Source organism: Perognathus longimembris, chromosome 6 (assembly GCF_023159225.1).
Source record: "Perognathus longimembris pacificus isolate PPM17 chromosome 6, ASM2315922v1, whole genome shotgun sequence".
In the NCBI taxonomy this organism is placed as follows: Eukaryota; Metazoa; Chordata; class Mammalia; order Rodentia; family Heteromyidae; genus Perognathus; species Perognathus longimembris.
The window spans coordinates 16928816-17000904 of NC_063166.1; the positions used below are offsets into that span (position 1 = coordinate 16928816).

Here is a 72089-nt window from a genome sequence, read left to right on the forward strand (position 1 = left end):
ATTTTCCCTTAGGAAAGCAGCAAACTGAGAGCTAAATAATAAGGATAGTGAAAATCGGAGGCTGGTAAGAATCTTTCTTGATAAATTCTTGGAACAAATGAATCTGTTTTAGATTGCTTTGGATGACATTTCTTATGACTGAAAATAAACCTATTCAAATAAGGCTAAAGGACTGGGAATATGGTTTAGTGGCAAGAGTGCTCGCCTCGTATACATGAAGCCCTAGGTTGAATTCCTCAGCACCACATATACAGAAAAAGCCAGAAGTGGCGTTGTGGCTCAAGTGGTAGAGTGCTATCCTTGAGCAAAAAGAAATCAGGGACAATGATCAGGCCCTGAGCTCAAGCCCCAGGACTGGCAAAAACAAAAACAAAACAAAACAAAAAACAAAATAAGGCTGAATGAATGTTCATGTTCTGATATATTAGAACATCAAGTCAAACCAATTCCTCATGTTTACTCTTTTAACTACAGAGGAATGGGTATGTAATTTCTACATTTCTCATTGAGAACACCAGTTCTTGGCAACACGAACATCTCTGAAGATCAGAACAAAGGGGCTAAGACTAGCATAAGCAAGAACAAGAAATACTTTAATATTTATTATGGTGGAGTCAAAGGTCATAATAGAACCTGTGTAGAAGGAAAAAATGAAATCTGCCCAATAAAAGACAAGGAAACAGGCCATGAGAACAAGGGTACTTAGAGTAGCTCTGATTTCTGGGCTGGAATTGTTTGCAAACTTGGAGCTATGAAGGTAGAGGACTCGCTTGTGATGGTTATATAGATGGAAAGCTATGTACCCACTGCTCCAGCCCATGAGACTTTGAGAAAATAAATCCCTCACAGCCATGAGGGAGAGGAAAAGCCACCTAACTATTTGCATAGATGGTAACATATAGCAATAGCCAACGTACATTACAAGTCCAGATCCAGTTGTACTATTGACGGCTGTAATATAGCGGAGTAAGTTGGAGCTTATCAGAGAATTAAAGACCCAAAAGAGGAGGAGATAGGGAAGAACTTGCCATGCAGTCTGTGGTTTGAGCTTTCTCCACAGGTTGCTTCTGGGACTGATGGTGATGGCCTGGACCATGCTGAGGAGACAGGTGGTGCAGATGGAAAGGCCTCGGGCCACTCTTTCCAGATAAACCACTGTTTTACAACCAACATCACCTAGAAAATTTCTGAAATAAAAAACGGTGGCTATTTCTCTTACCCCTGTGCTACAAATAATGATTCCGTTAGAAAGAGTCAAGTGGATGAGGATAAGGTCTATGGGTTTTCTCTCAGGACCTGTGACAAAAGCATACACATGTCTCACAAATACAAGGATGTTCCCCACAATTCCAGGTCCAGTAAGAGAAAGGAAGATTATCCTCTGAATGATGTTACTCCAAATCATCTCTGGACTTCATACTCGGCACTAGGGAATACATTTTGAGAAATACAAATGAGTGGGAGGACATATTTCAGGTATCTGGATTTTCTCTGTGTTTTGTGAAAAGGACAGCCTCTGCAATATATGAATGTAAACACTTCTTTCCTAACAGCATATGATATCATAGTTTGTTTTTTTCTTCCTCTCATATGGGAGTAACGATTAATACAATTTGGGCATAAATTTCATATGAGTGCCATAATGTCTTTCCTACATATCTTTATACCCTTGATATATAAAATTTATACAATGAATGATTGACTATATAGACAAGAGCTAAATGAATAGCAGCCCCATTCACTGAATCCTTAATCAACTTTCCTGAAAATCTGCTTAGCTGCCTCCTTCCTTGTAAAGTGAATGCCTAATAAAGTATCTGAATGTTATGGGTGTTATTGAGGCTCCACCCAGGTTAGTCTTACCATGCTATTCATATTACAGTCCTTTGTGAGCTTAGTAGTTCTTTGAGGAATATCCTCAAAGAATTCCTCATATTCTTTGATATTCCTCAAAGAATTACTAAGCTCACAAAGGACTGTAATTTCTCTAGGAAATTATGTTTAAGTAAGTGAAGTCGCTCCCCTGGAGAAGTCGTGACCCTATTCCCTCAGCCCTACGGATAGACCTAGTAAAACAGTTTAGGAGAGCGGTACAGTTCAGCCTCTTTAACAGTAGGACTGAGACTGGTTAAATGTGAATTCCCAAACCTCTACATGGGGAGGATCACATTAAAGCTGATATTTCTCCTTCCATACATTGCTCTTATTCGTCATTGCTCCCGGGAGCACTCTTCTAATAAAATACCAGAAAAACATTCAGACACCGAGGTTCTTTTCCTATGGACTTCAACCAAAGATACACCTTAACTGATTCTGTGTTTTAAACAGTGTCAAATTGAGTGGTTTTTCTGAATTAGGAAGTACCTACTTTGTAGGTCAAATTTCTCCTAATCACTCACACTGTGATTTATCTAAAACTTTATGAATCAAGTCCCTTTTTTGTTTCTTCTCTTTTTATATTATAATCAAAATGACATTTTAAAATAGATCATCTAAAATTTCACATGCCAAACTTAACAATATTTTTCCTCCACAGTTGGAAAATGTCTTCTTGTCATAGATATTTCTCAATTAATTTAAACTCTCTAAAACCAAATGTGACATTGACACTTAAAGTCCAAAAGTAAATCTTTAGGCCAACCATCACACTTCATAGATAACTGCCACACAAATTTGGCTAAAATTTAGTCTCATTCACTTTTCCTAAGCTTACCAAACTGTTTTGCCTATGTGTAATCTTCCATCCTAGTATCTAAGTTATCTAACATAGGACCTGCTGTTCAATACTAAACATTATTTATGAATACATTTCATAGTATTAAGACTGTAAAGCTTCACATTATACAGAGTTGAGCTGATAAGCCAGTCTGGGAAGATATTGGAGTTGCTCTATGTTTTCCATGAATATTCATCTGAGTGACCTATAGAAAATGACCTTCTTTAGATGAAATACTCAGTAAGGATTTTAGTGTTCCCTCATAGATAAAGAGGAGAGTTCTTACTCTCCACATATCCAGAAATCCATGAATGACATAGCTTATCCTTAAAGGTACTTAGAAATCATGGTTACATTCCAATAACCATGTCTCTATACTGAGTTAGTACTGAACTTTTTTCAGATATACATTTCTTTGTTAAGATATCAATATATTTTGGAATAAGGATGCTGTTTTTCTTTTCCTGAATAGTGTTACGCATGGCCTGGGAAAGCTACCCACTTACTCCTCCTCTGAAGGCTGCTGGGAAGAGATGCTTGTGTTCTACAATTTAACAAGATTAAAACCGTTTTTCCAAGAATGTATGGATGAACCAAACACAGACTTTGTGAACCTAGGAGAGCCATCATTAAGCTTAGGGTTCAGTTGAAGATTTCCCACTAGCCACTCTTGATTTCATCCCAGCTCATATCAAATGACTTTAGAAACATAGGAGATGACTTCTCAGATCCAATGTTCTCATTTATACACCAGGCATGGTGCTAGCCCTACCCAGATGTACTGTGCTGATGCAATGAACTGAGGTGTATTGTGCTTGTACAGATGAGCAGCAGGTATCAGAGGATAATTTTCTTAGGATAATTGATAGTGTTATTATGGATCCTCATGCCTAATTCCCCCAAATTAGAGATTATGTTATATATTGGATCCAGGAAAGGGAAAATACAGACTAAATATTTTAATAAAGAGAGTAAGAGTATAATTTCCTTAAGCTGCTAAAGACAAAAATGTAATAAGACAAAAATGTAAATAAAAGTTTTACCTGATTGAGGGGAAAAAGCACAAATGTTATGGGGGGATTACATGGAGTAAGTGCTGCTTCATACCCATGCCCAATGTCTCCTATACACTCAGGCTTATTTGAAAAGAATATCTTCAAGAAGAGTGCATCAAACACATTTGTATACAAGGACTCCACCAGATACTAAATAAGAGGAGTGTCTGAATGGTGATATAGCATCAAATCCATTCCCTTTTCAATGCATTTACTATGGCATGTGTTACGTAGATAATAAAATTGCAAGTTTATGTCATTCCACATAGATACCTGCTGATCTTACTATTATTTTCTAAGTTCCTCGATCCAATTTTATGCAGACATACCTAAGAAAAATACAAGAGTTACCAAATACTTTCAATTAGTGACAAAAGATCATTTTTTGTTAATATTTATGATAGTTGTGTTACAAGACAAGGAACAATACAATGTATTAAACTTCCCTACTATAATTCTAAAACCACAAATATTTCTGTAGGAGCAGGTCTGAAAATGAGAAATGATGGGGAAAAACCAAATCCAGGAAGGTCCTCTAATAATGTTGATTAAAATTTATCAAATTGTTTTTGTCATCCCTGTTGTTGGAATAAGGTTTGTGAAAGATTAGTCTCAGAAACTTGAAATTCAATTATAAACATGTATGAAGCTGTAACAACGATGCCCTCCTCTGCATAACTGACAAAAGCCAGTTTTAAAAGGAATTTGGAATTCAATCCATTTTTTGTGAGTAGCATAGTAAAAAATAAGATTTCAACTTGTCTCTGGTTTCTGTGTTAGTTTAGGGCTGGAGGTTACTAGGATTATTGTTCAACAATAAATATGGGTATGTTTATGCTACTTGTTGTGATCTTATTTTACACAGAGAATAACAGAACAAAGAGTACTGTGAGAAACTTATGTGCTAAAAGGTGATTGAAACAAAAAATTTAATATCTTTCTCTCCCACTAACACTCCAACATTTAGCCAAAGTTTCACCTCTTTGAACTAGCATAAATGGTGTGGCAAACAAGGGGTCACAAATCCTTAAGCACTCAAGCTTAAGGAAAAGTAAACAAAGCATCAGAAGGGTCAGCATTCGTCTCCAACTGAGGTTTTCAAAGAAATACAAACCTCTTAAGGCAAAGAGCATGGAGTTCTAAGATAGTGCATGTGGAGAAGAAATGCCATGGCCTCAGCCATGAAAACCTGAAACATGGCATCACGTGGAGTCATAAGAGTGAGAAAAATCCATTTCATTTTCTGGCTTCCTGGTAGAAAACAGCCAAAGTTGTCACTTTTACTAATTTTAGGTGCCTTTGTGCTACTTTTTTGTTGGAATAGATAACGATCACAGTTATCAATGAACTGAGAATGCAAAAGAAGACCCACATGGCAAGAATGTGCTGTGTAAACTCCAGCTTGATTCTCCCCACTGTGAAGCTCTGGGATTCTTGGTGATAGTCTGGACCACCATTTGGAGAATGCTGATACCAACTGAAAGGCCCTGGGCCGCTCTGTCCAGGTAAACCATGCTCTGATAGCCTATAGCATCCAGTAAATTTATCAAACCAAAAGCTACTATTATCTTTAGTATTCCTTTTGGATGCAGCATTATCGCATTTGTAAAAGCCAGGTGGGTGAAACTAAATTGCATAGATTTCCTCACAATACTTCCCACCAAACTGAACATACTAAATACAAAAATTGAAAGGTTTTTCACAATACCAAGTCCAGTAATAAAGAAGATTTTTGCCTTGGCAATGTTCAAAGCCACTTTTGTCTTCATAGGTAGAAAAAAATTAGATTCAGCAAACACTGTTTTGAAGAAAGCATCAGTAGTGATGATATGTTTCAGCAAAAAACACTTCATGTTATAGATATTTTCTGGTGTGTAAGGGAAAATACTATATATATAATCTAGTTTATGTATTATCAAGTTTTTGTCTAGTAACTCTGATTTCTTTTTCTGCACTCTTTGTAGGTCATTGGTTGTGGTCTCAAAGGCCATTCTGAGAACTAGTATTCAATAGTCTAAATTTTCTACCCAGATTTTCCTTTGAGCTCCAGAGTAACTAAGGACTTAATTTGCTTAAATCTGCATATTTCATATCTGTGTTCAATCTCAGCATGCTTAAGGTAAATGCCCAAAATTTCTGGACAGGATATTTTCCTCCTTTTTCTTATTTTGTTCTATCATGTTTGCAACATCTACTTCCCATTGCCTAGGGTTCATGCTTAACCTGTCTGCTTTCCAAACACCCCTCACAGACACACATGTAGAACTCTGGTACTTCAACTTCTTTAGTATTTCTTAATTTTAGCCACAGTTCAACTTCAATACCTGTCTCTCAGAGTTGCTGTGTTTTTTTCCTTCAACTTTCCTTTCTCTCCTTTTCATGAGTATAATTTCCATGTTTTGTTTTTGCTTCCACATTTTATACCTCTTTTTCCCCAATCTTAATATTTCCTGAGGTAAACTTGAACCCCAAACTGATTCTGTGATTTAATTACTTACATATATTCTATAGTCTTTAAGCCTGAATAGCAGGCTAAATGTCACAGCCTTTCCACTTAGAATTCAGTAGTTAAAACTGAGTTAGCCAAAGACAAGCACAAAGTATCCATCTAAAAAAAAAATTTAGATAATTGATTGGCTACAGCTACGGAGACTACCCAACAGAAACATTTGAAATGCCGCCTAGGAGGTTTTTAGAAAAAGTTAGATTTTGCATGGAGTTAACTCAGGGACCTGTAACAGACTGATGAATTCTTTTGAGACATGTTTATGTTTATCAAGGCTGATAGAAGGGAGTATGTGTTCATAAAACGTGGGAATCTGTAGTAATAGCATCTAATAGCATAAATGATCTGAAGATAGATCGCTCATAATGTGGGCCATGATGGCATATTGTAGGTGCTGCATAATCTTGTGAGAAACACTTCAGAATGAACAGCCAGTTAAATTTTCAGCCTGAAAGTGATCTGATAGAAAATGGGGCTTCTTTGATCTTTATCACCTCAAGCTAATTTTCAGACTTGAATACTGGATAAAATCCAAGAGTTCCAAATTTATATCTGACCTACAAACCTAAATCCAAGTATGGAGGGTTTCAAAGAATAAAAGAGCCCCGGAAGTAAAGTCCACTCATGGTGTGTGCATTTATTCTGTATAATAAGAATGCAATTCCATGAACATTCCACCCTACTCCTGCTCGCATATAAATAGATTTATTATATTTCTCTCTTCCAAAGAAGGCACTTGGACATATAAACTGTAAGATCATAGACTTATAACTGGGTTTTGTATTAGGTGACTTTAGGATTAGCAGCTACTCTTTATTAGCCTCTACTTCGTCCCCTAAATTTGAGTGACTAAAGAATTCCTGACAAGACACATTACACTCATAAACTGGCATTTTGAATCAAAACCCCTTTGTACAACCACTTAAAGATAATTTTAAAAATTGAAACAATTCCTAGATGCATTAAAGAAAGTAGAACACAATCCCAAATGTTTATCACATAGGGAATTATACCAGATCTTCAATAAGAACAAAAACATTACTTAATATAGCTGGAATTGTGTGTGGCTAATATACTTCAATATCAGGAGCTCTTAAAAATGATGGCAGTTGCTGGACATAGTGCTATATGACTACATTGCCAGCTCACAGGAGGCTGAGACAGGATGTTTGAGAATTGGGAGCCAGGCTGAGCTAGACAGTGAGTCCCTCTGTCAACCAAAGAAAAATATGAGTGTCCTTTAGAGGTCTGGAACTCACAATGGACTTAATGGACTTATATCTTTCTATACATTCTGAATATTTTCCATTGATCTCTTCACGAATCTACAATTGCAAAATCTTTTAACTAAATAACAGAAATGTGCCAAGTATTAGATAAACAAATTTTGTGGATTCTAATAAAGCTGACATTCACAATGCTAGCATGTAAAATTGGATGCTAAGAAAAACAGTTTTCCTAATAATTTACAAAGCCCTTCACATTAGGGAAAACACAAAGTGAGAATCATATGGAAACCCCACTGGAGCACTTTCTTCAAGAGCCTATATCTCAGATCAGAGGTGTTCAAGCATTTCTGTAGGAATATCTACTGGAAGAGTCCCTCTACTTTCTTGCTTATAGTCAATACCTTAGATATTAGAAAAGCATAGTAATATCTAATACTCATAGGCCCTCTTCTTGATTCTCTGGGCTAGTCAAAGACAGATTAGGGTTTATACTCCCTGGGCATCTCAGAAAACAAAAAACAAAAATAACCACATTACTTACCTGAGCTGTTGTATAGAAAAGCTCTGGATTAATCCTTCGGTTAAGATGAGGCTTTTCATGCTTTATTTGTACTGCAAATTTTATAGAACACTTGATGCCCCCCCCCCCAAAAAAACACTAAGACTTCAATTTTCATAGCTATCACTCTACCAGGAAGAAGAAAACTCCAAAGAATCTCAGTCCCTAAAGTACAACTTGTCTTCCACCCTTCCCAATTACCATGTTTGTTTGTCTCAGAAAATAGAACAGGCTTAATTAGGGATTAATTATTTTAATGGGAGGATGTTATGTAAAAAAAACAACAAACCAAGTTTCTTAACTTCACCTGCCCAAAGTTCTAAACTGAAAACCAACAAGAGACCTAGCATATTTTTATCACAAGTTCTTATTTAAACACAAAAATGTAATAATGATTGTCAGACATAATTTGAAATAATTTGTAGTACTAACATGTCCACACTCTTCAAGGAGTTATACAGATTAAACACTAACACATCCATACTATTCAAGGAATTATACAACACCTCTCAAATGTCTAACCATGCTTTCCACATGAGCAATTACCAAATGGAAATGGAAGCACAAAAGACCCAACCAATTTTGGGAATTAAACTCTTGAGTTATCATAAAACTTTACTTCAAAATGTAGTACAAAGCTACAATAATCAAAATATAAAACTGCTATATAGACTAATAGATCAAAATAAGCCCAGAATTAGCCTCAAACATACAGCCAATTAATTTTATAGGACACCAAGAATACACAGTGAGGAAAAGGTAAGTCTCTTCAGTAAATGATGTTTCAAAATCGACTGTTCATACAAACTGAAATTAGATCTTTATTGCAAAGCACACACTGAAATTGCTATAAATACAGAAGTGTAAGACCTGGAACTCTAAAACTCCTAGAAAAAAAACTCCTAGAAAAAAAATGAGAAAAGCTCATTGAAATTGTCCTGGGCAATAAAAATTTTGAAAACAACAGTATGCACTGAATCAATAAAACAATAGATATACAGGTTTATATGTAAATAAAAAGTTTCTGTACAACAAAGAAGCCAATCTATTCTTGAAACAATATGGAAGAAAACATTTATTCATAAGATACCATGTAGGCACACACATAAACACACAATACCATTGCTGCCACCACCAAAATAATACTCTAGTTTAATTTAACCTAGAAATATCCAAATTTTCAGAGACGCAATTCATGCCCCTTTGCTGTTGTTTTCCCATAGAAAATTTCAATTCAAAACAAAGCGATTACTAGGCTCCACTTTATTCAGTACTTGCTAAATAACATTTTCATAGAAAATAGAGCACCACTCCCTTCAATACCTTGTCCTTATTTTTCTAGGATATTAACTAGGTGGGGTTGTGAGCAAGCTGGCAGCAATGGCTTCAGTAATCCCCACTTGAAGGGGCTTGGAGTTTCTCCTAGGAGGACTCCCAATAGGCTCTCTACTAGCAAGAGTCTTACTGTGGCACCGAAAAAAAAAATCACCAGGAAAACCTTACATACAGGACAAAAGGCACAGAATTAAAAACATGCAGTGATAAAGAGAAGAGAGAAAAGCAAAATAATTTTGGAGAAGGCAAGGGGGAGCAAAGAAATGGAGGGACAAAGGGTGAACAAATGTAGCAGTGATAATCACTAGACATTGCATTGAAAATGAAATATACAACTGTGAGGGAAAGAGGTTGGGAAGGAAAAGATGTGAGAGACAATGGGAAAACAAGTGACACTGTCCAATAATGTACTTATTATCTGACTTATCTAACTAATCTCTCTGTATATCAACTTCACAATATACACAAACACACAAACAGGAAAAGAGGAAAGGAAACTACTTCTGATCTCACAGCAAAAGGATTGTCTTCTACTCGCATGGTCACCACTGGGAATCGTCTCCAAGTTTCCTGAGTCAGTAGGAATTCCAGGGGAGACCACATGCTTTCTGGTCCTTTGGGGAGTGTCCACCACAGTTTCAGGAAGCAGAGCACTGTCATTACCTTCAGTTCCAGTAGTACCAGTGGTACCGAGGCCTCATTAGATATGTCAAGGGACATGTAGCCATAGATTTGGAGCATGCACTGGGAAATTCCTAGGCTCCTTGGATGCAAGCAAAAGCTTTGGATGTTCTTGTTAGGCCGTGCAAGGAGCCATCTCAGAAATGGAGGTCACTGGCTGGGGATATGGCGTAGTGGCAAGAGTGCTTGCCTCGTATACATGAGGCCCTGGGTTCAATTCCCCAGCACCACATATGTAGAAAACGGCAAGAAGTGGCACTGTGGCTCAAGTGGCAGAGTGCTAGCAGCCTTGAGCAAAAAGAAGCCAGGGACAGTGCTCAGGCATGAGTCCAAGCCCCAGGACTAGCCAAACAAACAAACAGAAATGGAGGTCAGAAAAGAAGTTGCTTGCAGTACTTACACAACAGTATATGTCACAGGGTGTGAGTTTGAGCCTTGCCTGGAGCATCTTTTAAATTCAAAACAATATCCTCATCTTCCCCTCTGCTTTCTTATGCATTTGCCTACCATACTGAAGTCTTTAGGGTATTTTGAATTGACTCACAGTGTTTATATACCTTAAAAGTTCCTTAGATCTTTTGGCAACAATAACACCAAGAAATTGTGAACACCATCAACAGTGCTGCAATGAATTAGTGGCTCTCACCGACCATCCCTATTTTCTCCTGTAGCAATTCAGGGTATACCCTGACATCCTACATCACCATTTTGTACTCACGTTCATTGTTTCTTGGGTATGCCCTGGCACATACTTCGTGAGTACTGGGTAACTAAATTAAGGAGATGATTTAAAGTCTATTTAAAGGGAAACGCAAGGTGGAAAATAGTGGGATATTCCTGCATGATTAAAAGCTTTGGGGGAAAACAAAATTGTGATTTCTGGCAAGAGAGACATCTTCAGAATTTTGCCTGTATATTAACAAGGCAAAGTACCTTTATAGAAATAATATTATGGGAAACTAAAAACCTGGAAAGAATCTATATTTTCAACTTGCTGGAAACTCTGAACTAGTCTTTGACTTCCTACTACCACAGATCTTAAAAATGAAGCTATCAGTATTAATAGTAGCCTTGATTACTTTTAACATTTTGATAAAGTAAAACAATAGGACAAAGAAATTCTTAGTGTATATACTTTGGGTTTAGGGGCTACTGGGTATAGAAAGTAACTATCTGTGTCTCTTAGGGAAAATCTGAATGTTTAGCAACAGGACTACCTGACGATCAGGACTAAGGGGCTGAGACTGGCATAACCAAGTACTAGAACAATTCCAATATTTAGTATTTTCAAATCGTTTGTAATAGTAGAACCTATATAAAAAGACAAAATGAAGTCTGCCCAATAAAAGACAAGGAAAAATGTCATGAGACTGAGAGTACTTAGAGTAGCTCTGATTTCTGGACTGGAATTGTGTGTGAGCCTGGAGCTATGAAGGTAGAGGACTCTCTTGTGGTGTTTATACAGATGGAAAGCCATGTGCCCACTGCTCCAGCCCATGAGACTCTGAAAGATCACATCCCGAAGAGCCATGAGGGAGAGGAAAAGCCATCTAACCCCTTGTCTAGATGGTACCACATAACAATACACAGCATGCCTTCTAATTCCAGATCTGTTTGTGCTACTGGCTGCTTTGATATGATGGAGCAAGTTGAAACTCACCAGAGAATTAAAGATCCAAAAGAAGAGGAGATAGGGAAGAACTTGCCACGCAGTCTTTGGTTTGAATTTTCTGAAGAAGGTGGTCCTAGGACTGATAGTGATGGCCTGGACCATGCTGAGGAGACAGGTGGTACAGATGGAAAGGCCTCGAGCCACTCTTCCCAGATAAATCAAAAGTTTACAACCTGTATTGCCTATAAAGTTTCTGAAATTGAAAATGGTGGCTATGTCTCTGATACCTGTGCTACAGATAAGGATCGCATTAGAAACAGTCAAGTGGATGAGGATAAGGTCTATGGGTTTTCTCTCAGGACCTGTAACAAAAGCATACACATGTCTCACAAATACAAGGATGTTCCCCACAATGCCAGGTCCAGTAAGGAAAAGGAAGATTATCTTCTGAATGATGTTGCTCCAAATCATCTCTGGACTTGGTGGTCAGCACTAGAAAATACATTTTTGAGAAACACAAATGAGTGGAAGGGCATCTGTCAGGTGTCTCCATGTTCTCTGTGTTTATTGAGAACAGTTACTGAAATATTTGAATGTGCACACTTCTTTCCTAATGGACACAGGATATCATTGTTTGGTTTTTTTCTTCATCTTTCCTCGTTGTCTGTAATTATGGAAATGATATGAAAACAATTTGGACAAAATGCTATGTAAGCACCTCCATCTGCCTTTCTCAAACATCCTTGTTTGTATTCTTCATGTCTAAAATTTACATGATAATTGAATTTATAGGTAAGAGCTAAACAAAGAGCAACATCATTCACTAATTTCTAACCCATTTTTCTGAGAATCAGTTTAGGTGACTCTTTCTTTGTAAAGTGAATACTTAATAAATTACCTGACTCCAGTGGCTTTTGTTGGTGCTCTATCCAGCCTGGTTTTTCCATGTTACTCACATTCATTCCTCAAAAAGTATTAAGTGAGTAAGAAATTTGTAACTTCTCTAAAAATTATATCTAGAAAAACTGAGTGCTTTCCAGAGGAGATAATGTGATATCCCCTTTCTCCCAACCAAGTTTACACCTTGGCCTTAAATGCAACACAAGTGGTTTCCTATCAAGGAAAACTCTAGTCCCATTACCTTAAGGTAAGAGTAAGATTCTGATCAGTTAGTGCTCACAATCTTCTATATATGCAGAACCAGATTACAGCTGATTTTTTTCCTCATGCCTACCCTATTTTTGCTCTTCCATTCCCTGAAACATCTCCCCTAATAAAACATCATGGGGAAAAACCCCACCATTTTGACTGAGGCTCTTGTCCTAAGACCTCTAACTAAAGATACAACTTTTGATTCTAGAGATATTTTGGCTTCCATTTGTGTCTATTTTTTATTTTCCAGTCTGGTGGCTTGAATTCAGGACCTGGGCACTGTCCTGGTTTCTTTTTACTCAAGGCTAGCACTCTACCTCTTGAGCCATAGTGCCTGCTTGATTCTATATTTTAAATGTTTTCAAATCTAATGTTTATCTGAATCAGGGATTTCCTACCTGTAAGTCAATTCCCACTAGTGTTCACACTGTACTTTGTGTAACTACTTTCTAAATATTTTCTTTTCTTATGTATTACATTCCTAACAAACTTTTGCATTATATAATCTGTTCCTTTTGCTTCGCTTCTTACCAAATATGTAATGCTACACAGGAAAATCTTAACAACATTTGTTCTCCTCAATTTGGGACCCTCTCCTTACCAGAAAGTTCTATCAGATTATTATAATTCCCTTAAACAAATGTAACATTGGCATTTACCTTGCCAAATGAGTATCCACAATGATCCTAAATTAGTCTGTAACTCAACCACAATACCATATGTCTAGTTTCTGTCCATCTATCATAAATCAGCCTAGTATTTGGTTTCATAAACTTTTTCTGAATTTATCAGGGTAGGCTATGTACCTGTGTATCTCCTTCTGTTCTCCACTGGATGTTGAGGATACCTGAGTAATTTTATCTTTCATCTAGTATCTAAGTTACATAACAGCTCCATATATTAAGTGCTCAAAATTAATTTATAATCTCCAGCTCCAGTATACTAAGCAAAGTGAGCCAGGTTTGGAGACATAAAAAGTATACATTTTTATGTCATCTGTGACCTCAGGGACCTCTAAGGCAGGGAGGCCTGTGGCAGCTAAAAACTATGCTATTAGGAGTACTAAGTGTTATAACTGTAATATAAAATGATTAACATATATAGATCTATCTTACTCTTTGAAATGGTACAATCTGGGAAATCCTCATAGAGGTATAGAGACAGAAAAAATGAAGGACAAAAGGAAATCCTGAACGCTACCTGTGTTTTAGGTGGGCCTCACTCACTTTACCCACTCAAAACCATTGTTTACGGAGTCACTAGACAGACAAGACCATGTGAATTCACCCAGCTCAGAAATTATAAAGACGAACAAGAAACCTCATACACATACAGCATGCACGCACAGACGCACACACATATATTTAAACATGGCAGATATATCTCTGTATAGGATATATATACATATGTATATGTACACATAAACATATGGCAGCTATATCTCTATATACAAATATTTATATATTTCTGTGGTTATAAGCTCCCCGTTATTTTCCAGTACTCACTTTACCTTTTTCACATTTCAAAACCTCTTCTAAAAGATGGCCTTATAGAGAAAAATATAGAAATGCATCAGAAATTAAATTTTAAAATATTATGGACCTTAGTACTGTTGATAGTCATAATATTCTCTGGTGAAATTGGAGGGTAATGAAAGTAGATCTTTTTCTTAATAGTCAGAAAATGCTTTATATCTTTTTAACTTTTTGAAGACCACAGGAAAGAGCTTTCCACAAGGAAAACCTACCCTATAGCTCTCTGATGATGCCAGATTCTAAACATAAAGTCAAAGATGTTCAAGCATTTCAACAGGGAAATGGACAGGACTATGCCCTTAGTTTTGACTAACTCAAGTATATAGCTTTTGATATTACTAAAGAAAATACTAAAATCATAGCCCTTCTCATTAAGTCTTTATAGATATAGTCAAATATATAAAGCATAAAAGATTAGCATTTATAATCCACAGAGTGAAACTCACATGGCACATGTGAATAAATAAATCAAATTACTGTCAGATCTACTCACCTTGTAGCTATGATCTAAATAAGCATGGGGTTAGTCCTTCTGCTACAATGAAGCATCCCAAGTCCTATTTGTAACTCAGAATTTGTACAGCTCTTTTCTCCTGTGAAATGTCATGAAGACTCTAGTTTTCATAGTTATTACCCTGTCAGAGCTGAGTCAATGAAATAAAACTTTCCTCTCCCTCTACAATTAACTACATTTGTTTGGCTTGGAAATTATCTCAGATTTAATTAGAGATTCATTATTTTAATAGAAGGATGTGAAGTAGCAAAGTAAATAGCAAAACAAGTTTCTTAACTTCAACTGCCCAAAGTTCTAAGCTAGGAGCCAGCATGGGGAACAGCTTCTGAAACAGAATGGGTCAATTTCTTTACTTTCTCAAGTCAAGAACACAAGAATTTAATAACTGATGGTCATTACTGGGGGACCCACTGTCTAAGAAAGTCACAACCAAGAATCTGAACAGAACAAAAATAATTTTGCTCTATTGGTGCTCATTGTTACTAGTAGGTCTTTATCATAATTTTTTAAAAAATTGTAGTAGAATTTGAAATAAAAACCTCTCATACTTGGCTGGTTTTCTACTACTTGAGCCACACACCTAGCCTGGCTAGTTGTTGGTTATTTTGGAGATGGAGGTCTATGGACTTTTCTGCCTGGGTTTACTTCACACCATAATCCTCTACTTATTAGTCTCCTGAGTAACTAAGAATACAGACACAAGTCATCAGCACCTGGATTAAATGGTTGTTTTATTCCTTGTTCATTAAATAATAAATGTGACCTGAAAACCTGGTGGGGGATTGGGCTATCGTTCAACGGTAGAGCACTAAAGAACAAATAAAGATACATAAATAAAATTAATAAATCATTTGCCCACTGAAAGGCATTTGAATTGACTTCCATATATTGGCTATAGTAAGCAACACCGCAATGAACATGGTTGTGCTGGTAGCTTTAGTGTGGACTTCTTTGTGTTCTATTGGATAAATGCCCAGGAGTGGAATTGCTGGATCAGAGGGAAGTTCTATGTTTCGTCTTTTGACAAACTAACATACTGCTTTGCAGAATAGTTGAATAAGCTTACATCCCCACCAATAGTGTAGTAGAGTTCCTCTTTGGCCACATCTCTGCCAACATCTGTTATTGTTAGTTTCTTGACAATGGCCATTCTAATGGGGTGATACTTAGATACTTAGATCTCAGCCTCCTAAGTAACAGGTGGATCCACTGCTACCTGGCTGTTTTTCATACTTTTTAAAATTAATTAAAAATGCACTTAAATATCATTACATTTTAAAACATTTTTAACTTGCCAATTCTCTGGCAAGTTTCATGAAGAAAATTGAAAGGCAGAAATAAGGTACTATTTTCCTTGAGGATTACATTTGTGAACACAACTTTGAGGTCTTGGGGGGGAAAAAAAACAACAAAAAACCTGAGTTGTCCAACCAACAAGAGCATTGTATAACTTTTAAATAGATATGTTTATTATGTACACAGTGAATTAATGTATGTATTCATGTATGTTTATATATATGTATATATGAGTATGTATGTGACTCAAAGAGAATGTTTAATTTTAAAATAAAATAATCCAACATAAAGATGAAAATCATGTTTCTAAAGTTGAGATTCCTCCCCCATTCTGGGGCTTGAATACAGAGCCTGGGTGCTGTCCCTGAGCTTTTATGCTCAACACTAGTGCTTTACCACTTAAGCTACAGTTTTACTTCTAGCTTTTTTTCTTTCTTTTTTTTTTTTTTTTTTGGTGTGGGTGGTGCTTAATTAGAGATAAGAATTTCACAGTTTTTTTCCCCCTTTGGCCTGGGCTTGGTTTCAAACTGTGATCCTTAAATCTCAGCCTCTTGAGTAGAATTACAGGCATGAACCACTGGAGCCTGGTGGAAATTATTTTTATTTATTTAAATAGGCCCTTATACTTACATCTTTCCAAGTATTAACTTCTGTGCTTTGATTGCTATATACAAAATCAAGGATCAAAATTATATTTATCTCAGGCTCGGTTGTAGCTCAGTGGCAAAGCCCTTGCTTAGCAAGTGTAATGCCCTGAGTTCAATCCCTCATACCCAAAAAGAATAGACAAGAAAAAAAAAAAACAGTACAGAAATAGTTTGAAAAACCCAAACAAATCTCAAAATAAATTTTCATTTATAGTGTTTGAACCTCTTTTTATGCCAAATTAACTTAAAATTAATGATAATAAAGTCATATGAAAGGCAGTTAAAACACTAGCTAGGAGGCTACTTCACAAGCCAGCCATGTGCTGTTCACACTTCTGGGAAATAATGCTCTTTTCACTACTTTCACTTCTAATCTCAGACCTGGGTGCACATATTTTGCCATTCCTTTCTGTCAGGGACTACAAATTTCCTCTTAGGCAGTAGAATGTATAGATCAATAGGTAATATTTAAACTACAAGGACAATTTGAAACTGTGACAGTTGATACATATCTAGGAAATGGGAAATTCTAGATAAAGAGACTTGGCTAGTTCTTTGTTTTCTCAATTCAGTCTTCCTGTCAGTGTAATTAGACCTTAATTACACAAAGATAGTAACTGAGCCAAACAAATGTAATAGTTGCAGAGGAAGAAGGTAAGTTTTACTTTTGGGATCAAGATTCTACAGAGAGCTTCCTTCCCCTGACAAGCTGAAAACTGACTAATGTGAAAAACTGAAGCCTTCATGGTACTTTAAGACAACAAACAGCTCTATAAATCCAGACATTACAAATAAGACATGGAAAGCTTCTTCTTGCCAGAAAGACCAACCACAGATACCAATGTGAGTAGAGCTGATAATATTTTATCTATACATAAAACTAAGATACATTTACTTATATCTCCTGTGTGAAATTTCTTTTACATTATGTACATTACATTTTACATCCTGTACATTAAAGAAAGGGTCTGAAAACCAGAACTCCAGTCTTCTTATAGCTCCGTATGTATAATTGACGGATTTGGTTGGACGCTTTTGGCAGATGTCATTGCAGAATTGCTTGAGCCTCCTTGCTCTATATTCAAGGTGAGTCTATGTGGTGTTCCAAAAATTAGAATGATAGAAGAGATTAGTTTTTGTCTTCGGATTCCAGTTTCATCGTCACTATGCCTGTCATAATTATTGGCTTTCATAAAACATACTCCACTTTTATTACATTTCTGTATTTCAAAACAGACCATCATTTTCTTTTATGTTGCCTATTTCCTAGACGCTTATTCATATGCATTTAATATGTTTTGCTTCCTTAAATACATTGAGGCAATCTTTATTATCTGTGTATTTCAAGGTGGAAACAGAGTTAGTGGCACAAACTGACATCCACAGTCATGTGGCTACCTGGTACCAAACCCAGGCAAACACCTATATTCTCACAGTCCATGCTGCCAGGGATCTTTGGAACAGGAAACTAAAAATAAAACCTTTAATGTTTAATGAAGAATTAGAGAGAGAAGCCTTGATAGTTGCCTCCCAAGTATATTAAACATACACAAATCCTGAGGATTGAATCAACCATTCTGGCTTCCTTTACCTGGATGTACTTCTTCATAGTTTGAAATGATGTGAGGCTGGAGGATTTAGAGGTGAAGAAAAAGATCCAAGCTTGAAGTCTGAATATCAGAAATTCAGGGAGTTAACAATTACAACAGAACTATTACTAATGATGTTAAACAAAAAAGCAAATCCCACAGTAAAATAGGCTGTCAATTAAACTGAAATCATTGTTTTTTCACAGGGTCATCAAAAAACAGTTGTCAAGTGCCATCATGATTCCTTTTTGTTCGATCTCATTTCACAATAACGATGAGATCTGAGGAGTACGATTACAGCCCTGGAAGAGCAAGTCCAGATAGTCTTATCTCCAAATGTGCATCCTCTCTGAAATAAGGTACTCGGAAAGAACAGCATATTGTCAGGAAGATTTCTGAGGTATAAGGTAATGGAAAGATCAAGGTGCTGCAATATGTGGATATTGAACTAGGAATGTGGTGAAAGTAAACAAATTTATCATTTTTAAGAAATGAGTACAGCAGTTTCAATAGTAATTCAAAATATTGGGTAAAATGTTACCTTTTAAGCACAATGATAGCCCACTCAGTTTTACTGCATTAACTGCAAGATGTTTTCTTTCTCGACTGATGGAATATTCACGAGTTCTTTATGTGCCCTAGTAACAACAATGAAAATAAATTACTTTTTCAATTTGAGCCATCACTTTTAAATATTTCAATGAAATGGAGTGGACATTCCAAATTCTATCTCTCCATCCATGTGTCATGTTATATATTCTGGTTTTTGAAGAATAATTTGGTGCAATGTTTCAAACTCTTTCCTGGTCATTGTATATACTGGAAAATTAAATTGTGTGATATAAATTGTTCATTTGTATAAATTCATGTACACATCCAGTGCATTATGTAATTTTTCTTTCTCTCTTTCTGTTTCTCTGTCTCTCTCTCTCAGAAAGGTACAGAGAAACATTTAAAAATAACTGATAATTTTGTTTACACATTTCTGTTTTCCTTTCACAGTGATGTATGAGCAGTCCCAAATCTCCAATGTCATAGTTTGCTTCCCTACTTGAGAATTTTATTGTTATAAAATGCAGCATAAGTTATATAAATGTGTTTATGTACATGCACATACTTGAAACAGTTTGAGATCTATGACATTAGAAAAATGATATGATTATTAGTGAGATTTCCAGTAGGGGTCCTTGCATTTCTGTGAGGGAAGATTTCAAGCAAGACGTGAAACATATTTAAAGTAATAGCAAAATTTATTTAAAAACAGCAAAGTTTATTACAATAAGGGAGAATACAGTCTCACAGAGACTTGTGGGCAGACTTAGTGAGATCAATGATGTAATTCTTTGTATTCTATCTTTATTAGACCTTAAAGAGAAGTTTTTAGAGAATTTTGTGAATGTATCCAGACAAAAATGTTTTATTAAATATATCTCATAATTTCTACTGCAATCCCCTTACTCAGTAGTATTTGCTCAAGTACTTTTCATTATCTCCTTCTGATTAATTACCTATGTTTATTTAAAATAAAATCCAACACTCCACTCTCTTCAAATATTTGTTTGGTCTGTTACTATCTATAAGATTCTCCTCCATCCATTACAATATTATGATTTTTCACTTTTGAAGAATTCAGAATAATTTTACAATTGATAGTTTAAATATGATCCATTTCCATGTGGTTATTTAACTTGCTGTTATTCAACATATTTCTTTTAAATTCACTAATTGTAGGCTTGATAGCATTAAGTTGATGTCTTGACTTTAGCTAGGTCTACATATTTTACTAGACTACCTCCAGGTGAATGATGAATTCACATTGGCAGTTCGAGAGATTCTGTGGATACATCAAAAACCTGCAGTAGATTTTAGAGCAAAAGAGGATTAGAATAATACAGAAATAAATCGAGGAAAGTGTTTATAGATTGTTTATAATTCCAAAAGAGATATGTATGAAAATTATGGTATATTTGCATTCAAGTAAGCTATATTTTTATTAGGAAGGAAAGATCTTTACCAACTTGGAAAGAGCTGTATATACAATCAACCCAAAGAAAACCTGCATTGTTAAGCAGGGCAGTGTAAACCTAATGTTTCTAGGGACAATGAAATGTAGTATAGGGTAGGGTCCAACCATGGAGTGTAAGCCCATCTCTGTCAGTACTAAAGTTTTGTGCTCTAAGCCTAATTAGTAAATAAATTCTTATGCATTTTATCAGGACTAGAGTTTGAACTCAGGGATTAATGTTTACTGGACTGTAACTAGCTCTACCACATGACCATACTTCCTGTCCTGCTTTTTGCTAATTATTCTGGAGATAAAGTCTAGTGAACTTTTCTGTCTGGGCAGAGCTCAAACTGTGATCTGACAGATCTCAGCCTCCTGAACAGTCATTAAGCATTTTTTATTTAAACTTTTATTATAAAGGTGATATACAGAGGGGTATAGTTACATAAGTCAGGTAGTAAGTACATTTTTAAAAACAGTATCATCTTTTCCTTCACTTTATCCAAGTTTCCTTAGCTATCTGATTGACAGACCTTCATTTTCCATGCACAGATCTATAGTGAATGTTTCTCCTATAAGAAATTAAGGACTGCATATTTCATATCTCATTAACATGTACATAGAATCAGCTGAACTTAGAGATCTTTGAGAATAAAGACACTGATAGCATAGTGGAACATGCTTAGAGCCCTAACAAATGATGTCTAGAAATACTTCTTAAGTTGTTTTAAGATATGACTTATTTACTAATTTTGAAAGAGATGAACTCACATTCTTCACAATGGAAAATATGAAAAGTTATAAATGCAAACTTCATCCACTATGAAGTCATTTACATTTTTTCTTACTTTCTTTAAAAATATGTAGTTTCTTATATTCATCCAGAGGTTTTATTTTGCATATAAGCCCCATCATACTATATTTCTTTTCATGGGAAAGCCCATGATTCTGGCATTCTTTTTTTTTTTTTTTTTTTTGGCCAGTCCTGGGCCTTGGACTCAGGGCCTGAGCACTGTCCCTGGCTTCTTCCCGCTCAAGGCTAGCACTCTGCCACTTGAGCCACAGCGCCGCTTCTGGCCGTTTTCTGTATATGTGGTGCTGGGGAATCGAACCTAGGGCCTCGTGTATCCGAGGCAGGCACTCTTGCCACTAGGCTATATCCCCAGCCCTCTGGCATTCTTTTTTAACTGGTTAAAATTACACATTATAAGTCATTTCCTAAGAAAAGACTTATATCTATCTCATCATTCCTTTATAAGGTGTGTTCTACTAAATTCATTCTATGAATAAATGCTTACAGATACTTTAAAATAACCAAAAATTCGTCTTCTGCTAGTATTTAAGTTGTGTTTATGAAATAATGAACTATGTAATGTACATTATTTTTCCTACTTTTATTTTAAAATATCAAGCATGCCTGTGGAATCAACACTTAAAAAATGGATTCTCACCAGAAAGCATGGGTACACAGGAATATTTTAGAGAATTTGCCAAATTGTTTTCTGGCTGCCAACTACATGTTTAGTGGTAGTGAAAAGTCAAGACTCAGAAATAGAAGAATTAAAGAGCAGAGTACAGCCTATGTCATTCTGTTATTCTATGATCTCTCAGTAACCCAGGGCTACAGCTCACAAAAGTTTGTGCCTGGGAATAAAATTTTATATATTTAAGCTAATTGAAATAGAAATAAGAACTATTTTAAACTTACTGTAAGATCATTGAAACGGATATTTTCTTAATGCCTTTCTCTTCCCTATGGCTTGCCACTATCTAGAATTCCCTCTCTGTGAATCAGCACAAATGGACTGAGAAATGCATAGCCAATGATTAAAAATTCTTGGACTGTCAATATCACAGAATTATTCTGTAAGAAAGAATTTGAAAAGAGAGAAAAAAGGTTATCTGTCCAATAGAAGAAAAGAAAACAGAACATCAGAAAGAGAACACTCTGAGCAGCTCTCATTTCAGGGAGAGTTTTGTGAAGCTTAGAGCTCTGAAGGTAGAGAACACGCTGGTGGTGCCTATGGAGAAGAAATATCATGTAGCCACTGGCCACACCCATGACACCCTGAAACATGGCACTGTGTATGGCCATAAGAATAATAAGTATCCATTTGCTTTTCTGATTATTTGGTTGGAAAGAACAGTAATTGTTATTTTTAGAAGCTTCTGATGTGTTTTTTCTGCCACTTGTGATGTAATGAAGTAAGTTGATGCTTTTCAAGGAACTGAGGATCCAAAAGAAGAGAAACACGGGGAGAATTTGCCATGGAGTCTTTGGCTTGAATCTCCAGCACAGAGAGCCTCTGGGACTGATGGTGAGGGCCTGGACCACAGTGAGGAGACTGCTGGTGCAGATGGAAAGGTCCCGGGCCACCCTCTCCAGATAAACAACCATCTTACAGCCTGTATCATCCAGGAAGTGTCTCAAACCAAAAGCTGCTGTTGCTCTTGGCAATCCTTTGGAAAGAAGCATTATGGTATTCGCAAATGCCAAGTGGATGAGAATAAGGTGTATAGGTCTCTTCTGAGCCCCTCTCCAAAATTTGTATATAAAATTTACAAAAACAATGATGTTCCCCATAGTGCCAAATGTGGTTACAAACAGGAAGGTGATTCCTTTGACAAGATTCAAAATAATTTCTCGTGTCATAGCAGAAAAACCTGGATCCACCGAATGTGTGAAGAAAGCATCAGTAATGGTGATAATTATCTGCAAAAAGGTAGTTCATGTTTTCAGTAAGTTTCTTGAGTATAAGAGACATTCTTTTTGTTGTTGTTGTTACCCTGTGTCTGTTGATTTTGGTATTTCCTTTCAGTTTCCTAGTTCTAATACCTGTATACATGGTTTCCAATACACTCAGATAAGATACAGAGATAGTGCAGGTACAACCACAGGAAGGGGATACAAGAGGGTCACCAACAATAGAAGCTACGATTTCATATCACATGTTGAAAGTAATTACAACAATGATATAACAATCGTTTCCATAACATGGAGTTCATTTCACTTAGCATCATCTTTTGTGTTCATAAGGGTATAGCTATTGGGCTCTTGTGATCCTCTGAAACTGTAACTGCTCTGTATATCAGTATGACAATAAAAATTAAAAAAACATAGAGACATTCATTTTTATAAGAAGTTATAAGAGTTTTTGAGCACAAAAACCTCTTTTCTGTGGTACTTTTTAAAAACTATTTTATTATTCTCAAATGCCATTTTGAATAATAAAACCCTATTGTTACTTTTTTTCTTATTATTTTGGTACCCTGTGTCTTGTATATATGTTTATCTGATTGGGAAAGGGAAGAGGATTAACAAAATGGTGAGACAAAAGGACAAAGGGTGAAACAATGCAACAGTGATACTCACAAGACACTATGTTGGAAATGAACTTTACATCTTGAGGAGGGAAAGGAAGTAGGGAGGGAGGGCAGGGGAGGGAAAGTGGAAGAAAAGAAGGGAGGGGGTAATAATGTTCAACAAGAAATCTACTCATCACCTTACTTATGTAACTGTAACTTCTCTGCATATCACCCTTACAATAAAATGGGGGGAAAAAAGAAATGGGCATTTTGTTGTTGTTGTTGTTTTAAATCTGGAACACTCAGCTTTTCACCATTGCCTGGCTTTTTCACTCAAAGCTGACACTCTACCACAAGAGCACTACCTCTACTTTTCATTGATGTTGTTGTTGGTTGTGGGCTTGAACTCTGGTCCAGGATGCTGTCCCTGAGCTTTTGCTCAAGGCTCCAGCTGTAATACTTTCACTTTGAGCCATAGATTAATTTCCCTTTTGTTGTTGTTGTTAATTGAGATAAGAATCTTATAGACTTTCCTGCCTGGCTTTGAACCTCCATCCTGGAATCTCAGTCTCCTGAGTAGCTAGGATCACAGGTGTGAACCACTAGCACCTGGCCACACTTCTGACTTTTTGCTGGTTAATTGGAGGTAAGAGTCTTACTCCAGGCTGCCTTTGAACTGCAATCCTCAGATCTCAGCCCCTAGGGTGGTTAAGATTATAGGCATGATCCACCAATGCCCCTGCATGCTTTTTCAACATTTCATCTTAGCAAAATCAACTGACTAATCCTTATCTGTCCCACCTACCTTCATTCTCAGCATGGCTGAATAAAACTCAAAATTCAACAAGTAGCGTTTTTGTAGTTTTAATTTTGTTTGCTAGTGAACCATATCAATGCATTTCAATAGTATTTTTGGTATGGTAGTAATGTAGCCTACTCTACATATTTTCAAGTTATGGGTCCTTAAATCTACCATGCATACATATAGGAAAATTTAAATAATTTTAAAGTACTGAGCTCCGTGCATTCTGAGCATTTATGGTTTTTCCAATGGCAAGCTCCTTGAAACCGTAAGTCCATGGATACCAACAGTCTACTACACTGTCTGCTTTATCAGTACAAGCTAATTTCCAGATCTCAGGCCTGGATAAAATTTTACTTTTCCACTCTAAAAAGTCAGATCTAACATCTCATTTAAGAATATACAGCAAAGCACATACAGTTTTTCCAGAATAGATGAAAACATAATTTATATATACTGAATAGAATTAGAATGCCTTTTGATGAGCCTATCCTTCCTGCATTCTAAACATTAGAGAATTGTGTTAAACAACTCTGTAAGGTCTCTGTCAGGATGAACTATGTGAGCATCAAATTATACCTACTTTTTATTTGTACCAGACATTTCATTGATTCTGCAAATATCAGTTCTGGCCACCCAATTTCTATTTCCTCCTTTCACAAGTTGGGAAATTAAATGAAAGCCTGGCTTTAGACACTAAGAAACACAATCCTAAATGTCTAGCATATGGAGAATTATGTTCATCAAAATTTTGCATAGACATTTTATATAATTAAACTGGATCACAGAATTATTAAACACACAGACATTGAGTTTGTTTAAAAATGACTGCAGTCAGTATTCCTCAATTGCCTGATGGACTCATGTTAGTGTTTTTGTTTTTTTTTTTGCTTTTGCTGTTGTTGTTGTTGTTGTTTTTCCCCTTTACTGTGACACTTTTGGAATTTCTATTGTTTTTCTAGCCCTTTCTCAAGTTCCCTAAATTCCATGGCTCTGAATAATATTCGGAATCAACTTCTGGGATACTTAGTGACGAAATGAAGAATGTCAAAGAGAGGAGCAAGAAGTGTATTATCCCAGATTGTTTTTGAAATAATACAGGAAGTTATTTCAGGTAGATGGATAATATCTCATCTAGACCCAACATGTACAGCAAGGGCAAATAAGTGCATCCATCTTACACTCAATTATATCAATTAAAATATGAGTTCAGTATCCCTAACATCATAACTAGGATAAATTTAAAGTGAGTTTCCTCAAATTATACTCAAAAGCAGCCTGTCAGAAACATAGTAAGAATTCTCTAAAGAGTACCTATAATATGAAATTATATTATAATGAATAGGGCCACCAATAAATAAGCATGTAAGTTTAGTTGACAAGACCGTTTGATATAATGTGTGTCCAAGTACAGAAAGATTTAAAGAATGGATACAGAAAGAATATCTTCAATATTAAATGCAATACACTAATGACAACATTATTATGAAAGAACAAAAGGTGTCCCACTAGAAACATGGCCATACACTAAAATTTAGGCAAATAAATGTTGTGAAAGCTAATAATGAATAGTCAGTTATCATGTCAGTAAAAGTAGGAGCTTAAAAAATGAGTTTTTCCTAGAAATCTTAGCCCTAAATAGTCCTCTTCTAATTGCTAGAAAAAAACAACATCAGACCTTGTACAAAGACCCCCAACATTAAGGTTCCTAATGAAAGAAGTCTTGAGTAGCAGAACAAAAACCTTATGTACTTGTTGAATGCCATCTGCTCTAAATGATACCTGGTCTTTAGCTGAACCCAGGTGCATACCTTTAGATATCAGAAGAGTAAAGATCGAAAGGCTCAGAGATGCTCTTCCTCAACTCTGTGCTTAATTAAAGAAAGATGAACATTTATGCCTCTGACACAATTAACTTGCATATGTGAGTGAATCAAAGAAGCAAGTCAAATCTCTTGTAGCTATCATGCAGAAAGGCTCTAGGTTGGTCCTATCCCTAAGTTATTTTTGCATCTTTAGGGTTTGTGGAGTTCTTGGCTTTCTTTAAACTATCACAAGGATTTCAATTTTCAATCGTCACTTGGGCAGGGAGAAAGAAACTATCCAACAAAAAATCTTTTTCTCCCTCCACAAACTCATCATTATTTTGGCTCAGAAGTAAAAGTAGAGGCTTTCAGAGAAAAAAAAAAGGTTGTTGTTCTCTAGAACCTTGAAAAACTGTTATACTTTCTGATTCCTTGAAGTGGGTATTCAGGCAACCTTATGCAAAACTCATCCTTAGTAGCAGCTTGTTATGCAATGCTGGGGAAAAGAAAAGATAGAATTGACTAAATATTTCTGGGGTCATTTTTCTTAGACATGGTCCTCCTTCGTGCCCCTTGCTTCAGGGACTTACCCTTGTAAGGGTGAAGGTTATCCTAAGGTTCCAACATCTGTTAGCTACTCCAGGGCTTAGCCAAAAACAGCTTGATATTAATCTGAGAAATACTACAGGACACCTGCAATATCAGCATTTTCAAGTCTACTCACTTAGGCAGCTGTGATGCAGAGAAGCTATGGGGGAGTCCTTCTAGCAAGCTGAATCTTTCCAGATGCTATTTGTACCTCCATGGTTCGTGGAGTTCTGGGCTACATAAACTATGACTGAGACTTCAGTCATCACAGATGTCCTCCTGTTAGAAGGACACCCTGTGAAGAATCTCAGTCCCTGAAGTACAACTTTGCTTCTCCCCCACAGTGACCTCTTTTGATTGGCTCAGAAGTTATCTGAGGCTAAATTAAGACTTAATTATGTTTATACAAGGATGTGGGGGTGCATTGTTAGGTTGTTTATTTGATATCTCTCTAATTATTGTCCATGTAGGTACTCATAAACTTTCCTGTTTAGCACTGCTTTTCCTGTGTCCCAACGGTATTGAGTTTTTGTTTTCCTTTGATCTTAGGCACTTCTGGATTATTCTCCTCCCATTTCTTTGGTGACTGTGTTCATCATTCAAAAGTAAATTGTTCAGTCCCTGTGTACTTGTTTATTTTCTGTGCTTCTCTTGCTTTAGTAGAATAGAGGGAATTTTTGTATTTTAAAATATATTAGATCCTTACATCTAAATATATTAGATCCTTTCTGTACATTCTTCTTCCCACCCTTCCCCTAGGGGACATGCAAGCATTTAGAAGGGTATTTTGGAGATTTGGATTTTTAGAGATTTTGGAGATTTAGGGGTTCAGCATATAAACTCTCAATAATTTCTGGATCCAAATTATTCTATGAAGTATATAATGGGGTATGGTGATTAAGTATTGTCTGAAGTCCAAATTATTATTTCTTCTTCTTCTTGTGCCACTCTAAACTCAGGGCCTAGAAGCTGTCTGTCTCTGAGTTTTGTTTTGTTTTTGTTTTTTGTTTTGGTCAAGGCTAGCATTGTACCACTTCAATCACAACTCCACTTTCCAGTTTGGGGTTACTTTGGAGATAAAAGTCTTACAAGCTTTACTGTGAGGACTGGGCTGGATTGGAACTGTGATCCTCAGATCTCAGCCTCCGAAATAACCAGGATTACAATAGCTAAACCCTTATGAACACATAAGATGATACTAAGTGAAATGAACTCCATGTTATGGAAACGATTGTTATATCACAGTTGTAACTACTTTCAATGTGCCATGTGTAACTGTAGCTTCTATTATTGCTGATCTTCTTGTATCACCTTCCTGTGGTTGTACCTACACTATCTCTGTATCTTATCTGAGTATATTGGAAACCATGTATACTGGTATTAGAACTAGGAAATTGAAAGGGAATACCAAAATCGAGAGACACAGGGTGAAAAAAAGACAAACAACTACAAAAGCAATACTTACAAAACTGTTTGGTGTAAATGAACTGAACAACTCATGGGTGGGGGGGAAGGGAAAAGGGGAGGGTGGAGGGGGGAATGAGGGACGAGGTAACAAACAGTACAAGAAATGTAAACGATGCCTAGTGTATGAAACTGTAACCTCTCTGTAATTCAGTTTGATAATAAAAACTTTAACAAAAGTAGTACAAATCTACAATAATCAAAATATAGATTAATAGATCAGAATAAGCCCAGAATTAGCCTCAAACATACAGCCAATTAATTTTATAGGACACCAAGAATACACAGTGAGGAAAAGGTAAGTAAGTCTCTTCAGTAAATGATGTTTCAAAATCGACTGTTCATACAAACTGAAATTAGATCTTTATTGCAAAGCACACACTGAAATTGCTATAAATACAGAAGCGTAAGACCTGGAACTCTAAAACTCCTAGAAAAAAAATGAGAAAAGCTCATTGAAATTGTCTAGGGCAATAAAAATTTTGAAAACAACAGTATTCACTAAAGCAATAAAAACAATAAACATACAGGTTTACATGTAAATAAAAAGCTTCTGTACAACAAAGTAGCCAATCTATACTTGAAGCAAACATTTATTCATAAGATACCATGTAGGCACACACATATACACACAACACCATTGCCGCCGCCACCAAAATAATACTCTAGTTTATTTTAACCTAGAAATATCCAAATTTTCAGAGATGCATTTCATCCCCCTTTGCAGTTGTATTCCCATAGAAAATTTCAATTTAAAACAAAGCGATTACTAGGCTCCACTCTATTCAGTACTTGCTAAATAACATAATCACAGAGAAAATAGAGCACCACTCCCTTCGATACCTTGTCCTTATTTTTCTAGCATATTAATTAGGTGGGGATGTGAGCAAGCTGGCAGCAATGGCTTCAGTAATCCCACTTGAAGGGGCTTGGAGTTTCTCCTAGGAGGACTCCCAATAGGCTCTCTACAACCAAGAGCCTTACTGTGGCACCGAAAAAAATCACCAGGAAAACCTTACATACAGGAAAAATGGCACAGAATTAAAACAAGCAGAGACAAAAGAGAAGAGAGAAAAACAAAATAATTTTGGAGAAGGCAAGGGGAGCAAAGAAATGGAGGGACAAAGGGTGAACAAAAGGAGCAGTGATACTCACTAGACACTACATTGAAAATGAAATATACAACTGTGGGGGACAGAGGTTGGGAGGGAAAAGAGGTGAGAGACAATGGGAAAATAGGTGACACAGTTCAATAATGAACTTATTATCTGACTTATCTAACTAATCTGTCTGTACATCACCTTCACAATATAAACAAACACACAAACAAACAAGAAGAGAGGAAAGGAAACTACTTCTGATCACACAGCAAAAGGATTGCCTTCCACTCACAAGGTCACCATTGGGAATCTTCTCCAAGTTTTCTGAGTCAGTAGGAGTTCTAGGGGAACCCACATGCTTTCTGGTCCTTTGGGGAGTGTCCACCACAGTTTCAGGAAGCAGAGCACTGTCATTACCTTCAGTTACAGTGGAAATTCCTGGGCTCCTTGGATGCAAGCAAAAGCTTTGGATGTTCTTTTAGGCCATGCAAGGAGCTTGATCAGAAATGGAGGTCAGAAAAGAAGTTGCTTGCAGTACTTACACAACAGTATATGTCACAGGGTGTGAGTTTGAGCCTTGGCTGGAGCATCTTTTCAAATCCAAATCAGTATCCTTTGAAGGAGAATCTTCCCCTCTGCTTTCTTATGCATTTGCCAACCATGCTGAAGTCTTTAGGGTATTTTGAATTGACTCACAGTGTTTCTATACCTTACAAGTTTCTTAGATCTTTTGGCCACAATAACACCAAGAAATTGAGAACCACATCAACAGTGCTGCAGAGAACTGGTGGCTCTCAAAGATCATCCGTATGTTCTCCTGTAGCAATACAGGGTATACCCTGACATTCTACATCACCATTTTGTACATACGTTCATCGTTTCTTGGGTATGCCCTGGCACATACTTCGTGAGTACTGGGTAACTAAATTGAGGAGGTGATTTAAAGTCTATTTGAAGGGAAAAACAAGGTGGAAAATAGTGGGATATCTCTGCTTGATTAAAAGCTTTGGGGGAAAATAAAATCATAACTTCCGGCAAGAGACACATCTTCAGCATTTTCCCTCTGTGTAAACAAGCCAAAGTCCCATTATAGAAATAATATTATGGGAAGCTAAAAACCAAGGAAGAATGGTATTTTCAACTTGCTGAACACTCTGAACTAGTGTTTGACTGCCTACTACCACAGATCTTAAAAATGAAGCTCTCACTGTTAAAGTTAGCCTTGATTATTTTTTAACATTTTGATAAAGTAAAACATTAGGATAAAGAAATTCTTAGTGTATATACTTTGGGTTTGGGGGCTACTGGGTATAGAAAGTAACTATCTGTGTCTCTTAGGGAAAATCTGAATGTTTAGCAACATGACTACCTGACAATCAGGACTAAGGGGCTGAGACTGGCATAACCAAGTACTAGAACACTTTCAATATTTAGTATTTTCAAATCATTTGTAATAGTGGAGCCTATATAAAAAGACAAAATGAAATCTGCCCAATAAAAGACAAGGAAAAATGTCATGAGACTGAGAGTACTTAGAGTAGCTCTGATTTCTGGACTGGAATTGTGTGTGAGCCTGGAGCTATGAAGGTAGAGGACTCTCTGGTGGTGTTTATACAGATGGAAAGCCATGTGCCCACTGCTCCAGCCCATGAGACTCTGAAAGATCACATCCCGAAGAGCCATGAGGGAGAGAAAAAGCCATCTAACCCCTTGTCTAGATGGTATCACATAACAATACACAGCATGCCTTCTAAATCCAGATCTGTTTGCGCTACTGGCTGCTTTGATATGATGGAGCAAGTTGAAACTCACCAGAGAATTAAAGATCCAAAAGAAGAGGAGATAGGGAAGAACTTGCCACGCAGTCTTTGGTTTGAATTTTCTGAAGAAGGTGGTCCTAGGACTGATAGTGATGGCCTGGACCATGCTGAGGAGACAGGTGGTACAGATGGAAAGGCCTCGAGCCACTCTTCCCAGATAAATCAAAAGTTTACAACCTGTATTGCCTATAAAGTTTCTGAAGTAAAAAATGGTGGCAATGTCTCTGATACCTGTGCTACAGATAAGGATCGCATTAGAAACAGTCAAGTGGATGAGGATAAGGTCTATGGGTTTTCTCTCAGGACCTGTAACAAAAGCATACACATGTCTCACAAATACAAGGATGTTCCCCACAATGCCAGGTCCAGTAAGGAAAAGGAAGATTATCCTCTGAATGATGTTGCTCCAAATCATCTCTGGACTTGGTGGTCAGCACTAGAAAATACATTTTTGAGAAACACAAATGAGTGGAAGGGCATCTGTCAGGTATGTCAATGTTCTCTGTGTTTATTGAGAACAGATTCTGAAATATTTGAATGTGAACACTTCTTTCCTAACGGACACAGGATATCATTGTTTGGTTTTTTTCTTCATCTTTCCTTGTCTGTCATTATGGAAATGATTATGAAAACAATTTGGACAAAATGCTATGTAAGCCCCTATGTAAGCCTTTCTCAAACATCCTTGTTTGTATTCTGCATGTCTAAAATTTACATGATAATTGAGTTTATAGACAAGAGCTAAACAAAGAGCAACATCATTCACTAATTTCTAACCCATTTTCCTGAGGATAAGCTTAATTGACTCTTTCTTTTGAAATGAATACCTAATGAATGATCTGACTGTAGTGGGTTTTGTTGGTGCTCTATCCAGGCTGCCTTTTCCATGTTATCCCTATTCATTCCTCAAGAAAGTATTAAGCAAACAAGGAATTTGTAACTTCTCCAAAAATTATACCTAGGCAAATTGAGACCTCTCCAGAGGAGTTTCGTGATGTCTCCTTTCTCTCAACCATGTTTACACCTTGGCCTAAGGTGCAACACACGGTTTAGTATCAGGGAACAATCTAGTTCCCATTACCTCAAGATAAAAGTAAGATTCTGATTAGTTAGTGCTCACAATCTTCTATATATGCAGAACCAGATTACAGCTGATTTTTTTTCCTCGTGCATACCCTATTTTTGCTCTTCCATTTCCTGAAACAACTCCCCTAATAAAACATCATGGGGAAAAACCCCACCACTTTGATATTGAGGCTCTTGTCCTAAGACCTCTAACTAAAGCTATGACTTCTGATTCTATATTTTAAATGTTGTGAATCTAATGTTTATCTGAATCAGAGATTTCTCTACCTGTAAGTCAATTCCCACAAGTTTCTCAAATTGTACTTTGTGTAACTACTTTCTAAATATTTTCTCTCTTTTTCCGTATTATATCCCAAACAAACTTCTGAATTATATAATCTGTTCTTTTTCATAATGCTACACAGGAAAATCTTAACATTTGTTCTCCTCAATTTGGAACCCTCTCCTCATCAGAAAGATGTATGAGTTTATTATAATTCCCTGAAACAAATGTAACATTGGCACTTACCTCACCATATGACTATCCACAATGATCCTAAATTAATCTATAACTCAACAACAGCACCATGTGTCTAGTTTCTGTCCATCTATCATAAATCAGCCTAGAATTTGGTTTCATAAACTTTTCCTGAACTTATCAGGGTCAGGCTATGTTGCCTGTGTATCTCCTGTTCTCTACTTGATGTTGAGAATACCCAAGCGATGTTATCTTTCCATCTAGTATCTAAGTTACATAACAGCTCCAGATATTAAGTGCTCAAAATTAATTTATAATCTCCAGGTCCAGTATATTAAGCAAATTGAGCCAGGTTTGAAAGCATAAAGTGTATTTTTTATGTAATCTGTGACCTCAGGAATATCTAAGGGAAGGCTGTAGCAGGTAAGAACTATATTATTAAAGGACTACTAAGTGTTATAGCTGTAATAGAAAAAGACTAAATATAGGAGAAACTTTCTAGATCTACCTTACTCTTTGAAATAGTACAATCTGGGAAATCCTCATAAACGTGTAGAAACAGAAAAAATGAAGGACAAAAGGATATACTGAAGGTTACCTGTGTTTTAGATGGGCCTCACTCACTATTTATTTATTTATTTATTTATTTATTTATTTATTTATTTTTGCCAGTCCTGGGCCTTGGACTCAGGGCCTGAGCACTGTCCCTGGCTTCCTTTTGCTCAAGGCTACCACTCTGCCACAGCAGCACTTCTGGCCTTTTTCCATATATGTGGTACTGGGGAATTGAACCCAGGGCTTCATGTATACCAGGCAAGCTCTCTTGCCACTAGGCCATATTCTCAGCCCCTTCACTCACTTTTTGCACTCAAAACCATTGTCTAAGGACTAGGAGTCACTAAACCAAGAAGACCATGTGAATTCTTCCAGCTCAGAAATTATAAAGACAACTGAGAAAACTCATGTACACACACACACATACACACACACGTACGCACATTCATATATTTAAACACAGCAGATATATCTGATATATCACATGTACACACAAATATATATTACAGATAAATATCTATACACAAATATTTATATATTTGTTTGGTTATAAAGTCCCCATTATTTTTCAGTTCACTTTATTTTTTTAAAAATTTCAAAACTTCCTCTAAAAGATGGCCTTAGAGAGAAAAATAGAGAAACGCATAAGAAATTAAATTTAAAAATATTATGGACCGGGGGCTAGGGATATGGCCTAGTGGCAAGAGTGCTTGCCTCATGTACATGAAGCCCTGGGCTCAATTCCCTAGCACCACATAGCCTTGAGCAAAAAAAAAAAAAAAAGAAGCCAGGGACAGTGCTCAGGCCCTGAGTCTAAGCCCCAGGACTGACCAAAAAAAAAAAATATATATATATATATATATATATATATATATATTATGGACCTTAGTGATAGTTATAATATTCTCTGGTGAAATTGGAGGCTAATGAAAAGTTTTGTGTGTGTTTTTTTAATATCCTGAAAGTCCCTTGTATCTTTCTAACGTTTTGAAGACCACTAGGAAAGATCTTTCCGCATGCAAGGCCTACCCAACAACTCTGTGATGATGTCAGATTCTAAACATGAAGTCAAAGATATTCATGCATTTCTTTTTGTTTGGTTAGGTGGGTTTTTTTTGTTTGTTTGTTTGTTTTTGCTACTCTTGGAGCTTGAACTCAGGGCCTGAGCAACGTCCCTGTCATCGTTTTGCTCAAGGCTAGCACACTACCACTTGAGCCACAGCACCATTTCTGACCTTTCCAATATATGTGGTGCTGAAGAATCGAACCCAGGGCTTCATATATATAAGGAAAGCACTCTATCACTAAGCCATATTCTCAGCCCATGTTCAAGCCTTTCTACAGGGACATGCATAGGACTATGCCCTTAGTTTTGTCTGATTCAAGTATATAGCTTTAGATATTACTAAAGAAAAGAAAACACTAAAATCATAGGCCTTCCCATTAAGTCTTTATAGATATAGTCAAATATATAAAGCATAAAAGATTAACATTTATACTTCACAGAGTGAAACTCACATGGCACATGTAAATAAATCAAATTGCTGTTCGGTCTACTCACCTTGTAACTATGGTCTAAACAAGCACTGGGTTAGTCCCTCTGCTATGATGAAGCTTTGCAGGTCATATTTGTAACTCAGAATTTGTACAGCTCTTTACTCCTGTGACATATCATGAAGACATTAATTTTCATAGTTATTACCCTGTCAGAACTTCAGTCAATGAAATAAAACTTTTCTTCTCCCTCTACAATTAACTACATTTGTTTGGCTTGGAAATTATCTCAGATTTAATTAGAGATTCATTATTTTAACAGAAGGATGTGAAGTAGGAAAGTAAATAACAAAACAAGCTTCTTAACTTCAACTGCCCAAAGTTCTAAGCTAGGAGCCAGCATGGGGAACAGCTTCTGAAACAGATAGGTCAATTTCTTTTCTTTCTCAAGTCAAGAACACAAGAACTTAGTAACTGCTCATTACTGGGGGATCTGCTTTCTGAGAAAGTCACAACCAGAAATCTGAACAGAACAAAAATAATTTTGCTCTATTGATGCTCATTGTTACTAGTAGGTCTTTATCATAATTTTTTAAAAAATTGTAGTAGAATTTGAAATAAAAACCTCTCATACTTGGCTGGTTTTCTACTACTTGAGCCACACACCTAGCCTGGCTAGTTGTTGGTTATTTTGGAGATAGAGGCCTATGGACTTTTCTGCCTGGGCTTGCTTCACATCATAATCCTCTAGTTATTAGTCTCCTGGGTAACTAAGAATACAGACACAAATCATCAGCACCTGGATTAAATGGTTGTTTTATTCCTTGTTCATTAAATAATAAATGTGACCTGAAAACCTGATGGGGGGTTGGGCTATCGTTTAACAGTAGAGCACTAAAGAGCAAATAAAGATACATAAATAAAATTAATAAATCACTTTCTCACTGAGAGGCATTTGAATTGACTTCAATATCTTGGCTATGGTAAGCAACACTGTAATGAACATGGTTGTGCTGGTAGCTTAGTGTGCACTTGTTTGTGTTCTATTGGATAAATGCCCAGGAGTGGAATTGCTGGATCAGAGGGAAGCTCTATGTTTAGTCTTTTTTTTTTTTTTTTTTTTTTTAGTGTTTTATTTTTTTTTATTTTATTTTTTTTTATTAATTGGACATAAATTTTTTTACAAGGTGTTGTGCAAAGAGGGTGCAGTTACATAGTAGGGCAGTGTGTACATTTCTTATGATATCTTACAACCTGTTTTTCTATCCCTTGTCTAGGTCAGGTTGACATATATGCAATATACAATGTATCAAGAACATATACAGTATTCACAGACTTGGTCTCTACTGTCTCTCCGTCTCCCTTTGTTAACAGTCATATATCAGGGAGATCATGCCCCTTTGTTTTCTGTGTTCTAGGCTTGTCTCACTCAACATTATTTGTTCGAGTTCTGACCATTTCCCTGCAAATAACAATATTTCACCATTCCTAATCGCTATGTAGTATTCCATTGTGTATAAGTACCATATTTTTTGGATCCATTCGTCTGTGGAGGGGCATCTGGGTTGTTTCCATATTTTAGCTATTGTGAATTGTGCCGCGATAAACATGGTAGTACAAATGCCTTTTTGATATCTTGGATTTTGCTGTTTAGGATAGATGCCTAGGAGTGGTATGGCTGGGTCATAGGGTAGGTCTATATTGAGCTTTTTGAGAAACCTCCATACTGTTCTCCAAAGTGGTTGTACTAATTTGCACTCCCACCAACAATGGAGAAGGGTTCCTCTTTCCCCACAGCCCCTCCAGCATTTGTTGTTTCCTGAGTTCAGAGTATAGGCCATTCTAACTGGGGTGAGGTGGTATCTCAGGGTTGTTTTGATTTGCATTTCCTTTACTAGCAGGGATGTTGAGCATTTCCTCATATGTTTCTTTGCCATTTTTATATCTTCTCTTGTGAAGTCTCTCTTTAGCTCTTTTGCCCATTTCCTAATAGGTTTATTGGGCTTGGAGGGGCTTAGTTTTTTGAGTTCTCTGTAGATGACCGATATCAGGCCTTTGTCTGTTGCTGTGCTGGTAAATATCCTTTCCCATATCGTTGGCTGTCTTTCTATTTTGGTGGCTATATCCTTAGCTGTGCAGAAACTTTTTAATTTGTAGTAGTCCCATTTGTCGAGTCTTTCTCCTATTTGTTGTGCCCCTGGGACTCTATTCAGGAAGTTCCTTCCTGTGCCTATAAGTTCTAGTGTCTTTCCTACTCTGTCCTTCAGTAGTTTCAAGGATTCAGGTCTGATGTTGAGGTCCTTGATCCATTTTGAGTTGATCTTGGTGCATGGTGATAGGCTTGGGTCTACTTTGAGTTTTCTGCATATGGCTGCCCAGTTCTCCCAGCACCAGTAGTTGAAGAGGCTATGTTTATTCCATTGTATATCTTTAGCTCCTTTGTCGAATATCAGTTGGCTGTAAGAGTGAGGTTTTATTTCTGGGTCTTCAGTTCTAATCCATTGGTCTTCCGATCTGTTTTTATACCAATACCATGCTGTTTTTGTTATGATGGCCTTGTAGTAGATCTTTAAGTCAGGTATTGTGATACCTCCTGCATTGCTTTTTTTGCCTAGAATTGCTTTGGCTATTCTAGGTTTTTTGCTGTGCCATATGAATTTATGGATTGGTTTCTCTATTTCAGTGAAGAATGTGGCTGGGATTTTGATAGGTATTGCATTGAATTTGTATAACAATTTGGGCAATATGGCCATTTTCACTATATTGATTCTGCCTACCCATGAGCATGGGAGGTCTTTCCATCTCCTTGTGTCTTCTTTGATTTCCCTTATTAGATTTTTGTAGTTTTCATTGAATAGGTCCGTCACGTCCTTGGTTAAGTTGATCCCTAGGTACTTTATTCTTTTTTTGGCTACTGTAAATGGAATTGTTTCCCTAATTTCCTTTTCTGTTTGTATATTGCTGGTGTACAGAAAAGCTGCTGACTTTTGTGGGTTGATTTTATATCCTGCTACTTTGCCAAATTGGTTTATTAGGTGTAGGAGTTTGGGTACTGAGGTTTTTGGGTCCTTCAGATACAAGATCATGTCGTCTGCGAATAGGGATAACTTGATTTCTTCCTTGCCGATGTGGATCCCTTTGATGTCCTCCTCTTGCCTTATTGCTATGGCTAGGGATTCCAGCACTATGTTGAACAGAAGTGGGGAGAGTGGGCATCCTTGTCTTGTTCCTGATTTTAGGGGGAATGACTTAAGTTTCTCTCCATTTAATATGATATTAGCAGTTGGTCTGTTGTATATGGCTTTTATTGTTTTGAGGAATGTTCCATCTATTCCTGTTCTCTCCAAAGCTTTTAATAGGTATGGATGTTGTATTTTGTCAAAGGCTTTTTGGGCATCGACTGAGATAACAATGTGATTCTTGATTTTAGTTCTGTTTATGTGGTGAATTACGTTGATTGATTTATGGATGTTGAACCATCCTTGTGACTGAGGGATGAAGCCTACTTGGTCATGATGTATGATATTCTTGATCACTTTCTGGATCCTATTAGCTAATATTTTATTGAGGAGCTTTGCATCTGTGTTCATTAGTGATATTGGTCTGTAGTTCTCTTTTTTTGTTGGGTCTTTGCCTGGTTTGGGAATTAGTATGATATTAGCTTCGTAGAATGAGTTTGGAATTTCTCCCTCCATTTCTATTTTGCGGAAGAGTTTGAGGAGTATTGGAATTAGCTCCTCACTAAAGGTTTTGTAGAATTCGTTGGTGAATCCATCTGGGCCTGGGCTTTTCTTAGTAGGGAGGTTCTTGATTACCTCCTGTATCTCACCGTAAGTTATTGGTTTATTTAGCTGATTTATTTCTTCTTGGTTCAGTTTGGGCAGTTTGTACTTCTCTAAGAATTGATCCATTTCTGTAGAATTATTGTTTTTTGCTGAGTAGAGGTTTTGGAAATAGCTCCTTATGATTGTTTGAATATCGTGTGTACTTGTTGTAATTTTTCCTATGGAGTCCCTGATTTTACGAATATGAGTCTCTTCTCTTCTTTTTTTTGTAAGTCTTGCAAGGGGTCTGTTAATTTTGTTTATTTTCTCAAAGAACCAGCTTTTAGTCTTATTTATTTGTTGAATGGTCTTTCTATTTTCAATCAGATTTATCTCTTCTTTAATCTTTGTGATCTCTCCCCTCCTAGTCGTTTTAGATTCTGTCATTTCTTGTTTCTCCAGTTGTTTTAGTTTCATCGTGAGGGTATTCACCTGCTCTGCTTCCATTCTTTTAATGTGGATGCTGAGTGCAATGATCTTGCCCCTCAGAACTGCCTTAGCTGTGTCCCATAGGTTTCTTTGTGATGTGTTTTCTTTGTCATTGTGGCTTATGAATTCGTTGATTTCATCTTTAATTTGATCTGTGGCCCAAGTGTTGGATAGCAGCGTGGGGTTTAGCCTCCAAGAGTGTGTATAGGCTCTGTGGTATCCTTTGTTGTTGAGGGTTACCTTTAATCCACTGTGATCAGATATAATACATGGGATGACATCAATACTTTTGTATTTGCTGAGGTTCTTTGTGTGGGCTATGACGTGGTCTATTTTGGAATATGATCCATGGGCTGCTGAAAAGAAGGTGTATTGGGTCTCTGTGGGGTGAAAGGTTCTATATAGGTCTGTTAGATCCATTTGGGAAATGGTGTTATTTAGGTCCTCAGCTCCCTTACTAATCCTCTGGGTGTTGGATCTGTCTCTTGGAGAGAGAGGAGTATTAAAGTCACCCACTATGATTGTGTTTGCGTCTATCTTGCTCTGTAATTCTTTGAGAATTTGCTTGACATATGTCGGGCCTCTTTTGTTTGGTGAGTATACATTTATCACCGTGATTTCTTGATTCTGTATTTTTCCTTGTATTAATATGTAGTGTCCTTCTTTGTCTTTTTGAGTGGACTTTAAAGAGAAGTCAAGCTTGTCTGAGATCAGGATGGCTACACCTGCCGTTTTGGTGAATGCATTTGCTTGGTAGATCTTGCTCCATCCTTTCACTCGAAGCCTGTTTTTGTCCCTTGCTGTAAGGTGGGTCTCTTGTAGACAGCAGATGTCAACTTTTTGTTTGCGAATCCATTCTGCCAGTCTGCTCCTCTTTATCGGGGAGTTTAAACCATTTATATTTAAAGAGATCAAGGATAAGGGTGTTTTTTCTCCTTCCATTTTCTTGGTGGGCTGTTTTTTCTTCTTTTTTTTTTTTTTCTTCTTGTCTTTAGTGAGCTTGTGTTTCTGCTGGACTTTGGCTATTGAAGTTTCTTTCTGATTCTGTCTGTGTGTCTTTTACGATCTCTGTTGGGTGGGGTTCCCCTCTTAATATTCGCTGTAGGGCTGGTTTTTTATTCACATACTCCTTTAGCTCCTCTTTGGTGTGGAAAGATCTGGTTCTCCCTTCGAATGTGAACTCCAATTTCGCTGGATATTTGATCCGAGGTTGTAAATTGTTATTCTGGAGTACTTGGATGGTGTTCTTCCACTCGCTTCGAGCTTGGTAAGTTTGTGTGGATAAGTCGGATGTTATTCGAATCCTCTTCCCATTGAAAAAAGTTTCCTTCTTCGCTTTGGCTGAATTCAGAATTTGCTCTTTAATCTTGAGGTCTGTAGTCTTGAATATTATGTGCCTTGGGGTGGCTTTCCTGGGGTCTGGCCTGCCAGGTGTCCTATAGGCTTCGGTTACCTGGATGGGGTCCCCTGTGAGATTGGGGAAGTTTTCTGCAATAACTTTATTGAGAACATGATTAAGCCTTCTGCTCTGGTATTCGGCTCCTTCTTCTATTCCAATTATGCGCAGATTATATCTCTTGTCTTTGTCCATTAGTTCCTGGATTAGTCTTCCCTGAAGCTTCACCTTTTCTTGGAGTGTGGTCATTTTCTGGTTGTTGTCAGCTGCTTCATCGTCCAGGCGAGAGATTCTGGATTCTATATGGTCTACTCTTTGTGTCATGGTTTCAATTGAGGAGTTTATGGATGTCAGAGAGCTATTTATGGTTGTCATATCAGCTCTGATCGTGGAGATTTCTTCCTTTAAAGAGTTGTATTTTAAATCTATTTTTTCATGCATTTCAATTCTTAGGATGTGGAGATTTTCTTTAAAGGCAGCTTGCATTGTATCCATTTTTGCTTCCATTTCTTTAAAGCAGGTTTGCATTGTATCCAGTTTTGCTTCCATTTCTTTCTTGGCTTCCTGGGTGTCCTTCCAGATTTCCGCTCTAAATTCCTGGAATTGTTTTCTGATTTCATTTCTGACGCTTTCGATCATTCCTGTTAACATGGCCTCATTTGCTTTTTTAGTCTCCATCTCCTCTTCAGTCGTGCTGCTTTTTGGAGTTGGTGAGTTGGCTTGCCCTTTGATGAACTGAGTTATGTTTCTTTGTGATTTGCGCATCTGGAGATCTGGATGGCTTCTCAGGTTTGGTTTGTAGCTCCTCCCTCCCTCCTGTGTAGACGTGTCTACGGCAGCAGGTGCTGTCGCTGTGTCCCCGCCCACCAGTGCAGGGTACGCCTACCAGAGCGGGCGCTGTCGCCGGGGGCCCCGCCCTCCTGTGCGCTGTGCGTTCAGTGCAACAGGCACTTCGGCGGGATATGCCTCCCAGAGCAAGTCCTGGGTTGTTGGGTTGTGCTTGCGCCCTCCCACGAGTCCGTTGGGGGGGGGGGGTACGTGTGGGGCCCAGTGGGATCGACTGTCCGGGTGTGGCTTGGCACCTTCAGACCTCACCTCCGCTGTGAGGAGGGGGGACGTGATCAGGCTCAAGTGACCCTGCTGGGCTGGTATTGCCCACCAGCGCCTGTGGTTTTAGTTGTAAGAGTCTGCGAGGTGCAGGCGCCTCGGGTGGGGTTTGCACAACCGGCTGTCTCCCGGCCCCTGTTGGGAAGGGGGCGGGGCCGGTTCTGCCAGTTCAGGAACCTGTGGGGTGTTGGTGCTGCTGAGCCCTTCCCCTGCTAAACTGACTTCCCAGCGCCTGATGGGAGCTTCCCCGCCTGATTTGTGGGTTCTTTGTTCCCTCAGGGGTGGGGGAGGGGGGAGGGAGGGCACTCACTTTTGCCGCTTTGTGTGTGTGTCCCTCGCAGCCGTTGGCCCTCCAGGGGTTGGCTAAGTGTCGTGGTGGCTTCCCTGGTTCCCGATTTCTGCCGCGCTGGGTTCCCTTGTCCAAACCCGGTGTGGACCCGAACTTCTCGTCGCTGCCGGTGTGTCTTGGTCCGCACCCTGCCTTGTGTCCGTGGGGTCTCCCCCTATATGAATTCTTATGTTTAGTCTTTTGACAAACTATCATACCGCTTTGCAGAATAGTTGAATAAGCTTACATCCCCACCAATAGTGTAGTAGAGTTCCTCTTTGGCCACATCCCTGCCAGCATCTGTTATTGTTAGTTTCTTGATAATGGCCATTCTATTGAGGTGAGGTAGAATTTCAATTTTTTTTTAATTTCCACTGTTTTTATGGCTGGAGATTTTGAACATTTCTTTGTTAGTCTATTGTCCATTCTTATTCTTCTAAGTAGTCTGTCCTTAAATCTTTAGCCCATTTGTTAATTGGGCTATTGTTTCTTTGAGAGTATTGGGGGGAGGGTTAATTTTTTGAACTTTAAATATATTTTAGATATGAGGCCTTTGTCAGATGTCCCTCAGTGGATGAATGGCTCAAGAAAATGTGATATACATAAACAATGGAATTCCTCTCATCCATCAGAGAGAAAGATATTGTACCATTCATAAGGAAATAGAAAGACATGGAACAAATTATATTAAGAGAAGTAAGCCATGCCTTAATAAAATGGGTTGCATGGTTTCCCTCATTTGTGGCAACTAGAATGTGCCTAAATCCACAAGTAGATACAGTGGGTGTTAAAGAAAAGAAAAATACATTGCGACATGCTGAATTACAGGTCTACAGACATTCACACAGGTATAGTGTAAGCCTAGTGACTAGTGTTCCTAGTCACTCAGGAAGTGAATCTAGGAGGGTCAGAGTCCATGCTCAGCCTTGGAAAATTATCATGTCAAAAACACTAAAGGGGCTAGGGATATGGCCTACTGGCAAGAAAGCTTGCCTCCTATACATGAAGCCCTGGGTTCAATTCCCCAGCAGCACATATACAGAAAACAGCCAGAAGTGGCGCTGTGGCTCAAGTGGCAGAGTGCTAGCCTTGAGCAAAAAGAAGCCAGGGACAGTGCTCAGGCCCTGAGTCCAAGCCCAGGACTGGCAAAAAACAAACAAACAAACAAACAAAAAACACTAAAGGCAAAAACTGATCGAAGCATTGCTCAAGTGATAAAACACTTGATTAAAAAGGCACTAGATAGGGGCTGGGGATATAGCCTAGTGGCAAGAGTGCCTGCCTCGGATACACGAGGCCCTAGGTTCGATTCCCCAGCACCACATATACAGAAAATGGCCAGAAGCGGCGCTGTGGCTCAAGTGGCAGAGTGCTAGCCTTGAGCAAAAGGAAGCCAGGGACAGTGCTCAGGCCCTGAGTCCAAGGCCCAGGACTGGCCAAAAAAAAAAAAAAAAAAAAAGGCACTAGATCTTGAATTCAACCTTCAGTATTATCAAAGATAATGACTTGATCAAACACTTGCCAAAACTACACATTGTACACAAATATATGTTTTGTTTCCAATTTAAGAAAAATGAAAATAAATCATCAATTAAGAACCAGAACATGATGCTCAGCAAAATGAACTCCAAGATATGGAAACAAGAGATTTTTCATTGTTGTTATTATTTTTAATGTACTATGTGAAGTTATTATTTTTCTCTTTAGTTTTTCTTCCCTATGGTTTAGTCCCTATTGTCACTGTATTTGATTTTGGTACCCTGGGTATTGTATATGTTGATCTGATTAGGGAAGGGAAGCGGAACATCGAAATGGTGAAAAAAGAATAAAAGGCAGGGCTAGGAATGTGGACTAGTAGTAGAGTGCTTACCTAGCCTGCATGAAGCCCTGGGTTCAATTCTTCAGCACCACATATACAGGAAGAGCTGGAAATAGTGCTGTGACTCAAGTGGTAGAGCACTAGCCTTGAGCAAAAAGAAGCCAGGGACAGTCTCAGCCCCTGAGTCCAAGCCCCAAGACTGGAAAATAGTAATAATATTAATAATAAAAGGCAACAGCAATACTCACAAGACAATATGTTGGAAATTAACTGTATAACTTGGGGGCTGGGGAATTGGGAAAGAGGGAAGGTGGGAGGAAAGTCAAGGAGGAGGTAACAAGTTTGACAAGAAATGTACTCATTACCTTATGCATGTAACTGTAATCCCTCTATACATCACCTTGACAATTAAATTAAATTAAAAAAGAAGAAGAAGAACCAGAATGGATACAACAGTGATACTCACAGACACTAGATTGGAAATAAAAATTACAACTTGGGGGCGGGGGAATCGGGGGAGTGAGACAGGAAAAAGGAGTGGTAACAATGTTGAACAAGAAATGTACTGATTACTTACTTATGTAGCTATAACCGGTCTGTACATTACCTTTACAAGAAAATAAAGTTAAATTTCTAAAAAGAACCAGAATATGTTGTACATTTCTAAAGATAGAAACTGATATCATCAAGTAGTATAAAGGCAATGGAATACACGATATATCTGAACAAGCCGTAAATTGTATTCCAAATTAACTTCATTTACAAAATCCATTCAAATTCATAACACACCAGAAAATATAACAGGAAAGATGAAGTTGTTATTGACATGTCTACAAAAAAACTGGTTCTTTGGAAGGAGGAAACTACAAATATAAAAGAAAAGGTTTTTGGTATTCTTTGAGATATTCATAATGTAGAGAATATCCAATTAAGGATATTAACCTATTGAATTTTACATACTATTATTCTTCATAACTTCTTTTGTGACAGTCTGGCTTTTGAACTCAGGCCTGAGTGCTATCCCTTAGATTTTTCACTCAAGGTTGTTGTTTTACCACTTAAGCCAAGCTCCATGTCAGGCTTTTTGGTAGTTAATTGCTGGGAGCCTAGCTAGCAGCTAAGCTCATCCTGACCTCTGGCTGTGCTGATGTTGCCAAAATGTGCAGCTAGGTTCATTATGACCTCTGGCTGTGCTATTATCACCAGGATGTGCTAAATGCAAAGATATTTGTCCACAGCCACTATCCGGAATTGCTTTCTTACCTTGTGTTTACTGTAATCAAATGTTGCAAACTTCTAGGCCTCTTTGTGTTCTGGAATTTTAACAACCCTATGCTATTCCCTGGTTCCAAAACTGCATATAAGCTGGGAGTTGAGAATAAACTGGGCTGCAGTCTTGAGTTACAATCTCAAGGTGCAGACCTCCCGAACCCCATCTTTTGTCTCTTGTCTTCTTTTTTCTCTCATCTATCTTTCTTTTTCTTTAGTCCTCGCCCCCTCAATCAGGACTCCCTCTTCGTTGCCGGCTGGCTCTGGCAGTTAATTGGAGAAAAGAATCTCATAGACTTTTCTGCGTGGACTGGCTTCAAAACTCCATACTTAGATCTCAGCCTCCTGACTAACAGATGGACCCACTGCTACCTGGCTGTTTTCATACTTTTAAAATTAATTAAAAATACACTTAAATATCATTACATTTTAAAATATGTTGAACTTGCCAATTCTCTGGCAAATTCCATGAAGAAAATTGAATGGAGGAAAAGGTACTATTTTCCTTGAGGATTACATTTGTAAACACAACTCTAAGGTCTTGGAAAAAAACAAAACAACACCTGAGTCGTCCAACCAACAAGAGCATTGTATAACTTTTAAATAGATATGTTTATTATGTACACGGTGAATTAATGTATGTATTCATGTATGTTTGTATATATATGTATATATGAATATGTATGTGGTTAAAAGAGAACGTTTAATTTTTAAATGAAATAATCCAAGGAAAAGATGAGAATCGGGTTTCTAAAGTTGAGATCCTCCCTCCCCCACACCCCCCACATCCTGAGACTTGAATACAGAGCCTGGGTGCTGTCTCTGAGCTTTTATGCTACAGCTTAAAGCTACAGCTTTACTTCTAGCTTTTATTTTTTTTGGGGGGGTGTGGGTGGTGCTTAATGAGAGATGAGAGTTTCACAGTTTTTTTCTCCCTTTGGCCTGGGCTTGGTTTCAAACTGTGATCCTTAGACCTCAGGCTCTTGAGTAGAATTACAGGCATGAGCCACTGGAGCCTGGTGGAAATTATTTTTTTAATTTAAACAGGCCCTTACACTTACATACATATCTTTCCAAGTATTAACTTCTGTGCTTTGGTTGCTATATACAAAATCAAGGATCAAAATTATATTTATCTCAGGCTCCTGAGTTCAATCCCTTATACACAAAAAGAAAAGACAAGAAAATAAAAATACAGTACAAAAATAGTTTGAAAAACCCAAAACAAATCTCAAAATAAATTTTCATTTATAGTGTTTTGAACCACTTTTTTATGCCAAAATTGCTTCTAGGTAATGATAATAAAGTCATATGAAAGACAGTTAAAACACTAGCTAGGCCCCATTTGTAAGGAAATAGAAGGACTTGGAAAAATTATGGTAAGTGAAGTGAGCCAGACCCAAAGAAACATGGACTCTATGGTCTCCCTTATTGGGAATAATTAGTACAGATTTAGGCAAGTCATAGCAGAGCATCACAAGAGCCCAATAGCTATACCCTTATGAACACATAAGATAATGCTAAGTGAAATGAACTCCATGTTATGGAAACGATTGTTATATCACATGTTATATTCAACGTCCCATCTGTATCTGTAGCTTCTATTATTGATGATGTTCTTGTATCACCTTCCTGTGGTTGCACCTACACTATCTCTGTAATCTTATCTGAGTATATTGGAAACTGTGTATACTGGTATTAGAAGTAGGGAATTGAAAGGGAACACCAAAATTGAGAGACACAGGGTAAAAAAAGACAAACAACTACAAAAGAAATACTTGCAAAACTGTTTGGTGTAAGTGAACTGAACACCTCAGGGGGGGAAAGGGAAAGGGGGAGGCGGGAGTGGGGTATGAGGGACAAGGTAACAAACAGTACAAGAAATGTATCCAATGCTTAACGTATGAAACTATAACCTCTCTGTACATCAGTTTCATAATAAAAATTTGAAAAAAAAACAACAAAACACTAGCTAGGAGGCTATTTCACAAGCCAGCCAAGTGCTGTTCACACTTCTGGGAAATAATGCTCTTTTCACTACTTTCACTTCTAATCTCAGCCCTGGGTGCACATATTTTGCCATTCCTTTCTGTCAGGGACTACAGATTTCCTCTTTGGCAGTAGAATGAATAGAATAATGGGTAATATTTAAACTACAAGGACAGCTTGAAACTGTGACAATTAATATAGATCTAGGAAATGGGAAACTCTAGATTAAGAGACTTGGCTAGTTCTTTGCTTTCCCAATTCAGTCTTCCTGTCAGTGTAATTAGACCTTAATTACATGAAGACAGTAACTGAGCCAAACAAATGTAATAGTTGCAGAGGAAGAAGGTAAGTTTTACTTTTGGAATCAAGATTCTACAGAGAGCTTCATTCCCCTGACAAGCTGAAAACTGACTAATGTGAAAAACTGAAGCCTTCATGGTACTTTAAGACAACAAACAGCTCTATAAATCCAGACATTACAAATAAGACATGGAAAGCTTCTTCTTGCCAGAAAAACCAACCACAGATACCAATGTGAGTAGAGCTGTTCACACACACACACACACACACACACACACACACACACACATTTTTTTTAAGTGAAAGAATTGGAGAAATCCCACTGGGTGCTTTAATACTGTAACCTGCCATAGGTAGCAGTAGTGAGCTAGAGCTAGACACTATTGCATTTCCTACTGCTTGAGTGGGTGCTGAATGCTGGCTGAGGGCCAGGCCAGTTAAGGGTCAGTTGTCAGCTTCATTGCATTCTGGGAGCTATAACTGGGCCTAAGAGGTTTATGATCTATGAGGAGGGCAGGTTCCCACTTGCTTCTGAAGATTTCAGTTTGTGCAAGAAGGAGTAGGTAATATCCAGAGAAAAGTCCCCAAAGGGAGACAGGGAGGACCAAACAGAGCATTCAGTTTCCCCCCCAAATAACTCAAGGAAATCAAGCATTCTCTGTCACGTGTAGCATAGTCTGATTCCTCCCATCAAGAAACCACACATTGGATGGTAAAGGACAAAAAAGTACGCCTGGACATGATCAATTATACAGAACTCTAGACATTCACACAGTGAGCCCAAAGGAGGATATGCTTAGATGAAAATGATATTCATTGAAATGAATTCCAACAAATGGAAACGAGAGGTTTTTTTGTTCTTCCTTTTGTGTGTTTTTTCCTCCTTTGTCATTGTTTTTGTTTCCTGTACCTTTTGTCCTTTATGTAAGTTTTTGTTTGGGAAACAATTGGGGGAGCTCAGAAATGGTGAAACGGGGGGTGAACAAATGCAATAGTGATACTCACTAGACACTTAGTTGAAAATGAACTATACAATTTGAGGGGGAAGGCTGAGAAGGAAAAACTGGAAGAAAGTGAGGGAACGGTGACACTGTTCAAAACTAAATATACTCACTACCTGACTTATGTAACTGTAACCCCTCTGTACATCACCTAGACAATGACAATTACAAAACAAAAAACAAAAAAAGCAATGAAATATGAAAAGGAGTCATGAATTGTGTTTAAAATTAATTTCATTTACATAATTCATTTAAATCTATAACACATCAGAATATATAAAGAGGAATGCTTCCAATACACTGGTTCTTTGGAGGACAGCAGTTATTCACCAAATATTTTTATGATCTTCCAGAGGTTCGTAGTATAGAGATTATCCAAAAAATTTATTACTATATTCTGCTTAAATACTATTAGACTTCATACTTTAAAGTTTTACTTTTTAAAGAATCTTAGTAATACCGCTTTGGTCAATAATAACTCCTTTGTACAACTCTTTGAAGATAATAAAAGCATTCAAAAATATAAAAATAAATACAATAAAGAGGAATATGTAATTATATGATTAAATAACATAAATAATATGATATATTACTGATAGCTAATATGTGTTCATTATTTTATTTGTAGATTTCATTACATATCAAAACTTGATTTTGTTCATATTCTCACAAATTCAATGAAAAAATCTGAATCCTTGAGGATTAGGTTTGTAAATAAGGTCCTGTGGGCTTGGGGAAAAAACAAACTTCAGTTGTCAAACTAATGAGTTCTTTGTACAGCTTTTAAATATACATGAACAAGTATAAATGCATATACATGAATATACATGTGTATGCATGTGTGTACATGTGCTACCTATATGTATGTGTGATATGTATTTTCACAGAAATATATTTTCAAATATATAGTGCACAACATACATTTGTGTGTATAGTACCCATATATATGTGCCAATATACATGCATATGAATATGTGTATGCATATGTAGGTGCATATACAACATATATATATACATATTTCTGTAGAATGTATATATACATGTATCTACATATATTTTTATGTAAGTATACAAATGCATTTGTGTCTACAAAATTACTTTCAATTTTCAAAGCAATGTAACCTAATAAAAGTGTGAAAGAGAAGCACTCTATTGTATCAGAAATTTGTATTATTTTATATAACAATTTAACCTTTCGATTCACATTTACTTACTCTTACCTGTATTATTTTCCAAATACTAACTCTTCTGTGTCTTGATTGCATTTATCTAAGTCAAGGATCAAAATCATATTTATCTCAAAAAGCCGTTTTCATTGATGGCATAAGTATGTTGTAATTCTTTTCAATGCCAAGTTCACATCTAGATAAGGAAATAAAGTCACATAAAAAAAACAATATCAGGGGCTGGGGATATAGCCTAGTGGCAAGAGTGCCTGCCTCGGATACACGAGGCCCTAGGTTCGATTCCCCAGCACCACATATGCAGAAAACGGCCAGAAGCGGCGCTGTGGCTCAAGTGGCAGAGTGCTAGCCTTGAGCGGGAAGAAGCCAGGGACAGTGCTCAGGCCCTGAGTCCAAGGCCCAGGACTGGCCAAAAAAAAAAAAAAAAAACAATATCAGACTGCTGTCTAGGAAGACTGCCTCACATGCCAGCCAAGTGCTGCTCCTACTTATAGAAAATGACACTGTTCCTACTTCTACTCTCAGCCCTGTGTGCACATATTTTGCTATTCCTTTCCATCAGGGAATACAGAGTTCCTCTTTGAGAGTAGAGTAATAGAAAGACTTGTTTGGTATATTTGAACTAGAAAACTGTTCTTGGTGCTTTAGATAGCATGAGTAGATTTATGAAGTGTGGGCCTGTCTGGTGTTTGAGTCCCACTTTTTGTTTAATAAACAAAGAATTAATAGACACTTATGGCAAAGATTTTGACCTTCCAAACCGCCTAAGTATATCAAAATAACTAGTCTCCTTCAAGTCTTTGTATGCGGTTTGCTGAAAAATCATTCTTTTACACTGATCATCACTTTACATTCCTGAGTTTGAAAAAGGACCCAAGGGGGTGGGGGATGACTTATTCTGTGCCTCAGACTCTAGGAAGTGGGGAACTCTAGATATGGAAACTTGGCTAATTGTTTGCTTTCTTAATTCCTCTTCTAGCCAGTATAATTAAATCTTAATTACCCTAAGACAACTTCTAAGCCAAACAAATGTAATAGTTGTGGAGGGAGAGGCAAATTTTACTTTAGGGATTACAATTCTGCAGAAGGCTTCTTTTTCCTGACAGGATGACAACTGTGACAATTAAAAGCTTTTTTGGTATCTTAGCTAGCCAAGAACTCTACAAATCTGAAAGTTATAAATAACACTCTCAAAGCCTCTTCTTCACAGATGACCAATGCTGAGGTTGTCTGCATCAAAGCTACCAAGGTAAGTAGAGCTGATAACACTGCAGTTTACCTAAATGCCCATGTAGCATTTCCTTATGCACATCGCATAGGCCTTATTTCTCTTTGGGCATGCAAGTAAGTTAGTGAGAGGTTCTGTATCACTTAGGATACACTCTTCTAATATGACAGTATGGAAAAATGTGTTGGACAATCCCAGTAGATGTCACTGCAAAATGTCGAGAATATTTGTCCCAGCTTTAGCTGCATCCTTATATAAAGTTTTCACCTTCTGTTCTGGATTGGCTTTGAACCAAAATCCTCAGATCTCAGATGCCTGAGTAGCTAGGATTATAGGTGTGAGCTATCAATGCTTGGCTGCTTTTTTTTTAAGGTATTAGTTTCACTGGCATTAAGTTTATCACCAGTATTAACTTCTATATGCATATGCATTTAATATGAAGTTTTCTTTCCTCGTTTACATTCAAAGTTTCTGTATTCAAACATGCTATTATAATATCATATAGAAAATCTTCATTATTCATGACCTGCTTGATACAAAACCTATTGCCAATAATGACAATGTACAATTTTTCTTAGAAGAATGTTAATTATGTCTTTTGGCCAGAACCACCAACTTTCAGTAATTTGCCAAAATGATGAACACAAAGGGAAGGAGGAGAGGTACCTGATACATGTTCTCTAGGCCCTTCAGGAAACATGGAGTTGTAACTTTGGCCACATACATGAGAATCTACAAGAAGGATGATATTGTAGTCATCAAAGGAATGGGTACTGTTCAAAAAGGAATGCCCCACAAATGTTACCATGGCAAACTGGAAGGGTCTACAATGTTACCCAGCATGCTGTTAGCATTGTTGTGAACAAGCAAGTTAAGGGCAAGATCCTTGCCAACAGGAGTCATGTGCATATTGAGCATATTAAGCACTCTAAGAGCTAAGATAGCTTCCTGAAAGGAGTGAAGGAAAATGACCAGAAAAAGAAGGAAGCTAAGAATATGGAACCAACCCAGATGCCCCTCAGTAGACAAATTGATGAGGAAAATGTGGTACATATACACAATGGAATTTTATACCTATATCAGAAAAAATGACATTGCCCCATTCATAAGGAAATGGAAAGACTTGGAAACAATTATACTAAGTGAAGTGAGCCAGACCCAAAGAAACATGGACTCTCTGGTCTCCCTCATAGGGAATAATTAGCACAGGTTTAGCCAAGTCAGAGCAGAGGATCACAAGAGCCCAATAGCTATAACCTTATGAACACATAATATGATGCTAAGTGAAATGAACTCCATTATGGAACTCCGTTATGGAAACGATTGTTAGATCACTGTTGTAACTACTTTCAACGTGCTATGTGTAACTGTAGCTTCTATTATTGATGATTTTCTTGTATCCCCTTCCTGTGGTGTACATGCACTATCTCTGTATCTTATCTGAGTACATTGGAAACTATATACTACTGGTATTAGAGCTAGGAAACTGAAAGGGAATACCAAAATCAAGAGACACCAGGTAAAAAAGACAAACAACTACAAAAGCAATACTTGGAAAAATGTTTGGTGTAAATGAACTGAACAACTCATGGGAGGAAAAGGGAAAGGGAGAGGGGGAAGGGGGGAATGAGGGAGGAGGTAACAAACGGTACAAGAAATGTATCCATTGCCTAACGTATGAAACTGTAACCTCTCTGTACATCAGTTTGTCAATAAAATATTTTTTTTAAAAAAAGAAGGAAGCAAAAGAGAAAGGAACTTGGGTTCAACTGAAGCACCAGCCTGCTCCATCCAGAGAATCCCACTTTGTGAGAACCAATGGAAAGGAGCCTGAACTACTGGAACCTATTCCCTATGAATTCATGGCCTAAGAGATGTGAAAAAATAAAAGACCTCTGAACTATTAACAAAAAGAATGCTAATTATAACTTGTTCAGGCTATAAATTATTATAAATAAGAATACTTTAGTCTCACTTTTATATGTTTTATGCAACAAGGTGTAATTATAACTGAAGAAAACTAAGTCTGTGATAAATGCACCTAAGTACCTGTCTTTTAAAGCTGTTTGCTGCAAAACAAAAAACTTCTTGTCAAATGGTATTTCCCACAGGTTTGGGTCAGCGACCATACATTATGTAACTATAACCAAACAACTACTCAACATAAAAGGTAAAAAATAGACCTCTCAGTGGATCAAAATAGCTCAAAAGCTATGTATGTATGATTATATAAGACAGGGATAAGCAAACTCTATTGTTGACAAAGTATTTAAAGTCCTAGGTGAATTTCCTTTGCCACAGGGCTACTGTATATGTTTTTGCTACACTGTGTAATGTGTATATGTCTACCTGATCTAGGGAAGGGAAAGAAAAACAGGGTGTAAGATATCACAGGAAATGTACACATTGCCCTCTTATGTAACTGTACCCTTTTTGTACAACACCCTGTCAAAAAATTCAATTAATAAATAATATTTTTAAAAAATCTGTTTACTACACTGTTTTTCAAACTGTCTGGTAGCATAGATACTTCCTTGATCTGACATTTGTCATTTAATTTTTGCAGAGAGAAAAAGTGACTCTAAGGTGTCTCAGAGAAAATTTCCTGATCTGCATCAGAAATTGATAAGTTCAAAGGTAAAAGGAGGGCTGGGGCAAAACTGGGATCTCTAGGAAGACTTTGAAAAACATTAGTAATCCATCACAGGTCAAAGATAATTTCAGTGCAGTCATTTTAAAGAGATTTCAATGTCTGAATTATTTAATTACTGCACATTCCTAATTTTTATTTAACATTGCTATCCTATTTATGAGACTCTGAAACATAACTCATTAGATGTTAGAAGTATATAAGTTCATATATTGGTTCCTTAGATAGACTGAAGCAGGCTTCAGTCTCTGCATACTTAAGAGGAGGACACAGAGGTTGAAAGGTACTAATTCATGTTCCTACAGGCATGGGCTACCTGATATCAAACTCGAAATGTAACTTAAACCTTTAATATATTTAGAAGGAAAGAGAACTTAAAACTTTGACAGTTGCATTATAACTATGTAAAATATACATGAATCACTGGGATGGGATCAGCCATCTGGCTGCCTTTATCCTAGATATACTGTTCATACTTAGAAATAGTGTGAGAATGGAGATTACCATTGTGAGGGAATAGTATCCTATCTATGCCTACAGTCTGAAAACCACAGACTTGGAGGAGAGATACCAATCCCAATACAACTATTACTAATACTGTTCTTTTTTTTTAATGAATACTAGTAAAATATGGTGCAGGTTCAGCTGAAATCCCAACTGGGGTCATATCAATCAGACGCTATAACGACTCCTTTTGTATGATCTCATCTCACAACAATTATATCCCAAACTCCTTTGTTCCACAAAGCTATTGTTAAAAATTCCTAAACTTCCCTTATCTCCTGACAGTCCATAGCAAATATTTTCTGCCATTCTGCCTTGCCACACACCATCACATCCAGTTCTGACCAGCTTTGCTTTAGGAGCCTCTGAGGTAACTCAATGGAACTTAGACATTTCCTGGAGATATTCTTATTTAGAATCCTAGGATTCCTGCATGGCTCTTCCCTGGCTGTAGCAAGTTGAGCATATGAATTTGCAGACAAGAAAGTTGGTTCTAGACCTCTTTGCTTCAATATGCTTAAATGCTAGGTCTTATATTGAAATTGTATGTAGTGTAACTTGATATTGAAAAATACAAAAAGAAAAGAAAAACTTTTTCAAGCACTGAAATGACAGGGTTAGGGTGGAGTTTAAAAATACAACACTGCACTATTAAGACATCACCATCAAATACATAAAGCTGGGTTCCCCAAAGTAGAATTGCATATTTTAATACTCATTAAACTGTGACACAGATTGGAATACTGAACAAAATAAAAGAGCCTCTGGAAATTAAGATGTAGCTAAATTTGAGATATGAAGGAATTGAAGCCTCTGGATTACATGTTCCTGTACATGAGGCATGAAGAAGACAGACAGATCAAGCATAGGCCACAAAATTTTGGAATTTAGTAATGAGAATATCATGGAATAAAATTTTGAAGTGGGAAAAACTGTATTTGGTAAAATGAGGTTCAGTTAAAGCATGATGAGAGAATACTTAGATGGTATACATAATATGTAATCATTTGAACCCTTAGATTGGTTCTCCTAATATGACATAGAAGATTAGTTATTTGTATATGGGGCAAGAGAAGGCACTTGAAACTACCTAAATAATGAAAAGAACCTCAGAGAAAAGAATAGGGTTCTGTGAAAAAACTACAGATATCTATCTATCTCTCTTTGTTGCCCCATGTACAATACACAAGTTTTATAATCTGAACTTTTGCAGATGTAGATAGGATCATTACCGATGCAAACTTCCAAAGGGTGACTGGTGGATGCAAGTTTCTCTTCCTATGAAGAAACAAATGGGTTTGCAGCTTCTCACAGCACTGCTTTTCCTCCTTCTAACAGGACTTGGCATTTTAGGGAATATGTCTGTTTTTGTGAATTATGTGCACAGCTCAGGGGGAGGTATTGAGAAGAACTGTGCACAATTGATTCTCATCCATTTGGTTCTGACAAATACCATGCTGCTTCTGACCAAAGGATTGCCAAAGACAATAGCAGCTTTTAGGTTGAATTATTTTCTAAGTATTATGGGCTGCAGAATTACCCTTTACCTGGAGAGGGTGTCTCGGGGCCTTTCCATCTGCACCAGCAGTCTCCTCACAGTGGTCCAGGCCAGCACCATCAGCCCCAGAGCTTCTGTGTGGAGGAGGCTCAAGCCAAGGTCTGCATGGCATGTCCTTCTCTTGTTGCTTTTCTTTTGGATTCTCAATTGCTTCATTAGCATGAGCTTGCTAAATATTATCATCATAACTGACATGAATTCATCTCACTTTAGTAGTGACCACTACTGTTCTACTCAACCAGGAAATCTAAAAATCAACAATATTTTTGTCACTTTCATGGCCGTGAGAGATGCCGTGTCTCCAATTATCATGGCTGTGGCCAGTGGCTACATGGTATTTCTTCTCCACAAGCACCACCAGCATGTTCTATATCTTCGAAACTCCAAGCTTCTCTACAAAACTCCCCCTGAGATGAAAGCTGCTCAAAGTATTCTTCTCCTGATGCTTTCTTTTCTTTTCTTTTATTTGACAGATTGCTTGCTGTCTTTATATTTAATTGTCGCCTCAGAGCCTATTTCCATACTAGCACGTGTTCAAGAATTAGCAACCCTGGGTTATCCTTTTCTCAGTCCGTTTGTACTGATTCATAGAGATGAACATCTGCCTGAATGTTGGCAGGCTCAGTGGACCAAAAGGCATTGAAAATATCTGTGTTTCATTGTTTCTTTAGCTAGCTTGAAAGACCTCTCAGTTATGTTATTCTGTATGAGATATAAAAACAGATCAAACAGTTTAACATGCAATTATTCATTCTCAGCAGATGTTCTCTCTAGTTGAGAGCTCATGAACATCCAGAGTAAAATGGAAATCTTATTCTCTGAAGCCTGCATGAAGTGGCTTTATTGCTAATATTTGTGAGCCCAATCTGTCATGGCCACTTTTCTAGTAGTAGGGAGAAAGTCAACAAATAGACAAATGTAATTAAAATAATTAGTGCATCATCTTAACTTATGCCAGAAATTAGCTTTCCAGTGAGCCAGCAAGAGTACGGGGCAAATTATGAGGGAGAAAAGGTGAATTTTATTTTTAATCTCTGTGAAAAGAGGTGATACAATTTGAAAAAAGAAACTACATTTCTAAGTTTAACATTCCCCTATATTGAATTTGGAATATTGCTATAATCAGTGCAGGTGTTTGCGGTTGTTTTGCAGTTCTTGTTTTTGTTCTACTGTACACTGTATGTATTGTGTTTAGATTAACTATGTTATGATTGTTTCTTAAACGATTTGGTAAATTAAAAGATTTTTTATGCTATGGAAAATTTACAAGTGAACATATTCATTTGGCCAGGGATTTCAATTTTGAGGAAATGAGATTACAAATGTATTTACTTTTTGAGATTTCCAATAGGAAAATATACAATGGAGTGGTAAACATTTCCTAAACTTCCCTTAATTAAATGGTAGCAAAAAATAGGCATTTTTCTGGCCATTAGAGAACATTCAGAAATGTCAATATATAGAATTGGATTTTGAGCAATTTGTGAATCTAGTGACTTCAATTTGTATTCATTTGGAATGAAATGATGGTGAAATTTTAATCCATGAAGATCAATACAAAACTAATGGGATTTAAAATCAGGTGCCCCATGTTTAATTTGAAGTTAAATATAGGTAGAGATGGGAGAAAAACCATACTTTTATAGAAGTAGATAAAGTAACACACAGAAAAAAACCTTTGCTTCATCTTTGTACATTTCCTAAGTTGCTAAAATGCAAATTTCAGTTTTTTTCAAATTGAATGTTATGCTTAAAAACCAATTGTGAATTGTTCCTGATATTACTTTTAAGTATCTTATCTGCTCTCAATAAACAAAGTTGTCAATATTTTATAATAAAAGTCTCTGTGAAAATAAATGTGATTATTTCTTAATTTTGAAGAATCTAATTCTTCACTTCTTAAAGAGGAACTGTACAATTCAAGTATTGGAGTTGAATATGGAGTTCTGGAAATTCGATATTGATTGAGTGTGTGTGTGTGTGTGAGAGAGAGAGAGAGAGAGGGAGAGAGGGGGGAGAGAGAGAGAGGGAGAGAGGGGAGAGAGAGAGAGAGAGAGAGAGAGAGAGAGAGAGAGAGAGAGAGAGAGAGAGAGAGAGAGAGAGAGAGTGGGTGAGCTGGTCCTGAGACTTGAACTGAAGACCTGTGCTGAACCGCATAACTTCTGGCTTTGTGTGGTTAATTGGAACTAAAGATCTCTCAGACTTTTCCTGCCCTGCCTGGCTTTGAATTGTGGTCAGTCTTCTGAGTAGCTAAGATTACAGGCATGAGCCACCAGTGCCAGCCTAAATGGAGGGAATTTTCAAAGTTTATTAATGATCATTTATTTTTTATAAAGGCTTGTAGCACACAATCTTTCCATGGATGCCAATAGGTTCACACTATATTTTTTTTTTAAAGAATACTTCTACCAGATTTCATTATTGTCCCTGAACCTTTGAGTTTAAACAGCTGTACTTAGCAACGAATGACTACTTCGCATTGGTTGTTTGTACATTATACATGCTCAGTTTAACATATGCTATGCAATTGCTCTACCATTTAATTCACCCCCAATCTTATTATTTATATTTCCTCTCAGGAGGTAAGATTTCCTAACTTTATTTTGAGCTGGCCACGGCCTTACATTCAATGCAGTCTGTGTAGGGAGAGAAAATGCGATTTCCATCAAGAGTTGTAAAAAATCACAAAAGTGAGAGCTGCTCTAATATTTGGCATGCAATTGTTTGGAAACATGGAGCTACAAAGAAAGAGAACTTGCCTCTGATGTTTATTAAGATGGAAGACCACAGAGCTTAAAAATTTTTAGAGATCACACCCTTAATAGCCATAGTTACCTAAAAATATCAAAGAAGCAATGGGGAAAAAAGCAAAGAAAATGGGGAATCAAATATTTAAAAATCTGTTTACAAAATAAAGAAAAATATGTAAATAGAAGAAGAGATAGAAGAATAAAAAGTTAGGAAAATAAAATATTTTAAAACAAAAATAAATTGTTAACATATTTGCAAACACACACACACACACACACACACACGTATTTTTTTAAGTGAAAGAATTGGAGAAACCACACTGGGTGCTTTAATACTGTAACCTGCCATAGGTAGCAGTAGTGAGCTAGAGCTAGAAACTATTGCATTTCCTACTGCTTGAGTGGGTGCTGAATGCTGACTGAGGGCCAGGCCAGTTAAGGGTCAGTTGTCAGCTTCATTGCATTCTGGGAGCTATAACTGGGCCTAAGAGGTTTATGATCTATGAGGAGGGCAGGTTCCCACTTGCTTCTGAAGATTTCAGTTTGTGCAAGAAGGAGTAGGTAATATCCAGAGAAAAGTCCCCAAAGGGAGACAGGGAGGACCAAACAGAGCATTCAGTTTCCCCCCCAAATAACTCAAGGAAATCAGGCATTCTCTGTCACATGTAGCATAGTCTGATTCCTCCCACCAAGAAACCACACATTGGATGGTAAAGGACAAAAAAGTACACCTGGACATGATCAATTATACAGAACTCTAGACATTCACACAGTGAGCCCAAAGGAGGATATGCTTAGATGAAAATGATATTCATTGAAATGAATTCCAACAAATGGAAACGAGAGGTTTTTTTGTTCTTCCTTTTGTGTGTTCTTTCCTCCTTTGTCATTGATTTTGTTTCCTGTACCTTTTGTCCTTTATGTAAGTTTTTGTTTGGGAAACAATTGGGGGAATTCAGAAATGGTGAAACGGGGGGTGAACAAATGCAATAGTGAGACTCACTAGACACTTAGTTGAAAATGAACTATACAATTTGAGGGGGAAGGCTGAGAAGGAAAAACTGGAAGAAAGTGAGGGAACGGTGACACTGTTCAAAACTGAAAATACTCACTACCTGACTTATGTAACTGTAACCCCTCTGTACATCACCTAGACAATGACAATTACAAAACACAAAACAAAAAAAGCAATGAAATATGAAAAGGAGTCATGAATGTGATTAAAATTAATTTCATTCACATAATTCATTTAAATCTATAGCACAACAGAATATATAAAGAGGAATGCTTCCAATACACTGGTTCTTTGGAGGACAGCAGTTATTCACCAAATATTTTTATAATCTTCCACAGTTTCATATTATGGAGAACATCCAAAAATATATATCACCATATTCTGCTTTAAATACTATTAGACTTCATGCATTAAAGTTTTACTTTTTAAAGAATCTTAGTAATACTGCTTTGGTCAATAATAACACCTTTGTACAACTCTTTGAAGATAATAAAAGCATTCAAAAATATAAAAATAAATAACAATAAAGAAGACTATGTAAATATATGATTAATAACATAAATAATATGATATATTACTGATAGCTAATATGTGTTCATTATTTTATTTGTAGATTTCATTACATATCAAAATGTTGAATTTGTTCATATTCTCACAAATTCAATGAAAAAATCTGAATCCTTGAGGATTAGGTTTGTAAATAAGGTCCTGTGGTCTTGGGGATAAAACAAACTTCAATTGTCAAACTAATGAGTTCCTTGTACAGCTTTTAAATATACATGAACAAATATAAATGCATATACATGTATATACATGTGAATGTATGTGTGTACATGTGCTACCTATATTTATGTATATGTATTTTCCACAGAAATATATTTTCAAATATATAGTGCACAACATACATTTGTGTGTATAGTACCCATATATATGTGCCAATATACATGCATATGATTATGTTTATGCACATGTAGGTGCATATACAACATATATACACATATTTCTGTAGAATGTATATATACATGTATCTACATATATTTTTATGTAAGTATACAAATGTATTTGTGTCTACAAAACTATTTTCAATTGTCAAAGCAATGTAACCTAATAAAAGTGTGAAAGAGAAGCACTCTATTGTATCAGAAATTTGTATTATTTTATATAACAATTTAGCCTTTCGATTCACATTTACTTACTCTTACCTGTATTATTTTCCAAATACTAACTCCCTCTGTGTCTTGATTGCCTTTATCTAAGTCAAGGATCAAAATCATATTTATCTCAAAAAGCCATTTTCATTGATGGCATAAGTATGTTGTAATTCTTTTCTTTTCTTTTTTTTTTTTTGCCAGTCCTGGGCTTTGGACTCAGGGCCTGAGCACTGTCCCTGGCTTCTTTTTGCTCAAGGCTAGCACTCTACCACTTGAGCCACAGCGCCGCTTCTGGCCGTTTTCTGTATATGTATATATAATCGAACCCAGGGCCTTATGTATACAAGGCAGGCTCTCTTGCCACTAGGCCATATTCCCAGCCCCCATGTTGTAATTCTTTTCAATGCCAAGTTCACGTCTAGATAAAGAAATAAAGTCACATAAAAAACAATATCAGACTGCTGTCTAGGAAGACTGCCTCACAGGCCAGCCAAGTGCTGCTCCTACTTGTAGAAAATCACACTGTTCCTACTCCTACTCTCATCCCTGTGTGCACATATTTTGCTATTCCTTTCCATCAGGGAATACAGAGTTCCTCTTTGAGAGTAGAGTAATAGAAAGACTTGTTTGGTATATTTGAACTAGAAAACTGTTCTTGGTGCTTTAGATAGCATGAGTAGATTTATGAAGTGTGGGCCTGTCTGGTGTTTGAGTCCCACTTTTTGTTTAATAAACAAATAATTAATAGACACTTATGGCAAAGATTTTTGACCTTCCAAACAGCCTAAGTATATCAAAATAACTAGTCTCCTTCAAGTCTTTGTATGCGATTTGCTGAAAAATCATTCTTTTACACTGATCATCACTTTACATTCCTGAGCTTGAAAAAGGACCCGAGGGGTTGGGGGATGACTTATTCTGTGCCTCAGATTCTAGGAAGTGGGGAACTCTAGATATGGAAACTTGGCTAATTGTTTGCTTTCTTAATTCACTCTTCTAGCCATTATAATTAAATCTTAATTGCCCTAAGACAACTTCTAAGCCAAACAAATGTAATAGTTGTGGAGGGAGAGGCAAATTTTACTTTAGGGATTACAATTCTGCAGAAGGCTTCTTTTTCCTGACAGGATGACAACTGTGACAATTAAAAGCTTTTTTGGTATTTTAGCTAGCAAGAACTCTACAAATCTGGAAGTTATAAATAACACTCTCGAAGCCTCTTGTTCACAGATGACCAATGCTGAGGTTGTCTGCATCAAAGCTACCAAGGTAAGTAGAGCTGATAACACTGCAGTTTACCTAAATACCCATGTAGCATTTCCTTATGCACATCGCATAGGCCTTATTTCTCTTTGGGCATGCAAGTAAGTTAGTGAGAGGTTCTGTACCACTTAGGATACACTCTTCTAATATGACAGTATGGAAAAATGAGTTGGACGATCCCAGTAGATGTCACTGCAAAATGCTTGAGAATATTTGTCCCAGCTTAAGCTGCATCCTTATATAAAGTTTTCACCTTCTGTTCTTCCAATAGTTAGAAGGATAAAAGGGCTTTGCTCTTTCCTTTTCTTTTCTTTTTCGCCAGTCCTGGTGCTTAAACACTGTGCTTGGGTTCTCACCATCCCTAAGCTTCTTTTGTTAAAGGCTAGTGATCTACCAACTGAGCCACATTGCCACTATGGCTTTTTCTGAGTATTTTATTGGAGATAAGAGTGTCACAGGTTTTCCTGCCTGGACTGGCTTTGAACCAGAATCCTCAGATCTCAGATGCCTGAGTAGCCTGTATTATAGGTGTGAGCTACCAATGCCTGGCCGGTTTTTTTTTTTGTTTTTTGTTTTTGGTTTTTGGTTTTTGGTTTTTTTTGGCCAGTCCTGGGCCTTGGACTCAGGGCCTGAGCACTGTCCCTGGCTTCTTCCTGCTCAAGGCTAGCACTCTGCCACCTGAGCCACAGCGCCGCTTCTGGCCGTTTTCTGTATATGTGGTGCTGGGGAATCGAACCTAGGGCCTCGTGTATCCGAGGCAGGCACTCTTGCCAATAGGCTATATCCCCAGCCCTTGTTTGTTTTTTTTTTAAGGAATTAGTTTCACTGGCATTATGCTTATCACCATTATTAACTCCTATATGCATATACATTTAATATGATGTTTTCTTTCTTATTTACATTCAAAGTTTCTGTATTCAAACATGCTATTATAATATCATATAGAAAAATTTCATTATTCATGAGCCTGCTTGACACAAAACCTATTGCCAATAATGACAATGTACAATTTTTCTTATAAGAATGCTAATTATGCCTTTTGGTCAGAACCACCCTCTTTCAGTAATTTGCCAAAATGATGAACACAAAGGGAAAGAGGAGAGGTACCCCATACATGTTCTCTAGGCCCTTCAGGAAACATGGAGTTGTTCCTTTGGCCACACACGTGAGAATCTACAAGAAGGGTGATATTGTAGACATTAAGGGAATGGGTACTGTTCAGAAAGGAATGCTCCACAAACGTTACCATGGCAAAACTGGAAGGGTCTACAATGTTACCCAGCATGCTATTGGCATTATTGTGAACAAGCAAGTTAAGGACAAGATCCTTGCCAACAGGATTCATGTGCATATTGAGCATATTAAGCACTCTAAGAGCCAAGATAGCTTCTTGAAAGGAGTGAAGAAAAATGACCAGAAAAAGAAGCAAGCCAAAGAGAAAGGAACTTAGGTTCAACTGAAGGACCAGCCTGCTCCACCCAGAGAAGCCCATTTTGTGGGGAACCAATGGAAAGGAGCCTGAACTATTGGAACCTATTCCCTATGAATTCATGGCTTAAGAGATGTAAAAAAATTAAAAAAACTTTTGACCTATAAAACAAGAATGCTAATCATAACTCATTCAGGCTATAAATTATTATAAATAAGAATACTTTAGATTTAAGTTATATGTTTTATGCAACAATGTGTAATGATATCATTCTATAACTGAAGAAAACGAAGTCTGTGATAAAGGCACCCTCTCTTTTATTTTATTTTTTTAAACAAAACAAAAATGGTTTGTTTTATTTACAATACTCAATGCATTTAACAAATTACATTTTCATTCCCTAAGCTTTTTGGAAAGTAATTCCAGTTTGTGCAATGAGTTTACAGTAAAATCTTAATACATCTATTAGACATCTTAAACCTAAATCCTAAAATTTGAAAGATATGTAACACTACATTAATAAAAGACTATTTTTAATTAAGAAAAACTAAACTCTGTAGTTCAATAATTCCCTTTGGTATTTTAACCCAAATACAAACTGGATTAGCCTGTGAAATAATACCATTAGATTCAGACAAATTATTCTGACTTCATTTCCCAATAAATGCATGCACAAAGTAAACATTGTAAGTTACATTAATCACAATTTACTTTAATTTTTGCTTTGGACGCTCTCAACTGTTGTTTAACTCAATTCAGGGTATAGATAGGTTGGATTTCAGTCTGGAAAAGTCTGAAACCACAAATTCCTGCTTGAGAACAAGAAGGATTTCCAGTTGCATGTGGCTCAAGCCCGGATCAGGAAGACTTTTTGTTTGCTTAAAGGAATACAGGACTGGCAAGGCCTGAAGGCAGCATTCTAGCAGCATCTACCTAATCCATACCATCATAGGCTAGACCAGGCCTCTTCCCTCCTTTCTGAATTACTTAGATTTCTGTGCTGTATGAGGTAACGATAGAAACCAGTTCAGGTACCAGAAACTGCTGTGATGTTGCATCAAAATCCTATGATCAGGGAAAGAGTAATGAGTATACTGTACAAACGTTTCTACCTCATGCAATACCTGTCTTTTAAAACTGCTTACTACACTGTTTTTCAAACTATCTGGTAGCATAGGCACTTCCTTGATCTGATATTTGTCATTCAATTTTTGCAGAGAGAAAAAGTGGCTCTAAGGGGTCTCAGAGAAAATTTCCAGATCTGCATCAGAAATTGATAAGTTCAAAGGTAAAAGGAGGGCTGGGGCAAAACTGGGATCTCTAGGTAGACTTTGAAAAACATAAGTAATCCATCGCAGGTCAAAGATAATTTCAGTGCAGTCATTTTAAAGAGATTTCAATGTCTGAATTATTTAATTACTGCACATTCCTAATTTTTATTTAACATTGCTAGCCTATTTATAAGACTCTGAAGCATAACTCACTAGGTGTTAGAAGTATATAAAATTATATATTGGTTTCTTAGATACTGAGGCAGTCTTCAGTCTCTGCATACTTAAGAGGAGGACACAGAGGTTGAAAGGTACTAACTCATGTTCCTACAGGCATAGAGCTACTTGATATCAAACTCGAAATGTAACTTAAACCTTTAATATATTTAGAAGGAAAGAGAATTTGAAACCTTGACAGTTGCATATAAGTTTACATATAAGTATGTAAAATATAATGAATCACGGGGATGGGATCAGCCATCTGGCTGCCTTTATCCTAGATATACTGTTCATACTTAGAAATAATGTGAGAATGGAGATTACAGTTGTGAGGGAATAGTATCCTATCTATGCCAACAGTCTGAAAACCACAGACTTGGAGAAGAGATACCAATCCCAATACAACTATTACTAATACTGTCCTTTCATTTAATGAACGCAAGTAAAAAAAAGGTGCAGGTTCAGCTGAAATCCCCCCTGGGGTCATATAATATCAATCAGATGCTAAATGAATCTTTTTTGTATGATCTCATCTCACAGCAATTATATCCCAAACTCCTTTGTTCCACGAAGCTATTGTTAAAAATTTCTAAACTTCCCTTATCTCCTGACAGTCCACAGCAAAGTATTTTCTGCCATTCTGCCTTGCCACACACCATCACATCCAGTTCTGACCAGCTTTGCTTTAGGAGCCTCTGAGGTAACTCAATGGAACTTAGACTTTTCCTGGAGATATTCTTATTTAGAATCCTAGGATTCCTGCATGGCTCTTCCCTGGCTGTAGCAAGTTGAGCATATGAATTTGCAGACAAGAAAGTTGGTTCTAGACCTCTTTGCTCCACTATGCTTAAATGCTAGGTCTTATATTGAAATTGTATGTAGTGTAACTTGATATTGAAAAATACAAAAAGAAAAAAGAAACTGTTTTTCAAGCAGTGAAATGACAAGGTTAGTGTGGAATTTAAGACATCACCATCAAATACATAAAGCTGGGTTCCCCAAAATAGAATAGGATATTTTCATACTCATTACACTGTGAGACAGATTGGAATACTGAACAAAATAAAAGACCCTCTGGAAATTAAGATGTAGCTAAGTTTGAGATATGAAGAAATTGAAGCCTCTGGATTACATGTTCCTGTACATGAGGCATGAAGAAGACAGCTCAAGCATAGGCCACAAAATTTTGGAATTTAGTGATGAGAATATCATGGAATGAAATTTTGAAGTGGGAAAAACTGTATTTGGTAAACTGAGGTTTAGTTAAAGCATGATGAGAGAGAACGTAGATGGTATACATAATATGTAATCATTTGAACCCTTAGATTGGTTCTCCTAATATGACATAGAAGATTATTTGCATATGGGGCATCAAAAGGAATTTGAAACTACCTAAATTATGAAAAGAACCTCAGAGAAAAGAATAGGGTTCTGTGAAAAAAACTACAGATATCAATCTATCTCTATCTATCTATCTATCTATCTATCTACCTATTTATCTATCTATCCATCTATCTATCTATCTGTCTGTCTGTCTATCTCTCTTTGTTGCCCCATGTACAATACACAAGTTTTATCATCTGAACTTTTGCAGATGTAGATAGGATCATTACCGATGCAAACTTCCAAAGGGTGACTGGTGGATGCAAGTTTCTCTTCCTATGAAGAAACAAATGGGTTTGCAGCTTCTCACGGCACTGCTTTTCCTCCTTCTAACAGGACTTGGCATTTTAGGGAATATGTCTGTTTTTGTGAATTATGTGCACAGCTCAGGGGGAGGTATTGAGAAGAACTGTACACAATTGATTCTCATCCATTTGGTTCTCACAAATACCATGTTGCTTCTTACCAGAGGATTGCCAAAGACAATAGCAGCTTTTGGGTTGAATTATTTTCTAAGTGTTACAGGGTGCAGAATTACCCTTTTCCTGGAGAGGGTGTCTCGGGGCCTTTCCATCTGCACCAGCAGTCTCCTCACAGTGGTCCAGGCCAGCACCATCAGCCCCAGAGCTTCTGTGTGGAGGAGGCTCAAGCCAAGGTCTGCATGGCATGTCCTTCTCTTGTTGCTTTTCTTTTGGATTCTCAGTTGCTTCATTAGCATGAGCTTGCTAAATATTATCATCATAACCGACATGAATTCGTCTCACTTTAAAACTGACGTCTATTGTACTACTCAACCAGCAAGTCCCGAACTAAACAATATTTTTGTCATTTTCATGATTGTGAGAGATGTTGTGTTTCAGGGTACCATGGCTGTGGCCAGTGGCTACATGGTATTTCTTCTTTGCAAGCACCACCAGCGAGTTCTATATCTTCGAAACTCCAAGTTTCTCTACAAAACTCCCCCTGAAATGAAAGCTGCTGAAAGTATTCTCCAACTAATGCTTTGTTTTCTTTTCTTTTATTTCGCAGACTGCTTGCTGTGTTTCTATTTACTCTCCTCCTCAGAGTTCAATTCCATACCAAAAGTTAGTCAAGAAATTTTAACTCTTGGTTTTGCATTTCTCAGTCCATTTGTGTTAATTCACAGAAATGGACATCTGATTGAATGTTTTGGGGTGCATAGAAGGGAAAGATACTAACTATCTGTATACCATTCATTCTTTTAGCTAATTGACTTCTCAGTTCTGTTATTCTGGATGACAAACAAAACCATATAAAATAGTTTTTCTCAGTTATTTCTTCTCAGACAATGACCTTTTTGGCCTGTTTGTCTGAATTGACCTGGAACTCATAGACATCCAAAGTGAAACAGAAATTTTTTTCCTGCAACCTTTATAAAGTAGCTTTATTGCTAATGTTTGTGAGCCTAGTGATTCATGACCCATTTTCCAATAACGATGAAGGTGACAACAAATAGACAAATGGGTTTGTTCACAGTATTTCATCTTAACTTTATTTTGGTTGAACCAAATTTTTCTGCAGTAAGTGAAGATGAAATATAAGAATATTCATATTATATCCTAGGGGAAATGTGCCAGAGCCTTGGAAAAATTGGTATTCCTTAGATGATTTACCATGTAAAATCTGTTCATCAATTATGTTAATGTAGGAGACAAACCCTGTGTCATGGCTGAGGCAATAACTTTATGATGATACATTGTCCTAACAACCTAGACCAGCTCTGTGTTGGGTCTTCCCTGTTGGAACAAAATAATAAACACTATGGGTTAATTCAATACCAGGGTGATAGGGAAAATGTGGACATTAATATACTGGTGTGTGTGGTTAGAGAAATAGACAATAATCACAATACTCTGGATCACAAAGAATTGTATAATTGACTAGTTGTATCGTCTGTTACCTGCATACCTGTAGAAGAATTCAGTAACCTTTACTAGAGACGTGAATGATCTTCATACAGAGAAAAATCACAGGGAAAATCTAGTAAACAGAAATATGGCTTGATCACTAACAAAGATCACCAGTCAATTCTCTGGTTATGAGTCAACATTCAATGTTTTAACCATTTCAGGGAAAGTGAGGCCAGATTCCCATTCAGTTATGCTACCAAAAATGCGTCATGTTAATCTACATTCAACTTTTCAGTGTCCTTCAGATCTGGAAGAAGGAAATTTATTTAGACTTTTCAGAAAGGAATGGTTGCTAGTTCTGAATCAACAATAATACTCCAGTGTTACTGTGTACCTCTAGGTAGCACAGGGATTTTATAGAGGAAGGTGATTAGTAGAAGTTGGTCTTAGGTTCATGGTTTCTTTTGAGAAATATACATGGGGGCTGGGAATATGACCTAATGACAAGAGTGCGGGCCTTGAGAAATATACTGTTATTTGAAAATCTTGGTTCATCTATAGGAAATCACTGTTGTCTCTGAACACATTCACTATTGTTTTAAATTTAGAAATTTGTTCTTGTTGTGTCTTGGTACAGATATTTGAGGTAGAGTATATCCTACCAAGGGTTACCTTAACATTTTGATCTGTAGTTACCAACTATGAAATACTTTAAGTCATATTTTCTTAAAGTTGCTTGTAATATTTCATTGACAAAAATCAGTGCAGTGTTATCTCTGATAACAAAACTATGAAAATCAGAGAGTTGAAAGACAAGGGAGACTGATGAGCTCGAAAATCCGTGCTTTCAGACTTCTTCCCTGTCTCTCATTTAAATTTACAGAGCTTTCAGTAGTGTAATTCCTTATTTTTAGTTATCTCCTACTGAATGCATAGAATCTTTTAATTTAAATTTCTCAACTGAATTCTTACTTTTTCATAGAGAACCCAGAAAATACAACTGATTTGGGACAACTTCCAGGCCACACATAGTCATACTGTATCATAACTTAAGGAACTATTTATTCTAAACACTCAATACACCCTTCTTATTTCAGAGTTAATGAACCCTACTCAATTTCATTCCCAAGTTTTTATGTCACTTACATCTAATTGAAATTCTAACAAGAAATGCAGAAAGTGCTTGCTTTGTCTTGTTTTTATGGTGGATAATAGGAACAAGGTTTTGAACTACAGCTGTGAATCTTAGATAAATAATATACAAGGCATATCTATATTAGGAAGACAAACCTTTAAACAAGTTCCAGTAAAACAAAAAATTTATTGAAGACTGAGTGCAGTGGCTAATATCTGTAATCCTGGGTACTGAGAGTTTTAGATCAAAAAGATTGTGTTTTGAGGCCAGCTTAGGCAAAAAAAAAAAAATAGTGAGATCTCCATAACTATTGAAAGTGAGGCAAAGCACTGGTGGCCAGTGGCACATTGCCTGTAAGCCTAGGTACTCAAGAGCCTGTACATCAGTTTGACAATAAAAATTTAAAAAAATAAATAAATAAACTACAAATGGGGCAGGGAATATGGCCTACTGGTAAAGTGCTCACCTTGTGTACATGAAGCCCTGGGTTCAATTTCTATAGAAATAGCCAGGAGTGGCGCTGTGGCTCAAGTGGTAGAGTGCTAGCCTTGAGCAAAAAGAAGCCAGGGACATTGCTCAGGCCCTGAGTTCAAGCCCCAGGACAGGCAAAAAATAAATAAAACAAAACAAGCAAAATAATCTAGAAATGGAAACGAGACGTTATTTTATTGTACTGTTTAGGATTCTTTTTTCTTACTTTGATTTATTTTCTTTTGTCACTGTTTTTTATTGCTGTATCCTTTATTTGTCTTGCATATAAGTTTCTCTGATTTGGGGGAGGAGAAGGGAAAGCACAGAAATGGTGGGGATAAGGTTGAACCAATTCAGCAGTGATACTCACTAGAGGCTACATTGGAAATGAATGATACAACTTGAGGGGAAGAGAGCCGGTTTGGGGAGAGGGGTGGGAAACTGGAGAAAATGAGGGAGCTCGTGACACTGTTGAAAAAGAAATGTACTCATTACCTGACTTATGTAACCGTAACTCCTCTGTACATCACCTTTACAATAAAGTTTATAAAATAAAATAAAATACATATTAAATTATTAAAGCATCACCATCAAATACATAAAACTTGGATCCCCAAAATAGAATTGGATATTTTCTTACTTATTAAAATGTTAGATCAGCTGGAATACTGAACAAATAAAGGATACTCTGGAAGTTAACATGTAGATAAATTTGAGATAGGAAAGAAATTAAAGACTCTGGATTATGTGTATCTGTACACAGGATACAAAGGTGACAGACAGGGTAAGTATGAGTCACAAAACTTTGGAATTTGGTGATGGGAACATTATAGAATGAAATATTTAAATGGGAGAGACTATATTTGGGAAATTTTGAGTCTCAAAGCACAATGAGAGAGAAATTAGCTGGGATACATAATATATAATAATTTGAACCCTTAGACTGGTTCTCCTAATATTGTGGGCGAATAATTTCTCTGACCAGTGGACGACTTATCCTTGGCACAGTTACTCTGATGCCTTATTAGTACACTAATTAGTACACTAATTAGTACACTAATACACTAATCCTAGTCCTGCTGGCCTGCCTAAATGTGACATTTTTCTTACCTGAACTTGAATTTTACTGAAAGGAGTTGGGAAACTTGTCTAGGAATTTTTCCAACTATATGGAATACGTCCCAACATATTTGGTATGATTGGGGACCTTTTGGTGTGTGGTTACAAAACTGCACTGAATATAACACATCTTGTAACCCTGCTTTATCTATGAACATGTCCAACTCCATGGCTGCTAAACAGCTTTTTTAGGATGGTTTGGAGTAGGCTTTAGTGACCCCTGGCCTGCCTTTGCCCATGAAAACAGGCTATTTCCTTCCCAACGTCATTTGCGGAAATTAGCCGCCTCTCTGGACCCTGTATTGTTGGCCTGGAAAATCCTAGCCTTATTAAAAACGTCTGATTATTAAAACTTATTGCCGTGGCAAAATTACCTATGGGCCATTGATTGCTTTAAGGTGTTTTGAAATTCAGTGGGACACCAGCTTGCAAAAGCCAGTGTACTTAAAAAGCAACCAGGAAAATAGTAGATTTTACTCAAGTCAGGCTTTATAACCTAGCTTCTTTAACCAGTCTATGCAGAAAGTTGCAGGCAGCCCAGCAGGAGGTGTGACATTCCATTGGAGTCACTGGGAGACTCTGCTGCTTGCTGCCTCCAGGGCCCCTGCTCATCCTATTTGGGTTAAGATGGACAGCCTGACAGTCATCTGGAAGAATCAACATCTTCACCCTGTGCACCCCTACTGTGTCAAGATAGGATTGTGATTTTGACCCAGCGTCACTCACTTTGGGTGCCTGTTTGCATGCATCATCCCTGGACTGGAGGACCTGTACAAGGACTAGTAATATGCTTTTTCAAGCAGATTTTAAAGAGGAGTCGTCATACAATTGGACTGATCATCGCAGGACTGATTATCGGACTGATTGCCATCACTACTGCCGCAGCCATATCCGGAGCCGCATTGGTACAATCTGTATAAACTCATGACTTTATGGTGCATTGGCACCACGACTCTCACAATTTGTGGCAACAACAGTTGGAAGTTAAACACCCATCTTCAAGATGAGACAGAGCCATCCAAGGAGGAGTGTTCTGCCTTGGACAGAAATATCTGGCTTTGCAGCAATGATTGTTTTTAACCTGTGATTGGAATTCTAGTCATGTCTGTGTAACACCTTATAAATATAATGCCTCTGAATGTAAATGGAATGATATACAAATGCTTATAGATAGAGCCATAGTAAATGGTTCTTTAAGTGAGCAAAGTTTATACTGGAGGTTCTTGAAGTTTTTCAAAAGGAATTACCAAATGCCTCTTCTCTTGATGAGATTGCCCAGGGACTAGCCCAGACCTTAGAAGGATTAGACCCCAGGGATTGTTGGGTTTTAAATTGCCGGGCTTTGCTCTATCCCTCCCCAACCTTGTGGGGAGGCTTCCTGGGCTTATCTATCTCCTCTTCTGGGCATCCATACTCACTCTCTCACGTCCCCCCTGGCCAGTAGGGATCAGACGCGGGAGCGGGGAGCCGGATTAGCCTAGGGTCACGTGTGGTCGCGAGACCCCCATACTCGCCAGC

The 72089-nt window shown here is 37.2% G+C and overlaps 5 protein-coding genes, 1 long non-coding RNA gene and 2 pseudogenes across 6 annotated transcripts in view; 4 read left to right on the top strand and 4 right to left on the bottom strand.

The window, feature by feature from the left end:
- Positions 1 to 502: 502 nt before the first annotated feature.
- Positions 503 to 1405, bottom strand: LOC125353627 (putative vomeronasal receptor-like protein 4). Its single transcript, XM_048349299.1, has one exon. The coding sequence runs from the start codon at positions 1403 to 1405 to the stop codon at positions 503 to 505; it is 903 nt and encodes a 300-aa protein (XP_048205256.1).
- Positions 1406 to 11294: 9889 nt separating this feature from the next.
- Positions 11295 to 12164, bottom strand: LOC125352877 (putative vomeronasal receptor-like protein 4). The gene has a single exon (XM_048348272.1). It carries the CDS (start codon positions 12162 to 12164, stop codon positions 11295 to 11297), a length of 870 nt encoding a protein of 289 aa, XP_048204229.1.
- Positions 12165 to 22184: 10020 nt separating this feature from the next.
- On the bottom strand, positions 22185 to 23084 carry LOC125353628 (olfactory receptor class A-like protein 1). The gene has a single exon (XM_048349300.1). It carries the CDS (start codon positions 23082 to 23084, stop codon positions 22185 to 22187), a length of 900 nt encoding a protein of 299 aa, XP_048205257.1.
- Positions 23085 to 30861: 7777 nt separating this feature from the next.
- On the bottom strand, positions 30862 to 31731 carry LOC125352876 (putative vomeronasal receptor-like protein 4). The gene has a single exon (XM_048348271.1). It carries the CDS (start codon positions 31729 to 31731, stop codon positions 30862 to 30864), a length of 870 nt encoding a protein of 289 aa, XP_048204228.1.
- A 19682-nt stretch (positions 31732 to 51413) lies between these two features.
- On the top strand, positions 51414 to 52686 carry LOC125352930 (annotated as a pseudogene).
- Positions 52687 to 55198: 2512 nt separating this feature from the next.
- Positions 55199 to 56137, top strand: LOC125353629 (vomeronasal type-1 receptor 4-like). Its single transcript, XM_048349301.1, has one exon. The coding sequence runs from the start codon at positions 55199 to 55201 to the stop codon at positions 56135 to 56137; it is 939 nt and encodes a 312-aa protein (XP_048205258.1).
- Positions 56138 to 60065: 3928 nt separating this feature from the next.
- LOC125352943 overlaps positions 60066 to 72089 on the top strand; it is a 20444-nt gene continuing 8420 nt past the window's right edge. Inside the window, exon 1 of the long non-coding RNA XR_007211216.1 lies at positions 60066 to 60088. This is a non-coding gene — a long non-coding RNA (uncharacterized LOC125352943). The remainder of the gene's footprint in view (positions 60089 to 72089) is intronic.
- On the top strand, positions 62737 to 63232 carry LOC125352891 (annotated as a pseudogene).

What these genes read in the sequence shown, in the direction of transcription:
- LOC125352877 (XM_048348272.1), bottom strand. Translation starts at nt 12,164, where the DNA reads ATGATTTGGAGCAACATCATTCAGAAGATAATCTTCCTTTTCCTTACT.
- LOC125353629 (XM_048349301.1), top strand. Translation starts at nt 55,199, where the DNA reads ATGCAAGTTTCTCTTCCTATGAAGAAACAAATGGGTTTGCAGCTTCTC.
- LOC125353628 (XM_048349300.1), bottom strand. Translation starts at nt 23,084, where the DNA reads ATGACACGAGAAATTATTTTGAATCTTGTCAAAGGAATCACCTTCCTG.
- LOC125353627 (XM_048349299.1), bottom strand. Translation starts at nt 1,405, where the DNA reads ATGATTTGGAGTAACATCATTCAGAGGATAATCTTCCTTTCTCTTACT.
- LOC125352876 (XM_048348271.1), bottom strand. Translation starts at nt 31,731, where the DNA reads ATGATTTGGAGCAACATCATTCAGAGGATAATCTTCCTTTTCCTTACT.